The sequence below is a fragment of the Mustelus asterias genome, chromosome 17 (assembly GCF_964213995.1).
Source record: "Mustelus asterias chromosome 17, sMusAst1.hap1.1, whole genome shotgun sequence".
NCBI lineage: Eukaryota > Metazoa > Chordata > Chondrichthyes > Carcharhiniformes > Triakidae > Mustelus > Mustelus asterias.
Genome location: NC_135817.1, coordinates 1,899,962 through 1,971,504, shown reverse-complemented (window position 1 = coordinate 1,971,504; position 71,543 = coordinate 1,899,962). Strand labels below are relative to the sequence as shown.

The following is a 71,543-nucleotide window of genomic DNA, read 5'->3' as shown; positions in this document are numbered from 1 at the left end:
GCTTATATGGAAAGGAGTGAGAGCGTACAGGTATTCCTGGAATCATGTAAAAAGGAATCAGTGTACTCGGGGTGCCTGGGCTGATGTGGAAAGGAGTCAGAGACAATAGGTAGTCCTGGAGATATGCAGAAAGAAGTTAGGGAATACAGGAGGTCCCTGGGTAATATCAAAAATAGTCAGAGATTACAGACAGCCCTAGGGCTATATGGAAAGGCGTCAGAGAGTACCCGTGGTTCCATGGTTATGAGAGAAGGAGTCAAAGATTCCAGGTATTCCGAGAAATATGTGGAACAGAGTTAGAATGTACAGGCATTTCTGAGGTATGTGGAAAGTAGTCAGAGAGCACAAGTGGTCCTGGAGCTATATGGATGCGAGGCAGAAAGTATAGTCCATTATGAAGTGATGTGGTCAGGATTCAAACAGCACAGGCGCTCCGGGGATTTTGTGCAAGGATGTCAGACGGTGCAGGCAGTCCGGGGGCTGTGTGAAAAAGAGTCAGATACTGCCGACTATTCTGAAAGTATCTGAGCAGAAACCAGAGAGTGCATGCAGTCCGGGTCTAGGTAGAATTGACTCAGGATGTTCAGGCAGTTATGGGCTATGTGGATAGAAATCAGAGTGTGCACGTGATACTGGAGCTACGTGGACAGGATTCAAAGAACAGGCACTCCGGAAGCTATGTGCACATGTGTCAGAGAACACAGTCAGTCCTAGTTCTATGTGAAAATAAGTCACAGAGTAAAGGTAGTCCTGGTGGGTCTATGTGGAAAGAGGTCAGAGAATAGAGGGAGTCCTTGCGTTGCGTGAAAAGGGGTCAGGGAGCACATCCAGGCTCTGGACTATTTGGAATAGGGTACTCACGTCCAGACAATGCTAGAGCAAGACAGCATGGCGGCACGGTAGCACAGTGGTTAGCACTGCTGCTTCACAGCTCCAGGGTCCCGTGTTCGATTCCCGGCTCGGGTCACTGTCTGTGTGGAGTTTGCACATTCTCCTCGTGTCTGCGTGGGTTTCCTCCGGGTGCTCCGGTTTCCTCCCACAGTCCAAAGATGTGCGGGTTAGGTTGATTGGCCAGGTTAAAAATTGCCCCTTAGAATCCTAAAATCCGTAGGTTAGAGGGATTAGCGGGTAAATATGTGGGGGTAGGGCCTAGGTGGGATTGTGGTCGGTGCAGACTCGATGGGCCGAATGGCCTCCTTCTGCACTGTAGGGTTTCTATGATTTCTATGATGAGCATGCATTCCCGAAGTTATGTAAAAGGATTCAGAATGAACTGGCTGTCCTGGGGTTACGTGAAAAGAAGTCAGAGAATATAGGCTGTTCTGGAGCTGTGTGAAATGGTTTGAGAGTGCAGACTGTACTGGGGCAATGTGGAATTGAGTCAAAGCGTACAAGCAGTCCTGGAGTTATGTTGAAAATGGTCAGAATACAGGCAGTCCAGGAGCTACGTGGAAGGAGGGCAACGAGAGCTGGCAGTGTTGGTGCTTTGTGGGAAGGAGTCAGAGAGTACAGGCAATTCTGGGGCTATGTGGAAACAAGTCAGTGAGTGCAGGCAGTCCTGGGGTGATGTGGAAAGGAGTCATAGCATGTGGCAGCCATTCAGCAAGAGTGAAGGAGTCAGAGAGGACAGTCAGTCCTAGGGCTCAGTGGAAAGTTGTCAGAAGGTACATGAAGTAGTGGAGCTATGTGGAAAGGAGCCAGAGAGGACAGTCAGTTTTGGGGCTATGTCAACAGGAGTGAGGGAGTAGAGGCACTCCCAAATATATGTGCGAATGAGTCCAAAAGCACAAGCAGCCCTGCGCTTATGGTGGAACAGGTCAGGGAGTACAGGTAATCCTGAGGTATGAGGAAAGCAGTCAGAGTGCAAAGGCAGTCCTGGAGCTTTGGGGAAAGGGGTAAGAGAGCTATTGGAATGGAATCACTGAGTACAGTCACTCGCACGTCTATGTGGGAAGGAATCACAGAGTACAGGCAGTTTTGGGGCTTTATTGACAGGAGTCAGAGTACAAGCAGTCTCGAGTGAATGTGGAAAAGTGTCATACGGCCAATCCTGGGGGTATGTGGAAATGTGTCAGTGCGTACAGGCTGTCCTGCACCTCTGTTGGACGAAGTCAGAAAGTACATGTGGTTACATGAAAGGAGCTAAAGAGTAAAGGCAGCCCCGTAGACTCGAGATTAGAGGCAATCCTAGAGCTTTGTGAAAAGGATTGATGGAGTACAGGAAATCCCAGAGCCATTTGGAAAGCAGTTAGAAAGTACAGGCAGCCCTGGAGCTATGTGGAAAGGAGTCAGAGACTATTTGTTGTCCTGGGTGTGTGTGGAAAAGATTCAAAGATATAAGCAGTCCTGGTGCTATGTGGAAAGGGGCCCCTTAAGAGTGGCCCTCTGCTGAGGATGCTTAATTAGACAAGGGCCAAATACATCCAAATTAGACAGGAACTGGGGAATGTGAACTGAGAATGGCTATTTGAGGGCAAATCCACGTCTGGTACGTGGAAGGCTTTTATAAGCCAGTCGATTAATGTGCAGGACATGCATGGCCCCGCAAAACTGAAGGATAGAAATGGCAGGATTTCTATGGATGACAAGAAAACTTCTAATCCTAGTCAAAATGTAAAGGAAGCATACGACAGGGCCAGGCAACGAAAAACTAACAAAGCCCTTGAGGAGTATAGAGAAAGTCGGATGGGCTTAAACGCGGAATTAGGAGGGCTAAAAGGGGCCATGAAATGTCTTTAGCAAACAGAGTCAAGGAGAAACCCAAGGCTTTCTATCCAAATATTAGGAGCAAGAATGTAGTAAGAGAAAGAGTGGGCCCACTCAAGGACAATGGAGGGAATTTATGCATGGAGCCACAAGAAATGGATGAGATCCTTAATGAATACTTGTTATTGGTATTCACCAAGGAGAGGGACATGGTTGATGCGATGCAATCTAGTCTGGGTTATTGCGGGAAGCAAGGGAAGAAATAGCTGGGGCCTTAACAGATACCTTCACATTCTTTTGGGACCACAGGCGAGGTTCCATAGGACTGGGGAAGAACCAATGTTGTTTTCCTTGTTTAAGAAAGGAAGCAGCGATAATCCAGCAAACTATAGGCTAGTGTGCCTGATGTCAATGATGGGGAAGTTATTGGAGAAGATACTGGGGGACAAGATCGCATTTGGAAGAAAACGGACGAGTTATTGACAAGAAGCATGGTTTTGTCCGAGGAAGGTCACATTTTTTGAAGAGGTGACAAAGATAATCGATGAGGGAAGGGCAAGTGTGAGGTATTGCACTTTGGAAGGTCAAACCAAGGTAGAACATACAAGGTAAATGGTAGTACACTGAAGAGTGCAGTAGGACAGAGGGATCTGGGAATACAGATGCATAATTCCCTAAAAGTGGCGTCACAGGTAGATAGGGTCGTAAAGAGTGCTTCTGGTACATTGGCCTTTATAAATCAAAGTATTGAGTATAAGAGTTGGAATGTTATGGTGAGGTTGTATAAGACATTGGTGAGGCCGAATTTAGAGTATTGTGTGCAGTTCTGGTCACCTAATTACAGGAAGGATATTAATAAGGTTGAAAGAGTGCAGAGAAGGTTTATAAGGATGTTGCCGGGACTTGAGAAACTGAGTTACAGAGAAAGGTTGAATAGGTTAGGACTTTATTCCCTGGAGTGGAGAGGAATGAGGAGAGATTTGATAGAGGTGTATAAAATTATGATGGGTATCGATAGAATGAATGCAAGCAGGCTTTTTCCACTGAGGCTAGGGGGGAAATAAAACTAGAGGACATGGATTAAGGGTGAAGGCGGAAACGTTTAGAGGAAATATTGGGGGGGCTTCTTCACACAGAGAGTGGTGGGAGTGTGAAATGAGCTGCCAGATGAAGTGGTGAATGCGGGATCACTTTTAACATTTAAGAAAAACTTGGACAGATACATGGATGAGAGGGGTGTGGAGGGATATGGTCCAGGTGCAGGTCAGTTGGACTAGGCATAAAAATGGTTCGGCGCAGCCAAGAAGGGCGAAAAGGCCTGTTTCTGTGCCGTAATGTTCTATGGTTCTATGGCTGTGGATGTAATTTATATGGACTTTAGTAAGGCATTTGACAAGGTCCCACTTGACAGACTGGTACAAATACTAAAATTACATGGGATTCAGGGAGGACTGGCAGAGAGAAGACAGAGTATTGGTGGAAGGGTGTTTTTCAGAATGGAGATCTGTAACTTATGGTATTCCGCAGGGATCAGTGCTGGGATCTCTTTGTTTGTACATATAAATGATCTGGAGGAAAATATGGGTGGTCTGATTGGTAAATTTGTGGATGACACAAAGATTTGTTGAGTTGCAGTCCTGGAGCTATGTTGAAGTGAATCAGAGTACAAGCAGATATGGAACACGTGGAAAAGATTCAAGGGACTACAGGCACCCCTGGGTGTATATTGAATGCTAACAGAGACTGCAGGCAGTCCATGGGCAATGATTTGATTTGATTTGATTTATTATTGTCACATGTATTAGTATGCCGTGAAAAGTTCTGTTTCTTGCATACTATACAGACAAAGCATACCATTCATAGGGATGGATAGGAGAGAGTGCAGAACGCTGTGTTGCAGTCACAGCTAGGGTGTAGAGAAAGATCAACTTTGTGCGAAGTAGGTCCATTCAAAGTCTGATGGCAGTAGGGAAGAATCTGTTCTTGAGTCGGTTGGTATGTCACCTCAGATTTCTGTATATTTTTCCAGACGGAAGAGAGTATGTCCGTGGTGCATGGGGTTCTTAATTATGCTGGCTGCTTCTCTGAGGCAGCGGGAATTGTATATAGAGTCAATGGATGGGAGGCTGGTTTGCATAATGGACTGGGCTTTGTTCACAACCATTTTCTTTTTTCTTGTGCTCTTGGGCAGAGCAGGAGTCATACCAAGTTGTGATACAACCAGAAGGCATGTTTTTATGGTGCATCTGTAAAAATTGCTGAGAGTCGTAGCTGATGTGCCACATTTTCTTAGCCTTCTGAGAAATTAGATGCTTTGGTGGGCTTTCTTATCTATTGCACCAGCATGGGGAGACCAGGGCATGTTGTTCATGATCTGGAGATCCAAACACTTGGAAGGTCTCAACCATTTCTACTTCTTCCCCATTAATGTAGAGAGGGGCATGTTCTCAACTATGTTTTCTGGAGTCGATGACAATCTCCTTCATGTTGCTGACATTGAGCGAGAGATTATTGTCGTCGCACCAGTTCACCAGATTCTCTATCTCATTTCTGTGCTCTGTCTTGACGTTGCTTGAGACCCGACCCACTACGGTGGGTATCATCAACAAATTTGAAAATCGAGTTGGAAGGGAATTTTGGCCATACAGTCATAGGTGTATAAGGACGCTGAGGACACAGCCTTGTGGGGCATCAGTGTTGAGGATGATCATGGAGGAGATGCTGTTGCCTATCCTTACTGATTGTCGTCAATGTGGAAAAGTCTCAGAGAGTACGGGCACTCCTGAAGTTTTGTGAAAGAGATTGAGAGTTTACAGGGAGTCCTGAAGCTTTGTGGGAAGAAGTCAGAGAGCACTTGCCTTCCCGGACCTATGTGAAATACATCCAGAGTTTAAAGGCGGTCCTAGAGCTGTGTAGAAAGGAGTCATAGATTTCAGGCTGCACTGAAGCTATGTGAAATGGATTCAGAAATTACAGGCAGTCCTGGAGCTATGAGGAAAGAGGTCAGAATGTTGAGGCAGTCACGGAACTGTTTTCTTTTAAGTTTAAGTTTATTTCTTCGTGTCACAGGTAAGCATATATTGACACTGCAATGAAGTAACTGTGAAACCCCCTAGACTCCAAACTGGCGCCTGTTCAGGTACACTGAAAGAGAATTTAGCATGGCCAATCCACCTAGCCAGCATGTCTTTCAGACTGTGGGAGGAAACTGGAACACCCAGAAGAACCCACGCAGACACAGGGAGAACGTGCAGACTCTGGCCAGACAGTGACCCAACCAGGAATCGAACCCAGGTCCCTGGTGTTGTGAGGTAACAATGATAATCACTGTGCCACCATGGACCGGAGTCAGAGAGTGCAGCAGACCTCGGGCAATGTGGAAAGGACTCATTGAGGACATGCAGATGTGGGGCTATGTAGAAATAAGTCAGAGAGTTCAGGCAGTCCTGGAGTTACATGAAACGGTGTTGACAATATAGGTAAACTCGGGGCTATGTAGAAAGGACACAAAGCACAACCTTCTCCAAATGAATGAGCCTGCTGTAATACATTCTGCACGCCTGCACTGTCTCCTATCTCAGATTTCTGGGGCTATCTGGAATGGAGTTAGAGAGGAGAAACGGTGCTGATGCTATCTGGAAACCAGGCGGAGAGTTTAGGCAACATGTGGTAACCAGTCAGTGAGTACTGGCATTCCTGGAGCTAACTGGAAATGAGTCAGAGAGGAAAGGCACTCCCGGGTTTATGTGGAAAGGATTCGGAGGCACAGCAGTTTGAAGGATATGTGGATAGCAGTCAGAGTGTATAGACAGTCCCAGGGCTATGTGGATATGAATCAGAGAGTGCAAGAAATCTTGGGGGTAATGTGAATAGGTGTCAGAGTACAGGCAGCCCTCGAGCTATACGAAAATCAGTCAGAGAATACAGGCAGATATGGAATACGTGGAAAGGTGTCAGAGAATTTGCTGTGCCTGGTGTTTGTATTGAAAGCAGTCAGGGAGTACAGGCAGCCCTGGAGCTAATTGCCAATCAGTTAGATAGAACAGGCAGTCCTTGAGCTATGTGGACCTCTTAGCCAGAAGTCTGAAATAGGAGACAGTGCAAGGGTGCAGAATGTGTGCAGCAGGCTCATTCATTTGGAGAATGTTGCGCTCCTACTGCAGCGAGGGGCATGGTTTATGTGCTCCAGATGAAAAAAAAAAGCACAGCTTGGTGACTCGGCCTGTGTCACAGTTACTATCCCTGTGAGGCGATAGTCCCTTTAAGAGTAACACAGCTGAGTAAGGTTGAATCAGCACACCCCTACTTCGCTATCTCTGTGCTGGGCTGCACAGGAAATGGTGATGGGAAGTGGAGGCATCTGCAGCCTGTACTTTGGAAACACAGAATGAAAGGGGTGCGGGGTATGGGAATCTCTCCTGGGGGTTCACGTTGTTAGGTGACTCTGCACACAACCTCTAGATTGGTCGTGTTGAGATCGACAGGGGGCATGGGAACGTCACAAGTGAAGGGTCCCGCGGTATCGGAGTTGGAATATCCACCGCAAAGGCTATGCAATCCAATACTATTGGTGAAGGTTGGAGAAGAACAGGAATGTGCTGACATTGTGAGCTTCCAGGTGTAAATCTGGCATACCAACAGTGAGAGAGTGTCGAATTCTCTGTTGAAACAATAATGAGCAACCACGATCTTATTGCAGGACGGAAATGGAGCTGGCTTGAATGGAAAGTTTGGAACGGGAGGGGTATGTGGCAGTGTGGCAGGAGTTAACTGCTGCACTCAGCAGCCCTTTCTGGAAGCCCTCTGGAAGTTGTTGTTGCTGCAAGAATGAATAAGAGTTAGCTGAGAGAGAAAAGAGGAAGCCCTCCCTGGGAAGAAAGCCACTGACAGCCATGCCTCCAATCGTGCAGTTAACGTGTACATTATTAATGACCGACTGGCTCCACATAATTGTCTCAACATTTATACGCAGAACTTTGGAATGCAGGCTATAGTGAAGAAGGCACATGGCATCATATATTAGTTTTCCATCAATGAAGGCCGGTCACACATTCATCAGAATTAGCATTAAAATGGGTACAAAGGCATCCACTCATTGACCATGATCAACTGATTGGTTATTACCATCCCACATCAGAATTTGGAACAGTGAGCTATGTTGGCTAATTCATTTGTTTAGCAGCTTACCTTTTCACACGGGGCTCCAAATGTAACCAGCCCTGAGGTGCCTTAACGTGTGTCCTGGCATTTCAGAGACAAGGCTGCATCATCCACCATGCTAGCAGGACCGGAAAGCTATGGACTCTCACCCATGCCATATGTCTCATATTCTGAGCTCTCTCCTAACCGTTTAATCATAGCTATCGTCAATGTTTCACCACAGAGGGAAGGCGAAAGCACTAATGGATCCATGGCACAATGCTGCCATTGCCCTTATCCAAAAGAGGAGGCAAAAGAGGTTGATGCGGCACCAAGTGCAGTGCCAGAAGGAGGCCCCAGATGAGGTACATGGTCACCCTGTCACATGGCCAGAACATGAACAGGAGGGTTCATGGAAGAGGCCCAGAAAATGGAGATGACCCCACCAGACTGAGGGTATACTGGAGAAGAATCTCCAATCTACGATAAATCAGAGACAATGCAGGACACGTCTGTGTTTACCTCAAAATCTGGCAGTTCACATATGCCACATTTTTCTTGTGGACCAGAAGCCATGCAGCGTTGGAGACAAGGCCCTGCCAGTGGCTTTGACGGTGACGACAGTGCACAAATTCTTCGCCTGTGGATCTTTCCAGTGATCAACAGAGGACCTATGCTGCATCTCAGTCTGCAACACATCAATGCATCACAGTGATCACAGATGCTTTTGACAGGAAGGCTGTCACAATGTCAGGTTTGCTCTGGAGCCAGGCTGTGTGATTCACTGGCTTCACCAACATCCCAGGCTTCCCGTGAATGCAAAGTACACCCATGGGGCATTACGGGATCCATGACAGCAACCTCTATGTATATAAACTGTAATGGCTACTGTTCCATCAATATACAGTTGGTGCGTGATCATTGGAAGCACATCCTGTATGTTTGTGCACAGTACCCTGAGAGTTTCCATCACTCCTACATTCTGATTTACTTCCGGGTGCCTGAGATTTTCGAGGGGCCTGTATGATCTCCTTGTGCATGAGTGTTACCAACTGAAACACTGGATGAAGAAACCAGTGTGTTGTCTTCAGTCTTTGCAAGGAGAGGTACAAAGCTGCTCACATCTCCAAACCCTGCCTTCTAGAGAAGACGAGAGGACTTCTGAAGATACGCTTCATTCGGTGACTCATTCCAACAAACCCCCAAGAGAGTATCACGTATCATCGCAGTGTGTTCCGTCCTTTGCAATCTGGCAATGCAAAGAGGTGATCCCTGACCAGAGAGTGAACTGGAGGAGGCTGAAGATGCATCATCAGCAATGAGCTGGTGGCCGCTTCAAGAGGTTTATCATCTGACTTGGACTGAGCGGTTGGCTGTTCTCCAGCAGCCCTCTGAGTTCCGGAGACCTGGGCTGCCCCTGTGTCTGTTGCGGGGATGTGTCAGTGAGGTGATCACCAGAAAGTGAGTCCGAGTCTAATCACTGTGCCTCAATGAAGTGTGTGCCCGCACTGCTGGAGGTTGCGAGGCTCAGATTGGTCCTGGGCTGCCTTGGGGACCTCAGTTTGCTGGTGCCTGGAAAACAAGAGTTTCAGTTGATGAGCATGTGACTCACTGTGATTGTCAGGATTTGCTGAAATGATGGAGCTTGGCTGGAGGGATAAACATATTTCCCCTTTGCCACAGGAATTATCTCCATCGTCCCCCAGCCAGCTTAGCTACAGGCACTTCAACTCATTGAGGGCAATGAGGTTGGCCTTACCACCACCCCCAACCCCACCCCAACTCCCGCAGACTGCCATATTCATGCCTGTCGTGTACCAACTTGGCCTGAATGAAGACAGAAGAAAGAAAGAATGATGAGAAGGAATGGAACTGACTTTGAGTGAACTGCATTTCCCTGTGGTGAATTCTCCAGAGCACGGACAGAAGGTGGAGAATGCCCAGCATGGTAGATGCGATGGTGGTGATGTTGGAGTCTCTGTGAGAGATTGAGTGGTCCACTGCTAATGGTAGTGTGAGATCTCTGAAGAGAGCAGCCGTTTGTGTCCATGATGCCATGATCAAAGTTTGATATTGGAGGGAACTGAAGGATGACTTACCATGGCATGGTGGGTAAGATCATTCATCCTGCTCCTGTACTGGATTGCATTTCAGGTGCAATTGCCAGCCATGCTGACTTCCTGTGTGACTGCCTTCCAGGCCGGAGAGATAAAGCTTTATGGGGCCATTCCTTGGGGATACAGGACATGACTGCAGTCTTCTGAGAGGCATAGAGTCCAGGAGCAAGGGACTTATGCTGAATTTATACAAGACACTAGTTAGACTGAGCTAGAGTATTGCGCACAGATCTGGGTGCCACACAATGGGAAGTATGTGACTGCATTCGAGAAAGTGCAGAAGAGATCACAAGAATGCTTCCAGAGATGAGAAATAGATTGGAGAGGTTAGGACTGTTCTCCTTGGAGAGAAGAAGGCTGATAGGAAATTTGATAGAGATGTTCAAACTCATGAGGGGGCTGGCCAAAATGGATAGGGAGGAACTGTTCTTGCTCTTAAAAGGATCAAGAACTAGAAGGCAGAGATTTAAAGTGATTCGCAAAAGTAGGGAATGTGATGTGAGAAAAAAACTTCTTCACGCAGTAAGTGGTTCGAATCTGGACTCTCTGCCTGGAAATTCAGTGGAGGCAGGTTCATCCGAGGCATTCGAGAGAATATCAGATGATTATTTGAATAGAGACAATTTGCAACGCTATGGGCAAAAGGCAGGGGGCTGGCATTAAATCATGATGCTTTGTTTGAAGCAACCCACAAGTATATTTGGCCCAATATTCGCTAGTGTACAATTAATGAGTTTCCAAGCGTTTCGAGCGTGAGTCGCCACCGTTCCAAGCAGCATGGTCGGCACTGCCAAAACCACCAGCCAGCACACGTTGTTTCACAAATGGAATGTTCCACACTGAGACTAAGTGTGCACTTTGTTTTATCAGTGTGTGTGTTTGTGTGTATGAGTGTGTGAGTCCCAAACTCGAGGGTCTGTCCTCTATCCTTTCTCTCCACAGGGACAGTGGGATTGTGTATTTTTGTGTTTGTGCGTATATTGGGGGAAGAGGTGCGAGAAATGAGTGTCAATCACACAGTGAAGGAAGTTTCTTCTCTTCATTCTCTTCTCGGGAACAACATATAGAGACTGGTAGAATATATTTATTTCAGGTACAATCATTTGAATCAATCACGGGACATAACTTGCCAATTTAACAGAAAACATTTAGCCCAGCTTGATGTATAATTCCATTACTTATTTCCCTTCTCCACAGTTAATTTAGTGGCGATTTACATTCTGTTTCATGGAAAATGTGGTCTCTCCAAATGTGTCACTCGTTACCTGGTGGCCATGGCAGTGGCGGATCTACTGGTCATTATCCTCGACCTGATATTGCGTCAGATTCCGATTGTTTTTGAGGAAAAATTTACTTTCCTGTGGTACATTCCCGTGTGTAATATCCACGCTGTCTTGCTTCATGCAGTCACTGACATTTCTGTCTGGTTCACCGTCACTTTCACCTTTGATAGGTTTGTGGCCATTTGTTTCCAGAAGCTGAAAAGTAAATATTGCACTGAGAAAACGGCGGCTGTGGTGCTGGGAACAGTGACTATGCTGAGCTGTTTAAAGAACGTGTTCTGGTATTTTATGTTTGGTGCTTGGTACATGCTGGTCAATGAGCCATGGTTTTGTTTCGTTCAAAATGCTGTTCGGTCATCTATAATCTGGGCAGCAATAGAGTTTCTCCATTTCATCCTAAACCCAGCAGCCCCATTCACCCTGATTTTGCTGCTCAACGTTTTCACCATCAGACACATTTTAGTGAGCAGCAGAGCCCGGAGAAGACTCCGAGCTCACAGCACTGGGGAGAGTCCGAGAGACCCAGAGATGGAGAATCGAAGGAAATCCATCATTTTACTGTTTGTTATCTCAGGGAATTTCATTCTGTTATGGTCCCTGATAATGTTTTATTCTATATGGTACCGGATGACTAGTATAGGGCATCTTTATTTTAAAATACCTGTCTTTGTGAGGGAATTAGGGTTCATGCTGCAACTGTTGAGTTGCAGCACAAACACTGCAATTTATGCTGTGACCCAGACTATGTTCAGAGAACAGTTGAAGAATGTGTTGAAATATCCCTTTACTTCAATTCTTCAATTCATTAAATGACTGAGAGTTTTCCTCATTTTATTACAAATCTCCAATAGAAGTCGGTGGGGGAGCATGTCACAATGGTAACAGAATGGTGGTGGGGCTTTCACTACAGGAAGTGAGAATGTCACTGTAGTAGGAAAGTGTGGTGGGCCTATTACTATTAAAATAGGATGTTGGGAGGGCTGTCATTATGGTAACAGAATAGGGAGTGGGACTGTCACTATGGTAACAGGTTGGGAATATCATGATGGAAACAGAGTGATGATAAAAGAGCAACAGTCACCATGGTGACAGACAGCCCACATTGTTACCCTATTGTCAGAAGCCCTGCACTGTCACCACATTGACATATCCGCCTGCAATGTAACCAAAGTGCCAGACCCACCTGCATTTTTACCATAGTGGCAGACCTGCCAGCACTGTTACCAGAGTGACAGACCCATCTGCACTGTTACCATAGAGACAGACCCATCTGCACTGTTACCATAGTGACAGACCTCCTGCACTGTTACCAAACAGTCAGACCCACTTGCACTGTTACCATACAGTCAGACTTCCTGGACAGTTACCATCCAGAGAGATTCCCTGCACTACTACCATACATGAGGTGGCGATGCCGGCGTTGGACTGGGGTAAACACAGTAAGGAGTCTAACAGCACCAGGTTAAAGTCCAACAGGTTTATTTGGTAGCAAACGCCACTGGCTTTCGGAGCACTGCTCCTTCGTCAGGTGAGTGGGAGTTCTGTTCACAAACAGGGCATTTAAAGACACAAACTCAATTTACAGAATAATGAATAATGATTGGAATGCGAGTCTTTACAGCTAATCAAGTCTTAAAGGTACAGACAATGTGAGTGGAGAGAGCATTAGCACAGGTTAAAAAGATGTGAATTGTCTCCAGACAGGACAGCCAGTGTGACTTTGCAAGTCCAGGCAAGTTGTGGGAGTTACAGATAGTGTGACATGAACCCAACATCCCGGTTGAGGACATCCTCATGTGTGCGGAACCTGGCTATCAGTCTCTGCTCAGCGACCGTGCGCTGTCGTGTGTCGTGAAGGCCGCCTTGGAGAATGCTTACCCGAATATCAGAGGCCGAATGCCCGTGAACGCTGAAGTGCTCCCCAACAGGAAGAGAACAGTCTTGCCTGGTGATTGTCGAGCGGTGTTCATTCATCCATTGTGGTAGCGTCTGCATGGTTTCCCCAATGTACCATGCCTTGGGACATCCTTTCCTGCAGCGTATCAGGTAAACAATGTTGGCCGAGTTGCAAGAGTATATACCGTGTACCTGGTAGATGGTGTTCTCACGTGAGATGATGGTATCCGTGTCGATGATCCAGCACATCTTGCAGCAGTTGCTGTGGCAGGGTTGTGTGGTGTCGTGGTCACTGTTCGCCTGAAGGCTGGGTAGTTTGCTGCGGACAACGGTCTGTTTGAAGTTGTGCGGTTGTTTGAAGGCAAGAAGTGGGGGTGTGGGGATGGCCTTGGCGAGATGTTCGCCTTCATCAATGACATGTTGAAGGCTCTGGAGGAGATGCCATAGCTTCTCCGCTCCAGGGAAGTACTGGACGATGAAGAGTACTCTGTCCACCGTGCCCCGTGTTTGTCTTCTGAGGAGGTCGGTGCAGTTTTTCGCTGTGGCGCGTCGGAACTGTCGATCGATGAGTCGAGCGCCATATCCTGTTCTTATGAGGGCATCTTTCAGCATCTGGATGTGTCCGTTGCGATCCTCCTCATCCGAGCAGATCCTGTGTACATGGAGGGCTTGTCCATAGGGGATGGCTTCTTTAACATGTTTAGCGTGGAAGCTGGAGAAGTGGAGCATCGTGAGGTTATCAGTGGGCTTGCGGTACAGTGAGGTGCTGAGGTGACCATCCTGAATGGAGATACGTGTGTCCAAGAATGCAACCGATTCGTCCATGGTGAGTCTGATGGTGGGATGAAACTTGTTTATGTCATCATATAGTTGTTTCAGTGATTGTTCGCCATGAGTCCAAGGGAAGAAAATGTCATCGATGTATCTGGGGTATAGCATCGGATGAAGGTCCTGTGCAGTTAAGAAGTCTTGTTCGAACCTGTGCATGAAGATGTTGGCATATTGATGTGCGAATTTGGTCCCCATGGCTGTTCCGTGTGTCTGGATGAAGAACTGGTTTTTGAAGGTGAAGACATTGTGGTCCAGGATGAAGCGGATGAGTTGTAAAATTGCATTTGGAAACTGGCAGTTGTCAGTGTTGAGTACTGAGGCAGTTGCAGAAATGCCATCATCGTGGGGGTTCCTGGTGTAGAGTGCCGCGATATCCATTGTGACGAGGAGTGCTCCTGATTCAACTGCTCCATGTGTGCTGAGCTTCTGTAGGAAGTCCGTAGTGTCGCGACAAAAGCTGGGGGTTCTTTGTACAATGGGTTTCAGGATGCCCTCAACATAGCCGGAGAGGTTCTCACACAGGGTCCCATGGCCCGATACGTTGGGACGGCCGGGTGTTTGCCTTGTGTATCTTTGGGAGGCAGTAGAGATCTCCAACGTGGGGAGTACGTGGGATGAGAGCACGGAGGGTCTTCTGAAGGTCCGGATCAGCTGTAAAGACTCTTCTGAAGGTCCGGATCAGCTGTAAAGACTCGCATTCCAATTATTGTTCATTATTCTGTAAATTGAATTTGTGTTTTTGTATGCCCTGTTTGTCAACAGAACTCCCACTCACCTGACGAAGGAGCAGCGCTCCGAAAGCTAGTGGCGTTTGCTACCAAATAAACCTGTTGGACTTTGACCTCGTGTTGTTAGACTCGCTACTACCATACAGACAGACCAATCTACACTGTTACCATAGTGACAGACCAGCCTGCAATGCTATTACAGAGACAGACCCCCACCACTCTGTTACCATAGAAACAAACCCATTGCACGCTTACCACCCCCCCCCCCCCTACACACCCCCCGCAATGTTACCATCGTGACAGAACCCCTGGACTGTTACTATAGTGATTGCACCTTGCTCTCTGACGATAGTGACAGACTGTCTGCACAGTTACCATCGGGACACACCTACCAACACTGTTACCAGAGTGATGAAACCCTGCACAGTCACTGTAGTGATAAACACCCGCACTCTTACTATAGTGACCGACCCACCTCACTATTACCAAAGTGGCAGACACCTTTACAGAGTCATAGAGATATACAGCACAAAAACTGGCCCATTGGCCCAACTCATCAATGTTGACCAGGTTTCTGAAACTGAACAAGCCCCACTTGCCTGCGTTTGGTCCATATCCTCTAAACCGTTCTCACCCATGTACCTGTCTAAATGTAACTGTACCCGCCTCTACCACCTCCTCTTGCAGCTTATCCCAGACACACGCCATGCTCTGTGTGAAAAGTTTGGCCCTCATGTCCCTTTTAAATCTTTCCCTTCTCACTTTCCCCTCTAGTTTTTGTCTCCCCTATTTTGGCTAAACGAACTTGACCATTGACCTCATCTATACCCGTCAAGATTTTTCAAACCTCTGTCTGTGGCACAGTGGTAAGCATTGCTGCGTCATAGTGCCAGGGACCCGAGTTCAATTCCGGCCTCAGGTGACTGTCTGTGTGGAGTTTGCACATTCTCCCCGTGTCTGTGTGGGTTTCCCCTGGGTGCTCCGGTTTCCTCCCACACTTCAAAGATGTGTAGGTTAGTTTGATTGATTATGTTAAATTGCCCCTTAGTGTCAGTGGGATTAACAGGATACATAGGGTTAGTGGGGTTATTTGAATTGCGCCTGGATGGGATTGCTGTTGATGCAGACTTGATGCGCTGAATGACCTCCTTCTTTACTGTAGGGGCTCTATGATTCTATGAAGGTCACCCTTCAGTATTTACTTCCCTTGACGTCTTTGCATGTCTTTCTCCACGGAAAACACTGACGACAAATTAGAATGTCATCCATCTCCAGTGGCTCCACAACTAGACGACTTTGTTGATCTTTAAGGAGCCCTATTATCTTCCTAATTATTAATTTGCCTTTAATATACTTGTTGAATCTCTCTGGGTTCTCGTTTACCTTCTTTGCCAAAGCTACCTCATGTTCCCATTTTGCCCTCCTGATTTCCATTTAAGTGCACTCCTGCGCACCCTATAGTCCTCAAGGGATTCACTTGACCCCAGCTTCCTATACCGGGCATACACTTCCTTCTTTTTATGGACTAGAGCCTCAATATTTCTCGCCATCCAGTGCGCCTTACTCCTGCCAGCCTTGCCCTTCACACTAAATTTTTCAGTTTTATTTATTATTGTCACAAGTAGGCTTACATTAGCGGTGCATTGAAATTACTGTGAAAATCTCTTAGTTGCCACACTCTGGCAACTGTTTGGGTACACTGAAGGATAATTTAGATGGCCAATGCCCCTAACCAGCACATCTTTCGGACTGTGGGAGGAAATCGGTGCACCCAGAAGAAACCCACATCGACACGGGGACAATGCTGTCACCTGAGGCCGGATTCTGCACATGCTGGCCCAGAACTCTAGTTATATCGCTTTTGAAAACCTCCCACTTGCCAAATGTTCCTTTGCCTGCGAATCGCCTGCCCAAGTCAACCTTTGAAAGTTCTTGTTTAATGCCATCAAAATTGGCCTTGACCGAGTTCAGAGATTTAACTTGTGGACTCAACCTATCCTTTTCCACAACGATTTTAAAACTAATAGAATTATGGTCACTGGTCCCAAAGTGCTCCCCCAAGAAAACTTCAGTCACTTGCCCTACTTTATTTCCCCAAGACAAGGTCCTTTTGCCCCTTCTGTAATCGGGCCATTTACATATTGATTGAGAACGTTTTCCTGAAAACAATTAACAAATTCCTCTCCATCCAAGCCGTTAACATATGGTAGGCCGAGTCTGGGCGATTCTCCCAGCCTGCTGCGCTGCTCGAGTAGCACAGAGGACTGTCAGACATCTGTGGGGTTTGTTTCACAGACTTTCCGCAGTGCGTCACGGCCTCCGCGCGTCTCCGAGCCTCTGATTCTTGACATAATCAGCTCTGCATCGGAAATCAGTACAGAGCTGATTATCATATGGAAATGTCATGGTAATTCTGTAATCGGGATTGGTGGTGGAGGGATAGACTGAGGACGATTGGGGCTGCCCATCAAGGGGAGGGGAATTGGGGCTGTTGCAGCGGGGGGGGGGGGGGGGGTGGCGCTTGTGGATGGTCATCTGGGGTGGGGTTGGGTGGGGAGGGAGCATCGGGATTGGGGAGGTGGAGGTCGTGACTGTCCAGGGGTGGGGGGTTGAGTAGAATGGAGCTGTCCCAGAGAGGCCCGAGAGTCCAACGATCAGGAGTTGGGGGTTACGAGTTGGGGTTATGAAGGCCATAGATGCGGGGTTGCGCTGGCCAGCAATTTGGACATGATGTGGGGATGCCGGCGTTGGACTGGGGTGAACACAGTAAGAAGTTTAACACCAGGTTAAAGTCCAACAGGTTTATTTGGTAGCAAAAGCCACACAAGCTTTCGGAGCTGCAAGCCTCAAGGGCTTGCAGCTCCGAAAGCTTGTGTGGCTTTTGCTACCAAATAAACCTGTTGGACTTTAACCTGGTGTTAAACTTCTTACAGCAATTTGGAGCCAGCAATGGGGGACCACTGCGCACACATCGATCACTGCGCTAACAGATCGGCGTATGCTCAGTGCTATGCTGCTGGGTTCTTGGGCGGGAATAGGCCGCACCTCCTGATTTCCAGAGTGAACCAAGCTAGGGCACTCTGATGCACAGAGTGTCGGAGATCCATTCTGGAAATCACACTAAAAAAAGCGGCAGAATTTACTCCCATTTTCCTGCGCGTTGGGAACTTAGAATCTTTTTGGGGAGAATCGTGGCCTATGTTTGGAAAATTAAAATCTCCCACGATTACAAGCCTATTACTCTTGCAGCTATCTTTGCTCTTCAATTTCCCGCTATCGGGAAGACTTCAGTACAATCCCACTGAATTGATCACCCCCTTCTTATTTCTCAGTTCCACCCATATAGCTTCACTGGACTGCCCCTCATGAATCAAAAACGCAACAACCCCTAGTCACTTGCCTCCCCTTCTATCCTTTCTATAGAATTTGTACCCTGGAACATTAGTAGCTATGTCATACCAATCCCAAGTACCCATCCCATGCCCTGTGTTAATCTGCCTGTCAGGCCTCTTGCATTAAAATAAATGAAGTTTAATTCATCAGTGTTCCGTCATTCCCTGCCATGCTCATGGTTGCCTTGCTTATTTAACATTCTCACTTTAAATTCTGTATCAGCCTCAACGTCTCCTTTTGTCTCACTACATTTTAGTGTCCCACCCCTTGCCCGACTAGTTTATAAGCTCCCAAGTAACTTCAGTAAAACTCCCCATCAGTATACTGGTCCCCCTCCAGTTCATGTGCAATCCGTCCCTCTCGTACTGATCACCTCTACCCCAGAAGAGTTCCCAATGCTCCAAAATTCTGACTCTCTGACCCCTGCATCAGCTCCTCAGTCATGCATTCATCTGCCCTATCCTCCTATTCCTATTCTCACTAGCATGTGGCACCGGGACTAATCCAGAGATTACTATCCTCAAGGTATTGCTTTTAAACCTCTTGCCTAACTCCTTTTATGCACTCTGCAGGACCTCATCCCTTTTACTACCAACGTTGTTGGTGCCAGCATATACCACAACCTCTAACTCATCATTGTTCCCTTTCAGGTTACCCAGCAGCCAATCAGTGACACCCCTGACCCTGGCACCAGGGAGGCAACACACCAACCTGGAGTCATGTCTTCAGCCACAGAAAGGCCTGTCTGCTCCCCTAGGTAAAGAGTTCCCTATCACGATTACTCATTCTTTCTTCTTCCTCCCTCACCACCCCATCCCCCCACCCCGTACAGTCAAGCGGCTTGTGGTGTCTCGCGGAAGCGCCACACTTGTCTCCTGCCACTGTTCAAGTTCCAAAACTCGGATTTCCAGCTTCTGCAGCTGGGAGCACTTCCTACACATATGGTCATCTAGGTAACTGGCAGTGTCCAGGTCTCCCCACATAAGACAAACTACACATTTCACATGGCTGGCCTCTCCTGACATCGCTCAATTGTGCAATTAACAACTTAGAATAAGTCTATTAATTCTAGTCTTTTAGTCTTATTATTGAACTATCCCCTGCACTGTTTCCATAGGGACAGACCCGCCTGCCCTATTACCACAATGACAGACTCACCCCGCTCTGTTACTATAGTGACAGAATTGCCCGCATTGTTACCGTAGTGACAACACCCTCTACTGCTATCATAGAAGCAGACCCAACTGCACTGTTACTTACTCCCTGCACTGTTACCACAGTGAAAGACCGCTGCATTGTTGCCATAGAGAAAGATACTCAGCACTGTTGCCATATTGACAGATCACCAGAGTGTTATCACAGAGACGGATCCCTCCCTGCACCATTACCATAGAGACAGGTACCCTGCGCTATTACCATAGAGACAGACCCCTAGATCTGTTACCATAGTAACAGACCTCAGAACTGTTACCATAGTGACAGTCCCGCTTGTACAGTTACCATAGAGATGGACCTGCATGGACTGTTCCCATAGAAACAAACTCCCTGCACTGCTGCCATAAAGAAGTCCAGACAACGGGCGACAGAGGGGGGTCATCCAACCCAACATCTGTCCCTCCACCACGGCAACATTCGCGCTGGTTTTCCTTGGAGCGGTGCCAGAGGGACGGTTAAGGCCGTCCATGCTCATTGGGCATTGGAGGGTCTGTGGGTGTATTATTCACCACTTTAATCATATTTCAGTTTGATGTTTTAAGTCCTTTCTGCCTTGTCTTTTGTTTCGGGCGATTCCCTTCTTTTTGGGTGCTGCCCTTTTTAATTTGTCCCTCAGTTTGTTTGATTTAGTTTATTTGTTTGGTCAAACAGATTGACAACCGGCATCATGATCATAATGACAGACACGCCTGCACTGTTACCACAGTGACAGACTCCCCCGCAGTGTTACCATAGTGACAGACGTTCCAGTACTGTTACCACAAAGATGGACAACGATGCCTGCACCGCTACCATGGTGACGGACGCGCCTGCCCTACCGGCAAGGTCACGGACCCGCCTGCCCTGCCGGCACGGTGACAGACCTGCCTGCCCTACCGGCACGGTGACAGACCTGCCTGCCCTGCCGGCAAGGTCACGGACCCGCCTGCCCTGCCGGCACGGTGATGGACCAGCCTACCCTGCCGGATTGGTGACAGATCCGCCTGCCCTGCCGGCACGGTGATGGACCCGCCTGCCCTGCCGTCATGCTGACGGATCTGTCTGCCCTGCCGGCACAGTGACCGAGCGACCTGCCCTGTTACCATTATGATGTTCTGGTGATATTATCGCTGGACTATTCATGCAGAAATTCAGCACATGTTCAGGGACCAGTATTCGAATCCCTCCAGCTGGTGGAATTTGAGTTCAACAAAAACATCCGCAATTTAGAATGAACTGAATCTACTGAAACCATTGTGTATTGCTGGAAAAACCATCTGGTTCGCGAACGTCCTCGAGGGAAGACAATCTGTCATTTTCATCTGGTCTGGGTTTCATGAGACTCCAGAGCAATGTGGTTGATGTTCAACTGCCCTCTGAAATGGTCCAGCAAGCCACTCTGTTGCATCAACCACAAGAAGGCAGCTCACCACCACATTCTCAAGGGCAACTAGGCAATAAATGCTGGCCAGCCAGACGTCCATGTCCCACGAATATTTAAAAAATGTGACAGACTGTGTCCAGATGGACAAACTCTCTGCATTGTAAACATAGTGATAGGCCCCCATATTGTTACCATAGAAACAGACCAGCCTGCTCTGTTAGCTTGGAGACAGAGCGCCCCCCCCCCCCCCCCCCCCGCCCGCCACACTGTTACCACAGTGTAGTGACAGATGTCGCACTTTTTCCATCAGGACTGACCTCTGTACTGTTACGATTTTGAAAGGCGTCAGAATTGTCACCAGGGTGACAGATGCCAGCACTGTCATCAGGTTGACAGGCGCCAGCACTGTCACCAGGGGGACAGACTCCAGCACTGTCACCAGGGCGACAGATGCCGGCACTGTGACCAGGGTGACTGGCGCCAGCACTGTCACCAGGGCGACAGACGCCGGCACTGTCACCAGGGTGACAGGCGCCAGCACTGGCAACATGGTGAGTTCTTATTCATTCATTGGATATTGGAGTCACTGGCTGCCCATCCCTAGTTGCCCGAGGGCAGTTGAGAGTTACTCAGATTGGTTTGGCTGTGGAGTCACATGTAGGCCAGATAAGGTAAGGACGGCAGATTTCCTTCCCTAAAGGTCATCAGTGAAACAGATATTTTTTTTTCTGACAATTCACCATGGTTTCATGGGGTAAGGGTTTTTTTTTCTGTGAAACTGAATTGCTAAAACTTAAGCTAAACAGTTACCGCAGTGAAACTCGCAAAACAAATGTCTTGTTCCAAGATGTGTCGTTTATTGACCAATCCATCAAATGGGAGAATGATATTAGATGGCTCAGCACTCCACGAGGAGGCTTTGGCAAACCCAATACCACTCGAAAAATACAGTGCCTCCATAAGGCCAGTTATGCATTTCTCAGAATCTTATTCCCTACTTTACGGTGGACATTATTCAGTAATTATTAATACAAATCAGTCAATAATCATCCCTGTCATCAACTCCAGCCAATAAGAATTTGCAACCTGACCTCTTGGGATCTTATTTATCCTTAATTTTCGTGTTACCTCCCTCGGTTGTCCAGCAGCAAAGCAAAGGTTAAAGTTAATATTCCCACAGATTTATATTCACGTCACTATAAGCCAGACCCTGAGAAATTGTTCATGTCTGGCTGTACCTGTGCTATCAGCTTTGTAGAACCCTTGTTCATTGTGCTGACCTTGGAAGCCATTTTGTTCCCGACATCCACTGAGAAAAATGTCCATATTAAATAGTCTATTGTTTGTAAATACCTTCTGAGTGTATCATCCTATCAGGCCTTGCTTTACCTTGCCGTTGGGTGAAGTGTCACAAAATACATTCTAAGAAATAAGCTGCACCCATTTTAGAAATCCAAATATATGTTTAAATGAGAAATACCTGTTATTTAATCAAATGCCTTTCACACTGACAATCTCTTATCAATACATTCTTTAGTCTATGATCTTTCACTCCATGTCAATATTGTGCAACTGTTTCAAACTCATGATTATATGCATTTTTATTAGCTTAATTCGATCCTCTCCAACAGTTCCTGCCTCTTGGCCCTTGGAGAGTTCAAGATTAGGCCACTAAATAGACCTGTCTTAGTAACTAATCTTAGTCCTTAAAAGGCCAGTTGGTTTCTGGGGTCCCCTCTTCCTTGCTCTGACTGCTATGCATTCCATGGACTTAGAAAGTCGTGTGCATAGACATTCGATCAGGTTGATAAATTTATAAGATATAGGAGCAGAATTAGGCCATTCGGTCCATCAGGTTCGCTCTGCCATGCGATCATGGCTGATACGCTCCTCATTCCCATTTTCCTGCCGTACCCCCATAACCTTTCAACCCATTATCAATTAAAAATCTGTCTAATTCCTCCTTAAATTCACTCACTGACCCAGCATCCACCACACTTTGGGTAGTGAATTCCACAGATTCACAACCCTCTGGGAGAACTAGTTTCTCCTCAACTCTGTTTTAAATTTGCTACTCCTTATCCTAAGACTATGACCTCCTCCTAATATGCCCCACCAGCGGAAGCATCTGCTCCACGTCTACTTTTCCACACTTTTTATCATCTTGAATTTGATCTCCCCTCATTCTTCTAAATTCCAGAGTATAGGCCGAGGCCTAACCTGTTCAAATCTCTCTTCGTATGACAAACAGGTACATACTTACTACTAACATGAGGATCACAATCAAAAATAATATAATCCCTTGCAGAATCGATGCCCCCAAAGAGCCTGAGAGCCAGTCACTGAAGGTAAATGCTTCAGGGTCTTTGTGTTTCTCCATCTCCTTCTTGATGTAGGAAACTAGATTGGTTGTGTTTTCTGAACTGTCTGGTATGTAAGTGCAACACTCTGATCCAATTACTGCACATGTCCCTCCCCTTGCTGTCAAGACATAATCCAATGCCATTCTATGTTGAAGCAAAACAGTACACATGGCAACCATTTCACCATTGATCTTAGCAAGGACAGTTGTTATATCATTGGCAACTTGTTCCAAAATGGAGCACGCAATTGTAGTCTGTTGCATTGTATTAGCCACTCCATATTGGGGAAATACTACGCCAAAAAACCGTTCTCTCTGTAATAGCTCGCCGATGTCTTGGTAGGTGAGGGAGTTCAGGAGTGTGATATATATACGCTATTACATATCCAAGGTCACAAGACCCCTTGCATCCAGCAGGAATCCAAGCATATGCTCTATCTCCCCAAATCCAATGTGTACCATTTAAAGTTGGATAAGTGTTAGCTCCATTGCAGCAAAAAGCTCCATTGCTCCATTAAAGCAAAACGACATGACTGATCATTACTGAGTGCATTCAGGCATAGTACACTCCTTGGACCTACTGCATAATCACATTCGCTTACACCTAAGTTTTTCCAAACTTTTGAGTTTTAATCTCCTTTTGAGATTAAGTGCAGTAGCGCGCGGCTATGGAGACACCTGTCCCTCTGGCCAGAATGGTGGGATCTTGCACCAGATTGAGGCCATGGAATCTATTAATTATGCACAGGGCATTCCCCTTTAGCTCTCATGCTCTCATCAGCAGCTGATTCATGTGCTCATCCTCAGCTGATGGGTTCGGTGGTCCAGGAACCATATTGAAAGACCAGTTCAGCACATTCATATCACTCTCTCAGCTCACCTATCTTCACCATACTCTCCACCATGTTTGGAATCCAGAGGGGCAAGGCTGGCAGCTTTCATTGCCAGGACCCTAAGGTCCTTATTCAAGGAGACATGCACTTTACGATGCGAGACCTACACTGGTCCACATTTCCATCATAGCAGTGTTTGCATCCTTACATGGTGTGGGATACATCCAATCTCAACTCACATTTTTGTACTTCCTCACTGGACTTTAAGCTGACAGAGTGAGCGTATTACCAGGACACCAACGATCACAACTAAAATCTCACCTGGATAAAAGCAAATTACTGCGGATGCTGGAATCTGAAACCAAAAGACAAAATGCTGGAAAATCTCAGCAGGTCTGGCAGCATCTGTAAGGAGAGAAAAGAGCTGACGTTTCAAGTCCAGACGACCCTTTGTCAAAGCTCAAAGGCATAGAAAGTGGGAGATATTTATACTGTAGGGCGAGGGAATGAAAGATGAGTCCTAGCCACAGAAACCAGGGGAAAAGACTGCTAATGACTGTTTACAGAGAGAACAAAGGGTGTGAATGGCCAAACGGCAGAGAAGCTAAAATGAAGATGTTGAGACCGGAAGGTTGCAAAGTGCCTAGCCGGAAGATGAGATGCTGTTCCTCCAGTTTGTGTTGAGCTTCACTGGAACATTGCAGCAGGCCAAGGACAGACATGTGGGCATGAGAGCAGGATCGTGTGTTTAAAATAGCAAGGAAGGTCAATGTCTTGATTGCGCACAGACAGAAGGTGCTCAACAAAGCGATCACCCAATCTACGCTTGGTTTCTCCAATATAGAGGAGACCACATTGGAAGCAGTGAATGCAATACACCAAATTGAAAGAGATGCACGTGAAACACTGCTTAACCTGAAATGAATGCTTTGGACCTTGGATGGTGAGCATCGAAGAGGTAAAGGGACAGGTGTTACACCTTCTGTGATTGCATGGGAAGGTGCCATGAGTGATGGGAGAGGTGTTGGGTACAGTGGAGGAGTGGACTAGGTTATCCCAGAGGGAATGCTCTCTGCAGAATGCTGACAGAGGGAGTGAAAGGAAGATGTGTTTGGTGGTGGTATCACGCTGGAGTTGGCGAAAATCTTCACATTAGCTTCTCTGCCACTTGGCCATTCACAGCCTGTATTCTCTCTGTGGACAGCTATTAGCTGGTTTGCCTGGTTTCTGTGGCTATGACTCATCTTTCATTCCCTCACCCTGCAGTATAAATATCTCCCGCTTTCTATGCCTTTTAGCTTTGAATACGGGTCGTCTGGACTCGAAACGTCAGCTCTTATCTCTCCTTACAGATGCTGCCAGACCTGCTGAGATTTTCCAACATTTTCTCTTTTGGTTTAAAATCTCACCCTCGTGAGTCATGAGCAATTAAGACCCAAGTGTGAATAAAGGACCTGTTTTCTCCATGGTAGTTTGGTTATTCCATTGGAAGTTGCTTGGAGGGCTAGAGGAGATATCTTCTGATGATCAGACTTAGTTTCACTTCTCTTGGAGCCTTGCAGCTATGAGGGCATCCCATGTCTATCCTCCTCCATGGCATCAGGGCGGTCATCGTGTCCCTTAACAGCCCGCTGGGCTTCCTGCACCTTTTCATCTTTGGAGGAGGGTCCCCCGCCCCCGTCTAGTTCCCCATCTTGCATAGCCAGATCGTGAAGGGCACAGCAGACTGTGATCATGAGGCAAACCCTCTCCAATGCATATTGCAGAGAGCTACCTGAGTGGTCCTGCCATCTCATAGAATCCCTACAGTGCAGGAGGAGGCCATTCAGCCCATCGAGTCTGCACTGATAATAATCCCACCCAGGCCCTATCCCCATAACGTCATGTATTTACCCTAATAATCCACGTATTTATCTTGATAACCCCCTGACACAAAGGATCAATTTATCGTGGCCAATTCACCTAACCTGCAACCTTTAGAAGCATCTAAATCACTTATTTGGCAGTCCGACTGGCTGCTCCATGTGGGAATGTGTGGTGGTGTGAGCAGCATTGTACCTTTCCTCAGCTGACGTCTAAGGGTGATGCACCAGAGTTATTAGCCAGTTTTTAAATGCATAGCCCGTAAGCATCCCTGCAACGTTTCTGGCCCCTCGAAGGCGCCATGTACCTAGGAGTGACTGAGGATGTCGGAGTGATGCAACACCCAGGAACTACACATATGTGTAGAATGTGCTTTTGATGCTTGCGCACAAATTGCACATTGACGAACGGAATCCCTTGCATCCGATGAACCTCAAAGGCTGCTGCAAGGGAGCCCATATACTCATATTGATGCAGTCTGTTGCTCCCTGCACCCTAGAGAACCAAGAGATAGCTGCAATTCCCCTGAATCTCTGAGCCTAGCTATTCCCATTCAAAATTCACAAAATGATGGGCCCTCCTGCAAAGGACACCTCCTGTATGCACAGCTATGTTGCTGGCTATGAAATGCTGTGCAGGTTCCCAGTTGCTCCCTGGCAAGACCCAGAGGCAAATAAATTGAGGCATTACCTTCAAAGTCACTGGCAGGCAGAAGCTTCTAAACCCACGTGGCATCAGATCTTCTCAGAACAAGTGGCATATGTAATGGACTAGATTGTTGGACAATCACAGCCTTGCCCTGCATTCATTTGTAGAAAGTAGACTCGTGGATGATAGACCCTTGATGTCACAGGTTGTCTCTGCAGTTTGGGTCTCTGTTTCTCAGCCTCCTGTTGATGGTCACACTCTCCTTGCTCTTGTCCCCCATGCAAAGATGTGCGCGCAGATGCCTTTCCCTCCTTCATCTCCTGCCTCAAATGAGGGTTTGTAGAAAAGTTCCCTGGACCATTGGGTCCATTTTCACTTTACGCACCTCTCGAAACAGAGATATTGAAGACCAGAATGGTTAAAGGGTGCTGAGTACAAAGATGTGAATAAGAAAGCTATGGAAGCGGTTGGGCAGCTAAGCTTTGGATCGCACTGTTCCTCATACTATCCTAGCCCTGAGACTCCAGCATACACTAGAGGTGAGCAGCATTCCATTCCACAGGTGTAGTTACATCTGGAGAGCTGTGGGAGTGAGAACTTGTGAATTACATCATTGAATCAACGTGGCTCTAAACTCCACTGATTGACTATGTACATTTGTTCGCTTATGACGACTGAATGGGATTCATTTGGCCACTAATGAATGGCATTAATTGTTAACTCATGACTCCCCTCCACTGATGGGGTGGCAGAAATGATGCTGTTGTGCCCCCTTCGCTATAACCTTCACTCCCCAAAGCCGCATTCCTCTTTTCCACTATGTAGCTTTTCCAAATTTGACACAAGGCTACTGATTTGTACCTATCAAAGTGCATTTTCAAAGGGCAAATTGAAAATTCGGCTTCCTTTTGCTTCCTAAGCAATGGGCCAGTCCTGTGAAACTGACCTGGATCCTGTCTACCAGCAGCATGAACTAGTGAATAGGCATCCTAAGGAGACACAGAGCCCAGCTTAGTGGTCCTCTCACATTCTATTATACTCCTCCCAGACAAGAACCAATCTTAACAGCACAGTGGCACAGTGGTTACACTGCTGTCTCAGAGCGCCAGGGACCTGGGTTCAATTCCGGCCTCTGATCACTGTCTGTGTGGAGTTTGCATGTTCTCCCCGTCTGCGTGAGTTTCCTCTGGGTCCTCCGGTTTCCTCCCACTCTCCAAAGATGTGCGCGTTAGGTTGATTGGCTATGCCAAATTGACCCTAGTGTCAGGGGGATTAGCAGGATAAATATATGAGTTACGGGGATAGGGCCAGGGAGGGATTGTTGTCGGTGCAGACTCGATGGGCCGAATGACCTCCTTCTGTACTGTAGGGATCATATGATTCTATATTTTTGTTTATGGAAGATGCCATTTTACCTGAGTGTCAAAATGCTGGTGCGTCACTTGTATTACAAAACTGAGTTTGACCCTTCCTCACTGTCTGTGTGCCTCTGATTTACCTGGATTCTCACAACGTACATGTAGCCTGTTTCACCTGTTATTCTCAAGTCTCCCCTACTAATACTGGACCTTGTTCTTGTGGTAGTGGGCATTGCTACACTCGCCACTAAGCCCATCATCTGCAAAGCACCCATGCCTCATATGGGCCTGTATCCATCTGAAATCATAGAAACCCTACAGTGCAGGAGGCCATTCGGCCCATCGAGTCTGCACCAACCACAATCCCACCCAGGCCCTACCCCCACATATTTACCCGCTAATCCCTCTAACCTACACATCCCAGGACTCGAAGGGGCAATTTTTAACCTGGCCAATCAACCTAACCCGCACATCTTTGGACTGTGGGAGGAAACCGGAGCACCCAGAGGAAACCCATGCAGGCACGAGGAGAATGTGCAAACTCCACACAGACAGTGACCTGAGCCGGGAATCGAACCCGGGACCCTGGAGCTGTGAAGCAGCAGTGCTAACCACTGTGCTACCGTGCCGCCCTGATTTGAAGGACCCGTCCTGTGGGTACTGTGTATCCCTTTGGTCAGTGCCGTCCTGTGTATCGCTTTGGTCCACACTGCCCTGCAGGTACTGTATATTGCTTTGGTCAGTGCGGTCCTGTGGGTACTGTGTATCACTTTGGTCAGTGCCGTCCTGTGGATACTGTGTATCGCTTTGGTCCACGCTGTCCTGCAGGTACTGTGTAATGCTTTGGTCCATGCTGCCTGGCGGGTACTGTGTATCGCTTTGGTCCATGCTGTCATGCGGGTACTGTGTAATGCTTTGGTCCGCACTGCCCTGTGGGTACTGTGTATCGCTTTGGTCTGCGCTGCCCTGTGGGTACTGTGTATCGCTTTGTTCAGCACTGCCCTGTGGGTACTGTGTATCAATTTGGTCCGCGCTGCCCTGCGGGTACTGTGCATTGCTTTGCTATGCACTGTCCTACAGATATTGTCTTTCTTTGGTCAGTGCCATCATACGGGTACTGTGTATCGCTTTGGTCAGTGCTGTCCAAACCCACAAACACTACCACTGACATCTAGAAGGACCAAGAGCAACAGGTACCTGGGAACACCACCAACTGAAGGTTCCCCTCCAAGTCATTCATCATCCTGACTTGGAAATATATTGCCATTCCTTCACTGTCACTGGATCAATGTCCAGGAACATCCTCCCTAACAGCACTGTGGGGGATCTACAACTCGGGGACTTCAGGGGTTCAAGAAAGCAACTCACCACCACCTTCTCAAAGGCAACTGGGAATGGGCAATAAATGTTGGCCCCGCCAGCAACCCTCGCATCCCGTAACTGAACAAAAACACATGGGCAGACACACACACATGAATGCAGACAAAAATGCACACACACGAGCAGGCAGACAAGACACAAATTGGCATACAACGACAGAAACAGAGACACCCACACAAGGACAAAAAGGAGGAAACGAGATTAAATGGTCCCAGGAGCTTTATTGAGATTGAATTATTGAGCACGTCATATTCCAATGCACTTTAAACTTGGCAAAGTTTTTCTTAGTGTTTCATTCACTCAGTGTGCTCTCAGCACATACCAAAGTGGCTTGAACATGGGAATCACAAATCCCAGTGTCAGTGTGACATCAAGGGCCAAAAACTGGAAAGACCCCAGTGAGAGACCTGACTCCTCACTGGGAAGATCCCACCAATCATTGGAGTCTTTCTTTTCCACCACCACCGCGCCCCCCCCCCCCCCCCTCCCCCCCCACCCCCACCTTCTCCTGACCAAAGGAATCTAGTCATAAAATCAATGTCTACAAATAAAAAACCCTGAAAATAAAAGCAAAATAAAAAGCAGTTTTCACTACATCCGGGGCTAGATGGGGATGAGAATTGGATGCTGGGAGTTCTAATTGCACAGTAAATGCAATGTGTTTATTCATAAGCACTTAACGAGACTTAACCCCAACACCGAACACCCCACCTTCTTGCTCCCCAGGAGGATTGAAATGACACCCTACCCGAAGACGCAGCTAACAGACCCTGCTACAACACCAATAGATAACAGACCCCCCCCCGCCACAAAACAAGAACCCCCCATTATATGTAAAATTGACAATTAACTAGCCAATGTGACTTGCAAAGGATCAAGTCTCCCTGACCAGAGACAGAAATCCAGACTGCTGAGCATCTAAAGGTCAAGCCAGCCTCCCCACCAGGTCAAAGGGCAGCCAGGAGCAGCCAACCAATGGAAGTGGGGGTCCAGGGGCAACCCTCAGCCCAGATTCCCTTTGGGCTGAAGAGGGAGTCAGCTTCACATGGCCATGAACAAGGTGATGGGGCAGTGGTCAGAGCCCAGAGCCTTGCAGCGGATTTTACTGTCACACAGGTGAGGGAGGAGGGTTTTGGACAGCACAAAGTAGTCGAGCCTCCAGCCCACATTTTTGACTCGGCAATTACCCATGTAGGTCCAGAAGGTATAGGCGTGGCGGGCATCAGGATACAGATGCCGATAGCTGTCGATGAAGCCATCAGCCAGGACATTACCGAAACCCTGCCTCTCTTCGACAGTGAAACCAGCCGACTTCTTGTTGGTCTTATAATTTTTCAAATCGATTTCCTGATGAGCTACGTTAAGATCTCCGCACAGAATCACTGGCTTCTTACTCTCCAGCCCCTTGAGGTAGGCGAGGAAATCCACATCCCAGGTCTTCCGGTAATCTAGACGTACCAGGCCCCGGCCAGAATTCGGCACGTACACAGTGACCAAGAAATACTTATTAAACTCAGCTGTGATAACCCGGCCTTCATTGTCATGTTCTTCAACTCCTAGCAACCAGGGCAAAAAGACACAAAGGGATTGGTTCACAAGGGTCCTAAATAACGACAGTGATTGGTCCACAAGAGTTATAAACAATGACAGTGGTTGGTTCATTGGGATTACAAACAAGGAAAGTGATTGGTCCATTGGGGTTGTAAACAATGCAGGTGATTGGTCCAATGGATTATAATTAATGACAGTGATTGGTCCATTTGGGTTATAAACAATGACAGTGATTGGTCTATTAGGATGACAAACAAGGACAGGGATTGTTTACAACCCTAATGGACCAATCACTGTCCTTGTTTGTAATCCCAATAGACCAATCACTGTCATTATTTATAATGCATTGGGCCAATCATCTTCATTGTTTACAACCCCAATGGACCAATGAAGATGATTGGTCCATTGGAGTGATAGTGACTGGTCTACTGGGGTTATAAACAATGGCAATGATTAGTCCATATGCATCATAAACAATAACTGCGATTGGTGCATTAGGATTACAAACAATGACAGGGATTGGTCCACTTAGGTTAGTAACAATGACAATGATTGGTCCATTAGAATTATAAATAACGACAGTGATTGGCCCACTGGGATTACATACTGCACTCAGTGACATAGTTAAAGATGCCAATGTAATTTGTTATTATAAGAATCAACCAGAAACGCAACAGGCTTTGTAATGAGAGATTTGGACAGCTGACCAAAAATGAATACAAAGTCGGTTGAAGGGTGTTTTAAACGAGCAGAATGAAACAGACAGAGGGAGACAATGAGAGCGAGGAGCGACAGAGGAGAGCTGGGAGAGAAGAGCCAAATGATAGAAGCGAGAGAGAGCAGGGAGAGGAGAGAGTGAAGGGGGAGCGCGAAGGGAGAGAACAAAGGGTGATTGAGGTGATAGAGAAATGAGGGGGAGGGGGTCGGGCAGGGGGGGGCGTGACGGGCAGGGGGGGCGTGGCGGGCAAGGGGGGGCGGCGGGCGGGGGGCGTGACGGGCAGGGGGGGCGTGACGGGCAGGGGGGGGCGTGGCGGGCAGGGGGGGCGGCGGGCGGGGGGCGCAGCGGCGGCGGGCAGGGCAGCCGCGGGCAGGGCGGCGGCAGGCAGGGTGGCAGTGGGGCGGCGGGCAGGGGGTGGCGGGCAGCGGGCGGCAGCAGGGAGAGTGAAGAGAATAAGAGAGAGATAGGAGAAAGTGGAGAGAGCAGACAAAGAAGTGAGGGAGAGGGAAGAGGAAAGAGAGAGAGAGAGACGGAGACATTCAGAGAGACAATTCCAGAGCTTGGGACACCAGGCAGCTGAATGCATGGCTGCCAATGGTGCAGTGATGGGAATCGCGGAATGCTTGAAAGGCCAGAATAGCTTCTTCCCTGCTGCCAGCGTTTTGAATGGACCTACTTCATATGAAGTTAATTTTTCTCCACACCCTAGCAATGACTGTAACACTACATTCTGCACCCTCTCCTTTCCTTCTCTGTAATGGTATGCTTTGTCTATACAGCACCAAGAAACAATACTTTTTAGTGTTTACTAATACATGTAACAATAATAAATCAAATCAAATTGAAAAATTGGAGGAATGCAGAGATCTTGGAGGGTTGAATACTGGCTTGGTTAAAAGAGAGTGAACCTCATGGAGGGTTTACAATCATGAAACGCGAACAGTCCAGAAGCAGACCACTTGGCCCAACATGATGCGTTGAATAAGAGTTGCTCAAGTTAATATCCTCCATAAAGGCACAGTGGTTAGCACTGCTGCCTCACAGCTCCAGGGACTAGGTTCGTTTCCGGCCTTGGGTTACTATTTATGGAGTTTGCATGTTCTCCTCATCTCTGTGTGGGTTTCATCTGGGTGCTCCAGTTTCAACCCACAGTCCCAAGATATTCAGATTAGGTGGATTTGGCCATGTTAAATTGCCCCTTATTGTGCAGAGATGTGCAGGCTAGGTGTAATGCATAGGGCCACGGGGATATAGCACGAGAGTGGACGTAGGTAGAGTGCTCTTTTGGAGGGTCGGTGCAGACTTGATGGGCCAGATAGCCTCCTTCTGCACTGTAGAGATTCTATCATGAGTAGCCCTGTAAATGAACTCTTTTCAAATACATGACTGACTTGCTTTTAAATCTCCTATGGCCCAGCAAAATACTTAGTTAAGAAGATGGCAGAAAAGCCTACCAGTGAGGGAGGGTTAATAAATACTGGCCATGTCCATGAGTGAATAATAAAAACACACCAGCGATGAGAGACTGAAAAGAATCCCCATTTCCAGGGCTGTGGCGGAGGGTTCGAGTAAAGGGATGGTGCTGAATGCTTACCGATTCCAAAGGTGACATCCAGTGGTTTCATCTTGCACAGCATTCCCACACCACTGTAGCCCTCCTTCTCCTGGGATGAACTCCAATATTGGTGTGGGTATTCAGGCATGTCCTTCACTTCAGCGGGCAGCTGTTTCTCTGTACACTTGATTTCCTGGAGACAGAGAATGTCAGGAGACTCCGTACTCACCCACTGCATTGGGGGAAAACACACAGTCAGAGATGGTTAGGGCACAGAAAGGGGATAAGGAGTGTTGTGATGGGTAAGAAATACTGATGTTCAGAGTCAGGGAGTGTGAACGCAGTCCGTACCTCGAGGCTGTTCTTTTTGACCCAGGCCCGAAGCCCATCTACATTCCAGGAGGTGATTTTGAGGTCGCTCTTTTTTCCATCCTCTGTGAGCAGCTTGTCTGGTGTATCCTCAAAAGCAGCAGCAGCAGCAGCAGCATCACCGTCCTTCACAGCTCCGTCAGCTGCTTTCCCCCCACCACGCTTCGTCTTCTTGGGTGCAGGCTCTGAGGGACAGAAGAAAGCAGATAGAATCAACTCCAAACAGACGCATACCCTAGTGCCAAGGGATGAGGACTACAGTAACCAGAGAAATCTAACATGAACATAGTTAGTGGGAGGGCTGCCTGGGTATAGGAGGAGGGTGGACAGAGTGTGGGGAACGGGACAGGGTGAGGGGGAGTTTGGACTTTTAACAGATACTGAAGCAGTCCATGCCCAAATGCAGCCAGACCTGGCACAACTCACTTGCCTAGATGAGTGCAGTTCCAACAACACTCGAGAAGCTCGACACCATCCATCACAAAACAGCCCACTTGATTGGCACCCATCCACAAACATTCAATTCCTCCACAACTGATGCACAGTATCAGTAGTGTGTACCATCTACTGCGTTGCTAAAGGCAGTGTGGGTGTTCACACACCACACGGCCCCTTCCCTGGGCCAGTAGGAAGGGGCACAGGATCACAGGTTAGTTGCCCCTGAAAGACGTTTCCTGACTCCATCCCTCTCCATATCCTGTTAACATTTCTTTTATTTATCATTGGGATGGGGGTGCTGTTAGCTAGGCCAGCATTAATTGCCCTTGAGAATGCGGTGATGAGCTGCTTCCTTGAACTGCTGCCATCCACGTGGTGTAAGTACACCTACTTTGTTGCTAGGGAGGGAGTTCCAGGATTTTGACCCAGTGACAGTGAAGGAAGAGTGAAATATTTCCAAGTCAAGATGGTGAATGCCTTGGAGGACAACGTCCAGATGGTGGTGTTTCAGGTATCTGCTGCCCTTATCCATCTAGATGGCAGTGGTCATGGGTTTGGAAGATGCTGTCTAACGAGCTTGGTGAGTTCCAGCAATGCAGATTGTAGAGGCTACACACACCTACCACTCTGCATCAGTTGTGGAGGAACTGAATGGTTGTAGATGGGGGGCCAATCAAGCAGACTGCTTTGTCCTCGATGGTGTCGAGCTTCTTGAGTGTTGTTGGAGCTGGCCTCACCCTGGCGAGTGAGAGAGTATTCCATCACACTCGTGACTTGTAGATGGTGGACAGGCTCTGGAGAGTCAGGAGGTGAGTTACTCACCACTGTATTCCCAGTCTTTGACCTGACACAGTACTGAAATGGCTAATCCAGTTCCGTTTCTGGTCATTGGCAACCCCATGATGTTGATAACTTGGGATTCAGCAATGGTAATGCCATTGAATGTCACGTGGCAATGGTTAGATTGTCTCTCATTGAAGACGGTCATTGTCTGGTACTTATACTGCATAAATGTTACATGCCACTTGTCAACCCAAGCCTGGATGTTGTCCAGGTCTTATTGCATTTAGACATGGACTGCTTTGGCATCTAAGGAGGTGTGAATGGTACCAAACATTATGCAATCATCAGCAGACATCCTTTATGATAGTAAGAGTGTCATTGAAGAATGAGCTGGAGGTGATTGGGTTGATCCCCTGGCTTGGTGGTAATGGTGGAGTGGGGATATACCAGCCCATGAGGTTACACAGGTTGCAGATGATTATAATTCTGCTGCTGCTAATGACCTGCGGCACCTCATGGATGGCTATTCTTGAGCTGCTGGACCTGTTCCGAATCCATTCCGTTTAGCACTATGTTAGTGACACACAACACAGTGGAGAGTATCCTCAATGTGAAGACAGGACTTTTTCTCCATGAGGGCTCTGCAGTGGTCACTCCTACCGATACGGTCATGGACATGCGTCTGTGGCAGGCAGGTTGGCGAGGATGAGGTCAAGTATGTTATCCCCTCTTGTTGGTTCCCTCACCACCTGCCGCAGTTCCAGTCTAACTCGGCCAGCTCGGTCTGTGGTGGAACTACCGAGTTACTCTTGATGATGGACGTTGCAGTCCCCACCCAGAGTACATTCTGTGCCCTTACCACCCTCAGCGCTTCCTCCAAGTGGTGTTCAACATGGAGGGGAACTGAGGAGGGGGAACAGTACCTGCCAATCAGCAGGAGGTTTCCTTGTCCATGTTTGACCTGGTGCCATGAGGTTTCATGGGGTGTGGAGCTGGGGGCACAAAGGGGGTCACCCAAAGGTCAGGAGGGGGTCCCTATGATTTCTCGGTTTTTCCGGTTATTACCCAGTTTTTACCCGCTTGCTGTTCTCCTTTCTCAGCCGCCTCCTCTTTCAGCGCCCGTTTCGGCATCTTCCACACAGCCCAAGACACAGAGGGAGAGAGAAAGCCAACCCGTGGCAAGTGCGCCGAGCTCCAAGCTGAGGCCAGCCCCTGGACGCAGAGCTCCGAGCTGGGGCCTGGGGATGTGCGGTCGACAGGCGGAGCTCCGCGCTGGAGCCCGGGTCGCGAGGCGGAGCTGCGCGCCAGGAACGGAAGCCGGGGAAGTTGGCGACGGGCGCACGGGGCCTCCACAGCGCGGACAGCACGGATGAGGCCACAAGTGCGCATGCTCTGTGTGGTCGGTTGCTGAGCGGACCGGAAATTCGCGGGGGAACGGTGAGCTCGCGGGACCGGAAATTCCCGGGGGAACGGTGAGCTCGCGGGACCGGAACTTCCCGGGGGAATGGTGAGATCGCAGAACCGGAAATGTCGCGGCGTGCGATATTAACGGGGCGGAACAGAAGGTGCCCTGGTGAAAAGATTCCCCGGAACCCGGAAGGGATCTGATTGACAGGGTGAAAGTGAGTCTGCAATGGATCAAAGCTAAAGATTGGGTCAGAGAGGAGGAGATCTTATTGTGAGCAGATTCTTCTATGCTTAGACTAACAGTAAACACAGCCGACATGCTTTCATGAAAGTGAAATCATGTGTAACCAACTTTTTGGAGTCCTTTGAGCAAGTAATATGTGTTGTGGATAATGGGGAACTGGTGGATGCACTGTACTTAGATTTCCAGAAAGCATTTAGTACGGTGCCATATGAAAGGTCATTGCAGAACATCATAGTTCATGGTGTAGAGGGTAATGTATTGGCATGGATAGAAGATTGGCTAACAGCAAACTGAGTTGGCATTAATGTCCCTTTTCATGGTTGTCAGGATATGATGAGTGGTGTGCCACAGGAATCAGTGCTGGGCCCTCAATTGTTAATAATTCATATACGTGGAGGTGGTGGCATAGTGGCATTGTCACTGGACTAGTAATCCATACACCCAGGGTAATGCTCTGGGGACCCAGTTCAAGTCTCATTCCCCAACATTCCCCCGATTGTGAAATTAGAATTCAATAAAAATCTGGAATTAGAAGTGCAATGGTGGTCGTTGTCATAAAAACCCATCTGGTTCACTAATTTCCCTTGGGGAAGGAAATGTGCCGATCTTACCTGATTTCAGCCTACATGTGACTCCAGAGCTACAGCAATGAGGTTGACACTGAAATAGCCTAAAGGGCAATTCGTTTTGGGCAATTAGTATTGGCTGGCTAGTGATGCCCACATCCAATGTATAAAAAATATAATGACTTGCATAAGGGAAATCTGCTGAAGACAGAAATATTGGTAGGAGAGTAAATCATTCAAAGGACATGAGGCTACAAAAAGATACAGATAGATTAAGTGAGTGTTCAAAGGATTGGCAAATGGAATATATGAGATTGTCCATTTTGAAAGGAAGAATAAAAATGAAACATATTATCTAAATGATGAGACATTGCAGAGCTCCGAGCTCCAGGGAGGATCTGGGTGTCCGCGTGTATACAGGCACTACTGCCTCACAGCGCCAGGGATCCGGGTTTAATTCCAGCCTTGGGTCAGTGTGTGGAGTTTGCATGTTCTCCCCGTGTCCGCGGCTTTCTTCCGGGTGCTGTGGTTTCCTCCCACATTCCAAAGGTGTGCGGGTTAGCTTGATTGTCTATGGTAAATTGCCCCTTAGTGTCAGGGGAAATACATGGGGTTACGCGGATAGGGCCTGGGTGAGATTGTGGTCAGTGTGGACTTCTGCACTGTAGGGATTCTATGAATTTGGAAAGCGAATCGAATATTATCATTTATCATGAGGGGAAATAGATTACACAAGTTGGGAGGTTGTGCTTCAGTTGTACAGGGCACTAGTGAGACCATGTCTGGAGTACTGTACAGAAACCAAAAGAGAAAATGCTGCAAAATCTCAGCAGGTCGAGCAGCATCTGTAAGGAGAGAAAAGAGCTGACGTCTGGAGGCCAGCTTTGACAAAGGGTCATCTGGACTCGCAATGTCAGCTTTTTTCTCTCCTTAAAGATGCTGCCGGACCTGCTGAGATTTTCCAGCATTTTCTCTTTTGGTTTCAGATTCCAGCATCTGCAGTAATTTGCTTTTATTATGTGGAGTGCTGTACAGTAGTGATAATCTTATTTAAGGAAAGATGTAGATGCATTAGAAGCAGTTCAGAGAACTAATACCAGGAATGGGTGATTGTTTTGTGAGGAAAGGTTGGAGAGGTTAGGTTTGTATTTATTGAAAATTATAAGAATCAAAGGTGGCTTGATCAAAACCTTAAGATTTAAATCTGGGTGGCACAGTGGTTAGCACTGCTGCCTCACAGCGCCAGGGATCTGGGTTCAATTCCAGCCTTGGGTGACTATCTGTAGTTTGCATGTTCTCCCTGTGTCTGCAAGGGTTTCCTCCGGCTGTTCTGGTTTCCTCCCACAGTCCAAAGATGTGCTGGTTAGGTTGATTGGCCATGCTCAAATGCCACTTACTGTCAAGGGGATTAGCAGGGTAAATATGTGTGTGGTTATGCGGATAGGGTCTGGGTGGGATTGTTGTCGGTGGAGGCTCGATCGGCCAAATGACCTTTTTCTGCATCCTGAGGGGTATTGACAGGGTACATGTGGAGAGGATGTTTCCTCCAGTGAGAGAATATGGAACTAGGAGTCACTGTTTAAAAATATACACTCATTTAAGACAGATGAGGAGTATTTTTTAAGGAGTCAAGAGACTTTGAAACTCTTCCTGAAAAGGCATTGGAAGCAGAATCTTTCAATATTCTTTCAGCAGAATGTCATAAATCCCTGATAAAGGGGTTAAAGGTTGTCAGGCTAGGCAGGAATATGGGGTTGAGGTTACAATCAAATCGACCATGATCTTATTGAATGGCGGAGCAGCCTCGAGGGGCTGAGTGGCGTACTCCTGCTCCCAATTCCTTGGTTTGTTCATATGATGAGAGGCTGAGTAAATTCGGCCCATTTTCTCTGGAGTTCAGATGAATGAGACGTGGTCTCATTGAAACGTACAAGATCCTGAGAGGGTTTGATAGGGTGGACGTTGAGAGATTGTCTCCGCTGGTTGGGGAATCTGAACCATGGGGGGGTGGTGGGCACAGTCTCAGGACATGGGGCCGATCATTTCGGACTGAGACACGAAGAAATTCCTTCAGTTGCCAAATGGTTGTGAATCTTTAAATTCGCTATGACAGAGGGATGCTCCACTGATGAATACATTTCAGGCTGGGGTTGACGGGGTGAATTGCGGGATATGGGGAGTGCAGGGGAAAATGGAGTTGAAGCCCAAGATCGAATTGAATGATGAAGCAGGCTTGATGGACCGAATGGCCTGATCTTGTCATTTCTTGTGTTTATATGCTTGCATGTCTGGCACCAAGATACCTGCACTATATTGAAGATAGGGTTGTACACATGATATATGTGTATCAAGAAAAGAGTTTTATGACACACAATACCTCCCTTTCTTTACAAGTGTTTTGTTCCAATCTGTACATTATCCTTCTGTTCTCTTCCCACACTTAAGGCAGACTTTCATCTGCTTCCAAAGCTAGTAATTCCCGGAACAGGTCGCTAGTCTGTTGCCAGGAGGCTTATAGCTTGAGGGGCGCCACTGCACATCAAGCATTGCCGAACAGGAGTCTCTCCCACTCTTACCACCAGGCATTGGTGTGTTCAGAAGGATTTGCAGGTTGACACATTCAACCCGTTTGAGACCGTGTTATGGACACACTTTCCTCGGCCATCAAGTCCTGGGGTGGCACTCAAAGACAGGCACATGATCCCACTATGCCACAGGACTGCCTCACAATCTCTACATTACTCTATTATTAATCTAGAAATTGAACATCTGGTCATAGGACTGAGGAGCAGGTTCTTTCCGTCATTTGAGTCTCTTCCGCTCACTGTTCAACAAGATCATGGCTGTGGTCTGAACTCCATTTTCCCGCCAGCCATCCATAACTTTTGAATCCCTTGGCTACCAAATATCAGTCTCAGTCAGCCATGACTGTACGCAATGAGCAAGCCTCCACTGCACTCTGGGGGAGAGAATTCCACATTTCAATGAAAAAAAATCTCAGGATCTCTGCTTCTAACATTTTAATCCTCTTTCAAATAAGGGGACCAAAACTCTGCACAAAACTCCACATGTGGTCTCACCAAGGTCCTGTACAACTGGTAAAACCTTACTCTGATGTTCTATTCAACTTGCAATTGGCTTTTACTTAAAGGGGGACAATGTTCAGTTAGAGGACAAGGCACTGATACCGGAGCTCAAACCATAAAGCAAATGTGGGAAGTGTGCACCAGAGAGAGAGGGAGAGAGCGAGGTGTGATTGTCAAGAGCATATGCAGAGGAGAAGATGTATTAACCTGACAGCCTCCTTATCTTCTCCTATTCAGAGTGTTGCCATGACGATTGTTATTGGTTTTGAGGGCAGTGCCAATAAAATAGGTGTTGGCATCATCAAGGATGGCGTGGTGTTGTCCAATCCGAGAAGGACGTACATTACACCACCCGGCCAAGGTAGGCAGCAGAGACCGTGTGTGGCACAAAGATATAGTCAGCAACTGGGGGTTCGGGATGGTTTATCTATAGAATAACAGATCCCCGGGAGTGAGTTACAGACTGGAATCTAATCGAGGGGTTCGGGGGGGTTTATATATAAAATAACATACCCGGGAGTGAGTTACAGACTGGAATCTAATCGAGGGGTTCGGGGGGTTTATATATAGAATAACAGATACCTGGGAGTGAGTTACACACTGGAATCTAATCGAGGGGTTCGGGCGGTTTATATATAGAATACCAGATACCCGGGACTGAGTTACAGACTGGAATCTAATCGAGGGTTTGGGGTGGTTTATATATATAGAATAACAGATACCCGGGAGTGAGTTACAGACTGGAATCTAATCGAGGGGTTCGGGGGGGGTTTATATATAGAATAACAGATACCCGGGAGTGCGTTACAGACTGGAATCTAATTGAGGGGTTCGGGCGGTTTATATATAGAATAACAGATACCCGGGAGTGAGTTACAGACTGGAATCTAATCGAGGGGTTTGGGTGGTTTATATATAGAATAACAGATACCCGGGAGTGAGTTACACACTGGAATCTAATCGAGGGGTTCGGGGTGGTTTATATATAGAATAACAGATCCCCGGGAGTGAGTTACAGACTGAAATCTAATCGAGGGGTTCGGGGGGGTTTATATATAGAATAACAGATACCCGGGAGTGAGTTACAGACTGGAATCTAATCGAGGGGTTCGGGGGGTTTATATATAGAATACCAGATACCCGGGAGTGAGTTACAGACTGGAATCTAATCGAGGGGTTCGGGGGGGGTTTATATATAGAATAACAGATACCCGGGAGTGCGTTACAGACTGGAATCTAATCGAGGGGTTCGGGCGGTTTATATATAGAATACTAGATACCCGGGAGTGAGTTACAGACTGGAATCTAATCGAGGGGTTTGGGTGGTTTATATATAGAATAACAGATACCCGGGAGTGAGTTACAGACTGGAATCTAATCGAGGGGTTTGGGTGGTTTATATATAGAATAACAGATACCCGGGAGTGAGTTACACACTGGAATCTAATCGAGGGGTTCGGGCGGTTTATATATGGAATAACAGATACCCGGGAGTGAGTTACAGACTGGAATCTAATCGAGGGGTTCGGGCGGTTTATATATAGAATAACAGATACCCGGGAGTGAGTTACAGACTGGAATCTAATCGATGGTTTGGGGTGGTTTATATATAGAATAACAGATACCCGGGAGTGAGTTATAGACTGGAATCTAATCGAGGGGTTCGGGGGGGAGGTTTATATACAGAATAACAGATACCTGGGAGTGAGTTACATAGTGGAATCTATTGAAGGGATCCAGTGGGAATGCGGTGGAAGGTGAAGGTTTATATGTTGATTAACTGATAACTGGGTATGAGTTACAGGATAGTGTCTAACTTCATACTTTTTGTTGAAGGTTTCCTGCCGAGCGACACAGCCAAACATCACCAGGCCTGTGTCCTCGATGTGACAAGTGAGGCCTTGGAGCTGGCAGGTATCAAACCACAGGAGATCGATTGTGTTGCTTACACAAAAGGTACGAAAATCAACCCAGATTGACATGAATCTGCCTTTGTGGAATAGTACAAACCTGGAGCATCAACAGGATAGCATGGTGGGTGAAGGATGGTTCATAGAAATCATAGAAACCCTCCAGTACAGAAAGAGGCCATCTAGCCCATCGAGTCTGCACCGACCACAATCCCACCCAGGCCCTATCCCCATATCCCTACACATTTACCCGCTAACCCCTCTAACCTATGCATCTCAGGACACTAAGGGGCAATTTTAGCATGGCCAATCAACCTAACCCGCACATCTTTGGACTGTGGGAGGAAACCGGAGTACCCGGAGGAAACCCACGCAGACACGGGGAGAATGTGCAAACTCCACACAGACAGTGACCCGAGCCGGGAATCGAACCCAGGTACCTGGAGCTGTGAAGCAGCAGTGCTAACCACTGTACTACCGTGCCGTGGGTTCTGGGTGTCAGGGTGGGTGAAGGGTGGTATCGGTGTCAGGGTGGGTGAAGGATGGTTCGGGGTGTCAGGATGGGTAAAGGGTGGGAGGGGTACGGGTTTAAAAGGCTGGTTTTGATGGGACTGTTAGGGGTTTAGAGTGATGGTCTTTTATGGGAATGTTACGGGATTATTGGAGAGTTATTGTATCGTGGGATTGTCTTTGCTGGGAGAATTATGGGATTAGAGGTTTAGTCTTGGATGTGCGAGTTAGGGGATTAGAGGGATGGTCTTCAATGGCTGTGTTTGCAGATTAGAGGAATTAGGGGAATTAGAGGGGTGTCTTCGATGGGAGAGTTAGGGGATTAGAGCAATGGTCTTTGATATGAGTATTAATGAATTGAGGGATGGTCTGCAATGAGAGAGGTGGTTAGAGGGATGTTTTCGCTGAGCGAGTTAGGGGATTAGAGGGGTGGTCTTTGATGAGAAAGCTAGGAAATTAGATGGTCTTCAATGGGAGAGTTAGGGGATTAGACAGATGGTGTTCAATGGGAGTGCTGAGGGAATAGAGGGATGGACTTCGATGGGAGTGTAAGGCGATTGGAGGGATGGTCTTCGATTTAAGAGTATGACGATTAGAGGAATGGTATTCAGTGGGAGTATAAAAGGATTAGAGTTTATTTATTAGTGTCACAAGTAGGCTTACATTAACACTGCAATGAAGTTAATGTGAAAATCCACACCCCAGTTGCCACACCCCAGTACCTGTTCGGGTACACAGAGGGAGAATTTAGCATGGCCAATGCCCCTAACCAGCACGTCTTTCAGACCATGAGAGGAAATTGGAGCACTCGGTGGAAACCCACACACACACACGGGGAGAACGTGCAGACTTTGCACAGACAGTGACACAAGCCGGGAATCGAACCCGGGTCCCTGGTGCTGTGAGGCAGCAGTGCTAACCACTGTGCCACCATGCTGCCCAGAGGGATGGTCTTCGATGGGAGAGCTAGGGGATTAGAGGGGTAGTCTTCGATATGTTGTACTTCATTGAAAGCACAGATGTCTTGTGGTTGTCATACAGAGGAAGGTGCTCACAATTATTAGAGCATTTCCTTGTCTCCACAGGTCCCGGAATGGGAGCTCCCCTGGTTTGTGTTGCAATCGTTGCACGAACATTATCGCAGCTCTGGAAGAAACCACTCTTGGGGATTAACCACTGCATTGGACACATTGAGATGGGCCGTTTAATAACAGGAGCAACAAACCCTACAGTCCTGTATGTCAGCGGAGGTAACACACAGGTATAGTTGCTGTATGTCAGTGAAAGAAACATACAGGTACAGTTAAACCTACAATACTGTATGTTAGTGAGAGAAACACACAGATCCATTTAAACCTACAGTACTGTATGTCAGTTAGAAACAGATAGATACATTTAACTACAGTACTGTGTGTCTATGAGAGAAACACACAGATACAGTTAGCCCTACATAGAACATAGAACAGTACAGCATAGGAACAGACCGTTCGGCCCACGATGTTGTGCCAAACATGACGCCAAGTTAAATAATCCCTTCTGCCCAGCCTTGGTCAATTTCCCTCTATTTCTTGCATATTCATGTGCTTATCAGAAGGCCCCTTTAAATCCTTATCGTATCTGCCTGCACCACCAACCCTGGCAGATACGATAAGGATACCTTCCAGACACCTACCAACTTCTGTGTAAAAAAAAAACCTCACACCTCCTTTGAACTTTCCCCCTCTCATAAACTCATGACCCCCAGTATTAAACATTTCAACTCTGGGGGAAAAAGATTCTGACTGTCAACCTTATCTGTGCCTCTCATAATTTTATAGACTTTTATCAGGTTTCCCCTCAGCCTCTACTGTTCCAGAGAAAACAACCCTAGTTTGTCCAGCTTCCCCTTATAGCTCTTACCCTCTAATCCAGGCAGCATCCTGGGAAACCTCTTCTGCACCTTCTCCAAAGCCTCCACATCCTTCCTGTAATGTGGTGACCAGAATTGAACACAATAGTCGAGCCTAACCAAAGTTTTATAAAGCTGCAGTACTGTATTTCAGTGAGAAACACAATGATACAGTTAACATTACGGCACTGTATATCAGTGAGAGAAACACAAAGATGCAGTTAACCCATGCAGTGCTGTATGTCAGTGAGAGAAACACAGATACAGTTAACCCTACGGTGTTGTATATTAGAGAAATACAGTTACAGTGGAACCCTAAGGTCCTATATGTCAGTGAGGGAAAACACAGATGCAGTTAACACTACAGTACTTTGTCAGTGAGCAAAATACACAGATACGGTTAAACCTACAGTACTTGATGTCAGTGAAAGAAATGCACAGATACAGTTAACCCTACCGTACTGTCTGTCAGTGAGAGACACACAGATTCCACTTAACCCTGCAGTTGTGTATATCAGTGAGAAACACAGATACAGTTATCCCTACAGTACTGTATTTCAGTTAGAAACACAAGATGTATTTAACTTCACAGTACTGTACGTCAGTGAGAGAAACACAGATACAGTGAGCCCTACAGCACTTTATATCAGTGAGAAACAGAGTTAACTCTACAGTACTGTATCTCCATGAGAGAAACACAAATACAATTAAACCTACAGTACTGTACGTCAGGGAGAAGCACACAGCTTCAGTTAACTGTCACCGAACGTTTAACAGTACAGCACAGGAACAGATCCTTGGGCCCACGATGTTGTGCCGAGCATGGCACTAAATTAAACAATCACTTCTTACTGCGCTTGGGCCATTACCTCTATTCCTTGCATATTCATGTGCTTATCCAAAAGCCCCTTAAACGCCCCTATTGTATGTGCCCCCACCACCACCCCTGGCAGCGCATTCCAGACACCCACCGCTCTCTGTAAAAAAAAAAAGTGTTCCTCACATCTCCTTTGAACTTTCCCCCCCTCTCACCTTTAATGCACACCCCCTAGTTTTAGACATGTCAACTCTGGGGAAAAAGATTCTGACTGTCAACCCTATCTATGCCTCTCATAATTTTATAGACTTCTATTATGTCTCCCCTCAGCCTCCGCCACTCCAGAGAAAAAAACTCTAGTTTTTCCATCCCATCCTTATAGGTCATACCCTCTAATCCAGACAGCATTATGGTAAACCTCTTTTGCACCCTCTCCAACGCCTCCGCATCCTTCCTGTAATGTGGTGACCAGAATTGAGTGCAATACTCTAAGTTAAATGGAAGTTCTATAAAGCATCCTGACTCTTTTACTCGGTGCCCTGACCAATAAAGGCAAGCATGCCATATGTCTCCTTTCCCACCCTGTCTACTTGTGTGGCCATTCTCAGGGAGCTTTGGACTTCCCAACATTTTTTTGTACATCAGTGGTGTTCAGGGTCTTGCCATCAACTCTATCCTTACCCTTAACATTTGATCTCCCAAAGTACAGTACCTCAGATTTGCCCGGATTAAACTCCACCTGCCATTTCTTCGCCCATATCCACAACTGATCTATATCCCGCTGAATCCTTTGACAACCTTCTGCACTAACCACAATTCCACCTATCTTCATGTCATCTGCAAACTTACTAACTCACTCATCTACTTTTTCATCCAAGTAATTTATATATATATAACAGCAAAGGTCCCAGTATGGATCCCTGCGGAACACCACCAGTCACGGACTTCCAGCCAGAAAAACACCCTTCCACCACTACTGTCTGATTTCTATGGGCAAGCCAATTCTGAATCCAAGCAACCAAGTCACCGTACATTCCATGCATCTTAACCTTCTGGATAAGTCTACCATGAGCGACCTTGTCATAAGTCTTATGAAAATCCATGCAGACGACATCCACTGTTCTACCCTCATCAATCACCTTCGTCACCTCCTCAAAAAAAAGCTGTATGTCAGTGACAAACACACTGATACAGTTAACCCTACAGTCCTGTATATCAGTGAGAGAAACACACAACTACAGTTAACTATCATACTGTATGTCTCTGAGAGAAACACACAGATGCATGTTAAGGGCCAAGCCAGAAACTCCAAAATGTTTTGGGATGTTAGCCTAGTCCCTATGTTTTACGTTTGTTTTATGGCATGGATGAGCATAAGGTATTTCACTCCAGGTATGACTCAAGTGACCCACTAAGAAACTTTTAATGAACGAAGTTTATTTAAGAACACAGTTAGAATATAACAAAAAGAATTAGCACACCTTTTATCAATTACAAAAGTTAAATATGACAAAGCATAATTCTTAACAGCTAGCTATCTCTGTTGTTCCAATGTAAAACAATACCCCATAGACATACATCCTTCTTCAGAATTAATTAGCACTAACACAAGTATGCTTACATGACACTAGACTTTCTGCTTTGTGACACCTACGGACAGAAATCCAAACAGCCGTTTTCAGAGAAGGATATAGCTTTAAGGCAGAAAAACCTCATGTAAACTTAGTCTCTGGCAGCTCCCGGTCTCCACACTTCAGAGAGGGGAAAAAACACTGCTGTCCCTCTCAGCTCCAAGCGTTTTCTGAAAACAAAGGGAGGTAGAGAGATAGGGAGGGGGTGTAGGGGCTGGAGGAGGTAGAGAGATAGGGAGGGGGTGTAGGGGCTGGAGGAGGTAGAGAGATAGGGAGGGGGTGTAGGGGCTGGAGGAAATACTGGATTTCTCTGTAAAGCGGTGCTGTTCCCAGTCATAAGACATGACCTGTCAATAACCCCCAATCAAGTTATACTCTGCAATCCCAGGAGACATTAAAACCACAGAACACTGCATTACTTCAGATCAAAAGAAACATTTAAATGATATCCATTATTATGCTTCTGTAACAATAAAAGGCCGGCTGCAGACAACACGGTGCTGACAAAATCACAAGGCCTGATAAAACATCCTACAGAGAAACATGTTTAAAATACATTTCTTAAAGGCACAGTATCGTCACAACCCTACAATATTTAATAGCAGTGAGAGAAAAACAGACACAGTTAACCCTACACTGAATATCAGTGAGAAACACACAGATACAGTTAACCCTGCAGTGCTGTATTTCAGTGAGTGAAATACGCAGATACAGTTAACCCTATAGTACTGTATGTCAGTGAACAAATGCACACATTCCGTTGTGTAAACTGGAGTGAATGCAAAGTGATTTGGGTCGATTCTGATTGTGTACAGCAGGAGTCAACAGAATGGGGTTTGTGTGCTTTGAGATTGTGTACAGTGGGAGTGAATGGGAAGTGGAGGTTTACAATGCTTTACCTAAATTTATCTAACCCTGTGCTGTACCTGTCCTGGGAGTGTTTGATGGGACAGTGTAGAGGGAGCTTTACTCTGTACCTAACCCCTGTGCTGTTCCTGTCCTGGGAGTGTTTGATGGGGACAGTGTAAAGGGAACTCTGTTTTTAATCCCAGGCTGGGACTGTTTGATGGAGACAGTATAGTGAATGTGCAAGTGAAGTACTGATCAGATTTTGTTCTATTACAGGTGATTGCGTATTCCGAACACCGTTATCGAATATTTGGTGAAACTATAGACATTGCGGTGGGGAATTGTTTGGATCGATTTGCCCGGGTTCTGAAGGTATGAATGTACAGTTTTGGAACAGTGGATTATTGCTGTTGCTGCAGTCTTACTACACCATTGATGTTCTTTCGGTATGCTCTTGCTGCTTATCTGCTGGTTGTTAGGTGTACCACGCTCAATGATAGTGAGTGTCCTACATGGCTTATCAGTTTCATACCGATTGTCGAGTTATCCTGATCAGTCTCTGCATTAATCGCAGAGTTAGCTGCCACCAAGGAAATTGATTAGGATGCTGTTTTGTTTGTCACTGCCTGTTTAGCTGACTCTGACGCAGACTGGGAATCAATCCCACCAGGAACACTGCCTGGGAATCTATCTGCTGACATTCTCACAGCTCATTCTGCACAGACAAGGGAGACAGGGACAGGATCATAGAATCCTACAGCGCAGAAGGAGGCCATTCGGCCCATTGAGTCTGCACCAACTACAATCCCCATTAGGCCCTATCCCCATAACCCCATGAATTTACCCTAGCTAGTCTCCCTGACTAAGGAGCAATTTAGCATGGCCAATCCACCGAACCCGCACATCTTTGGACTGTGGGAGGAAACCAGAGAACGTGCAAGCTCCACACAGCCAGTGACCCAAGCTGGGAATCGAACCTGGGTCCCTGGCGCCATGAGGCAGCAGTGCAAACCATTGTGCCATTGTGCTTTGACGGGCGTGGGGCGAGAGAATAACTGCGACCGCAGGATGTGGGCAAGGGGAGATAGATAGGGACAGAATCGGGGGAGGGGGCAGGGAGATGGGTGGGGATGGGGTGATAGCGAGGAGATGTGGAGAGGGACCTGGGAGTACTGGGGAAAAACTGGAGCCAGCAATATTGGGTTACAGGTCAGGAGGAGTGGGACAGACTAAGTGTCAGATTTTTGTCTGTATTCTGATATCTAATTTCTTTTCTGCTAGATTTCCAATGATCCCAGCCCTGGCTTCAACATTGAACAAATGGCTAAGAGGTGAGTCACTGGATAGCATGAGAGTCAAATAGGACAACAGCATGAAGACAGTGACAGGGAATGGAGCGACAGGGACCAGGGAGAGGGAGCGACGGGAACCGGGGAGGGGGAGCGACGGGGAGGGGGAGCGACGGGGAGGGGGAGCGACGGGGAGGGGGAGCGACGGGGAGGGGGAGCGACGGGGAGGGGGAGCGACGGGGAGGGGGAGCGACGGGGAGGGGGAGCGACGGGGAGGGGGAGCGACGGGGAGGGGGAGCGACGGGGAGGGGGAGCGACGGGGAGGGGGAGCGACGGGGAGGGGGAGCGACGGGGAGGGGGAGCGACGGGGAGGGGGAGCGACGGGGAGGGGGAGCGACGGGGAGGGGGAGCGACGGGGAGGGGGAGCGACGGGGAGGGGGAGCGACGGGGAGGGGGAGCGACGGGGAGGGGGAGCGACGGGGAGGGGGAGCGACGGGGAGGGGGAGCGACGGGGAGGGGGAGCGACGGGGAGGGGGAGCGACGGGGAGGGGGAGCGACGGGGACCGGGGAGGGAGAGGGAGCGATGGAAACTGGGGAGGGAGAGGGAGCGATGGAAACTAGGGAGGGAGAAGGAGAAGGAGCGACGGAAACCGGGGAAGGAGAGGGAGCGGCGGGAACTGGGGACCGGGGAGAGGGAGCGGCGGGGACCGGGGAGAGGGAGCGGCGGGGACCGGGGAGAGGGAGTGACGGGGAGAGGGGAAAGAGAGGGTCAAGAAAACTGAGTGACGGGGGGAACGGGAAGTGAGAGTGATGAGGAGCAGGATGAGAGAGGAGTGGGGAGTGAGGGTGATGGGCACAGGGAGAGAGAGTGGCTGGGAATTGGAAGGGAGCACAATGCATAGTGGGGAGTGAGGGTGATGAGGAGAGAGTGACGGCAAGCGGGGCAAGAGAGTGACGGCAAGCGGGGCAAGAGAGTGACGGCAAGCGGGGCAAGAGAGTGATGGCAAGTGGGGCAAGAGAGTGGCGGTGAGTGGGGCAAGCGAGTGACGTGGAGAGTGTGAGGCAGGGTGCAGGAAGAGAGAGTGACAACGGAGTGGGGAGGAGGAAGACAGTGAGAGGGGATTGAGTGACGGGGTGGGGGGCGAGAGAGTGAAGGGAGTGGGGTGAAAATGACAGATAGAGGGAAGATGGGGAGCAGGGAGAAAAAGTGACTGGGAGTGGGGATTGAGTGGGGGGAAGAGTGTGACTGAGAGTGGGGATTGAGTTGCGGGAAGAGTGTGACTGGAAGCGGGGATTGAGTGGCGGGAAGAGTGTGACTGGGAGTGGGGGAAGAGTGGGGGGAAGAGTGTGACTGGGAGTGGGGGAAGATTGGGGGGAAGAGTGTGACTGAGAGTGGGGATTGAGTGGCGGGAAGAGTGTGACTGGAAGCGGGGATTGAGTGGCGGGAAGAGTGTGACTGGGAGTGGGGGAAGAGTGTGACTGGGAGTGGGGGAAGATTGGGGGGAAGAGTGTGACTGAGAGTGGGGATTGAGTGGCGGGAAGAGTGTGACTGGAAGCGGGGATTGAGTGGCGGGAAGAGTGTGACTGGGAGTGGGGGAAGAGTGGGGGGAAGAGTGTGACTGAGAGTGGGGATTGAGTGGCGGGAAGAGTGTGACTGGAAGCGGGGATTGAGTGGCAGAAAGAGTGTGACTGGAAGTGGGGATTGAGTGGCGGGAAGAGTGTGACTGGAAGCGGGGATTGAGTGTCAGGAACAGTGTGACTGGAAGTGGGGATTGAGTGGCGGGAAGAGTGTGACTGGAAGCGGGGATTGAGTGTCAGGAACAGTGTGACTGGGAGTGGGGATTGAGTGGGGGGAAGAGTGTGACTGGGAGTGAGGATTGAGTGGGGGGGAAGTGTGAGACTGGGAGTGGGGATTGAGTGGGGGGGAAGAGTGTGACTGGGAGCGGGGATTGAGTGGCGGGAAGAGTGTGACTGGGAGTGGGAATTGAGTGGTGGGAAGAGTGTGACTCGGAGCGGGGATTGTGTGGGGGGAGAGTGTGACTGGGAGCGGGGATTGTGTGGGGGAAGAGTGTGACTGAGAGCGGGGAGTGAATTGGGGGAGAGTGTAATGGGCCGGAGGGTGACGGGAACAGGGAGAGAGTGTGGTTGGGAACAGGAAGGGAGCACAATGCGGAGCAAGGAGAGAGTGAGACAGGGTACTGGGCAGGAGAGTGACAGGGAGCTGGGAGAGAGTTGCAGTGAGTGGGAGAGAACCTGGCAGGGAGAGAGCACGATAGGGAAGGGGAGTGAAAGGGAATGGGGAGAGAGTGCGAGGGGGAACGCAGATTGTCATGGAACTGTGGGGTGGATGGGAAGTTTCCGATTCTGAATCAGAATGCAGGGAGCCACTGCATTGGTCGCAGTTTGGACTCCCATACGGGTTGAGTTACCAATTTCTTCACCTGTTTCCATGGGTTGATACGTGGCTGATTGTTTCCATGTGTTTCCCATTCACAAACACAGCTATTCTGAGTCACTTTCCATTGCTTTCTAATAGGGGAAACAAGTTGGTGGATTTGCCCTATACTGTGAAGGGAATGGATGTCTCATTTTCCGGAATCCTCTCCTATATTGAGGTGAGAACAGGAACATCGCAGCGAGGGCCCGGTCTCCCCACACAATGCAGAAAATGTACCTGGAGTACTGTGTACAGTTTTGGTCTCCTTACCTGAGAAAGGATATACTGGCACTGGAGGAGGTGCAGAGGAGATTCACGAGGTTGATTCCGGAGTTGAGAGGGTCGGCTTATGAGGAGAGACTTAGTAGACTGGGGCTATACTCATTGAAATTCAGAAGAATGAGGGGAGATCTTATAGAAACATATAAAATTATAAGGGAATAGATAAGATAGAAGCAGGGAGGTTGTTTCCACTGGCGGGTGAAACTAGAACGAGGGGGCATAGCCTCAAAATAAGGGGGAATAGATTTAGGACTGAGTTGAGGAGGAACTTCTTCATACAAAGGATTGTGAATCTGTGGAAATCCTGCCCAGTTAAGCAGTTGACTCATTAAATGTTTTTAAGACAAGAATAGATAGATTCACAATCTCTCACCTGAGAGATAGATTTTTGAACAGTAAAGGAATGAAGGGTTATGGTGAGCGGGCGGGTAAGTGGAGTTGAGTCCAGGAAAAGATCAGCCATTATCTTATTGAATGGCGGAGCAGGCTCGAGGGGCCAAATGATCTACTCCTGCTCCTAGTTCTTATGTTCTCAATGAGTGCCCCCGCCCCCGTTGTCCCACTGAGTGACGCCCCCCCCCCCATTCGGTGTCCCACTGAGCGACCACCCCCCCCATTCGGTGTCCCACTGAGCGACCCCCCTCCCCCCCCATTCGGGGTCCCACTGAGTGACCCACCCCCCCCCAACTCGGTGTTCCACTGAGCGATCCCCCCCCCCTAAACTCGGTGTCCCACTGAGCGACCCACCCCTCCACTTGGTGTCCCACTGAGCGACCCACCCCTCCACTCGGTGTCCCACTGAGCGACTCCCCCCATCCACTCGGTGTCCCACTGAGCGACCCCCCCTCCACTCGGTGTCCCACTGAGCGACCCACCCCTCCACTCGGTGTCCCACTGAGCGACCCACCTCTCCACTCGGTGTCCCACTGAGCGACCCACCCCTCCACTCGGTGTCCCACTGAGCGACCCACCCCTCCACTCGGTGTCCCACTGAGCGACCCACCCCTCCACTCGGTGTCCCACTGAGCGACCCACCCCTCCACTCGGTGTCCCACTGAGCGACCCACCCCTCCACTCAGTGTCCCACTGAGCGACCCACCCCTCCACTCGGTGTCCCACTGAGCGACCCCCCCCCCATCTACTCAGTGTCCCACTGAGCGACCCCCCCCCTCCACTCGGTGTCCCACTGAGCGACCCCTACCCCTCAGCCTTGGACCGTGTCCCAGTGGGACACCTCTTCCCCCTCGGACCATGTCCCGTTGAGATGTCCCCTTCCCCCTCGGATCGCGTCCCGGTGAGACATCCCCTTCCTCCTTGGGCCGCATTTCGGTGAGACGTCCCCTTCCCCCTCGGACCGTGTCCCTGTGAGACACCACTCTCACACTCGGACCGTGTCCCTGTGAGACACCACTCTCACACTCGGACTGTGTCCCTGTGAGACACCACTCTCACACTCGGACTGTGTCCCTGTGAGACACCACTCTCACACTCGGACTGTGTCCCAGTGATCATTATCTTAGTTTTGTTTCACCGACACCTTTTATGCTCTTTAGGAAGTTGCACATCGCATGCTGTCAGCTAGAGACTGCACACCAGAGGATCTCTGCTTCTCACTGCAGGTAATCCAGATTTGAAATATCCAGCATTTCCTTGCCCACTGCATAAAGTTGCTAATAGACAGAAATGGTGTAAACTTTAGGATGGTTCCCAGTTTAATCTGGCCATTTCACAACTGCCAGTATTAAAGAGATGCAGAACTCTATTAAGGAGTGAGATTTGAGAGTGCAAGAGACACATACACAGGGAATACAGAGAGATCAAGGAGTTACAGAGACATATTCAGGGAATGCAGAGAGATCAACGAGTTAGAGATTTACACAGGGATTGGAGTATTAGTGAGAGATACACATAGGGAATACAGAGAGAGCAAAGAGTTAGAGAGACATATATACCGGGAATGCATTGAGATCAGAGAGTTAGTGAGAGATTTACACAGGGATTGTTAAATTTGTGAGAGATATAGACAGGGAATACAAAGAGATTGGAGTATTAGTGAGAGATGTACATAGGGAATTCAGAGAGATTGGAATATTACTGGGAGATATACACAGGGAATACAGAGAGATCGGAGAGTTAGTGAAGGATATACACAGGGAATACAGAGAGATAGTGAGAGATATATACAGGGAGATCGGAGAGTTAGTGAGAGATATGCACAAGGAATACAGAGAGATAGTGAGAGACATACACGGAATACAGAGAGATCAGCAAATTAGAGAGGGATATACACAGGGAATACAGAGAGATTGGAGAGTTAGAGAGGGATATACACAGGGAATACAGAGAGATTGAGAGTTAGTGAGAGAGATACACAGGGAATACAGAGATCAGAATGACACCCCTCATCCTTTGTAAACATAATACTTTATGGAAAGATATATCCATGTGCAAACTAACTCACTCTCTCTCTCTCTTTCTAGGAGACCCTGTTTGCCATGTTGGTAGAGACGACAGAACGGGCAATGGCACATTGTCAGTCAGAAGAAGTGCTGATTGTCGGAGGAGTCGGGTGTATGTACATCAGCGTGGCCTAGGATGACGGTGTGGAGAGGGGTCAGAGGGTGAGGGTGGAGGTGGTCCTGAGCGTCAGGGTAGGGAGTGTTCCTAAGGCTGAGGGTTGGGGCTGCTTGTAAGGGTGTGGGCTGATGCAAGGATTTGATGATGAGTAAGGAGTTCTCAGGGTGAGAGTGTATGGAGGTTCTGAGTGTGAAGCGGCAGCCTGATGGGTGAGGGATGGGTGGTGTGCCATGGATGCGGGGGATGGCGAGAGGGTTTGGAGGGAGCGTGAACATTTGAAGATGTGTCGGCGACTCTGACATTAATGGTGTGGGAGCAGAGTTGGATGGACAGATGATAGGCAAAGGTTCACAGTCTCAAGAAATGGGGCATGGACCGGAGGGCTCATTCAGGTGAGGGGCAGCTCTATGATGAGGTTAGTGGTGGTGCTTGGGGTGACAGTGAGTTGGGGGAGAGACCTCGGGCTCAAGGTGATTTCATGGGGCATGGTGAGGTCTGAGGTGATGGGGTATGAATGCAGAGCGGCCTCCAACTACAAATGAATGTCAAGAGTTCAAATTCCCAGAAAAATGGCACTGCATTGGATAATATCGGAGTGTGGGTGAGTTTGGCCATTTCCTGAACTCGAGAGTTTGCTGGGGATCAGTGCAGTGCGAGTGTGGGGGAATGTAGACCATTTCCCAAACTCTCAGGGCGGAAATTTATGAGAAAAATTCTAAGTGCTGAGCGAGTGTGAAAATGGGGGAGTTTCAGAATCCGTTTTTTGGGCGAGTCTAAATTTAGTATCTTATGCACTTAGAGAAGGAATAAATGGGCCACCGTTTCGAGCCACTAGGTGGGGTGGATGGGGCTTAACTCACCAGCAAGCCTGCAGCTCAGATCGGAGCCACTAAATGCGCATGCGCGAAAATGGACCAAAGCACCAGCGCTCCTGACAGCCACCCCTCAGGCGCGGGTACAGCCTCCCTGTTCCCTCTCCACGCTACCCGCCCCCCCCCCCCCCCCCCCCCCCCCCCCCGAACCCTCCACCCTCCCCCCCGCATCATCACATCTGCAAGCTTTACTTTGGCTTCTCCTCCATGATAACAAGGCCAACTGCATGTAATCTTGCTGGAAAGTCCTAATGCCCAAACTGCCTGCAGCTGATCTGTCTTAACAAGGGAGAGCTCCAAAAAAGCCCCAGGGATGGACAGACAGGCAGGCAGTGCAGGAAGGTGACTGCAAGGAGAATGGCACCCGATTCTCAGACGGGGAGCTCACAAGATTGCTGGAGGAGGGAAGGAACACCTTATTTCGCCCCCCCAGAGAGGCACTGCCCCAGGGGAAGGGACGGCAGAGCGACCTGGGAGGTAGTGGCACTGGCAGCCTGTGCGAAGGCACTGGCGCGGAGATCCGGAGGAAGAAACTTAGTGACCTAATCCATGCAGCAAGGGTGAGTGTTAAACCTGACCTGGAATCTTTTCCCGAAGTAACCCTGGTTCCCCACCCCCTGAGCACCCAACACGCTTCCAGCCCCTGACCCCCTAGCACCTCCCTCCACCACCACCCTGCCCCCAAACAGCTCACAACCATTGCCCTCTTGAGGGACACGCCCTGCCACCCTGCAAGCATCCTGCCATCAGACTTTACACGGCTCCTTCTGTCCCGACAGGAGAAGAATGTCCATGACTGCCGGGAGAGGGCCAAGTCGGGGTGGTGTGCCCGAAATCCGGGTCCTGGCCCCATTCGAGGAGCGGGCATTGGAACCCATGGGAGAGTAGGGGGGGCCCGCACCATCAGTGACAGCCAGGTTGGGCTGGAACTCAGAAATGAGCACCTGCCAATCCTCCACTTGTTGGAGATATCTGAAGTAAGTTGCATGCTCCCACATTCCCATCCCTCCCTTGCATTCAACCTTCTGTCCTGTGTTGCAGGAAATGACCCAGACACGCCCAGCCCATCTGGCATTGTGCCCCCACTCCTTGCTTCTCGCACCCAGATTCCCCATGACTCCCCTTGGAGGACATCTCGGAGGAAGGTGATGATGGGACCTCCGAGGCCGGCATCAGTTTCACGTCAGCTTCCACCTCACCATCTCATCATCCCAGAGACTTATCACATCGCTGAGTCAAGTTACTGGTGAGGGGGTCACTCTCTGGGGCGCACCACATGTCTGCTGACGTGCACTGGGTGGAGGAGAGAACGTCTGAGGCCTCTGGCACATGGGGGCCTGCCAGAGATGAGGACTCAGCTGGCCCCAGGCTACATGCTGGGCCTCTGACATCACTTCTCCCTCAGCTGCTGGAGATGTAGCAACAGAGCCAGGGAACGCAGGAGGGGCTGATGGCCACGCTGGACCGACTGTGAGGCTGTTGGGAGGAGTCCCAAAGCTTTCTGCAGAGGAGCTATTGCCGATCTTGCATGGCTCCCAGGCCAACACTGCAAAGTTGGCATCCGCGGTGGAAAGCCTGGAGTAGGAAATCCTCACTGAGTGGTAGGGTCCAAGCAATGGCCGAGTCACAGTTGACCACGGTGGTGTCTCAGAGGGCCACAGCTAAGGCACTTGGCAACCTAATTGGGATTCTGCGGCCCATGACTGAGAGGCTCAGGTGCTTGCAGGAGGAGCCAGCGGGACAGCGCCGAGACAAGCGGACTATGACAGCAACCCTTGAGAACATGGCCCACTCACAGAGGGTCATGTCTGAGGGCCTGCAGAGTGTGGCCCAGTCTCAGAGGGCATTTGCTGCTGCCATTAGGAAGTGGGGCCATCGCTAAGGGCTCGGATATCAGGGGCAGAACGCTGGTTGGCCTTCAGGACTGGTAGGACCAGGTGACACTGGAGCTCACTGCAGAAGCACCGCTGTCCCAAGGAGTGACCCAGAGGCCCACTGGAATCTTGAGGGAGGTGGAAGAGTTGGAGCCCGTGCTGGGGCCTTCCACCCAGGAGGCTGTGGTTGTGGCTACACCTTCTGATTCCCCCCTTCCTGTCACCGGGGCATCTCCGGGGCAGCAGGATGAAAAGAGTTGCATGGATACATCTGTGACACATGAAAGCGGGCAGGGGCCTTCAGGGACCAGGCCCTCCAGAGGACAAATGCCAGGCCGCTCTTCCATCCCTTCCCCTGTTCCCGGGGGGAATAGGGTGTCCCTCTTCTCCTGCACCTCCTGCTCCACCACCACCCCCGATGCGCATCCTAGGGAGACACTGAAAGGCAGTGCGAGGCCACGTAGAGTTAAGTTGCAACATCACCAAGATGGCATGGGTGAAGGAGCACACAAGTTAGTTTGAGGAATTAGGCACTGCTTAGTTTCACTTCCACTTGTTATATTTGGGCACTTAGTTTGATGGTACAGTTATTGACACCAGCACTCCACTGCTCTGACTAAATTGTCTCTGATTAGCCTGCAGCAGGGATGACCGTGCCCCGACCTTTGCCGGACGGACTCTGCACATTGGTATCCGTGGGGGAGGGACATCGCTACTGTGATCCCCATATCCAAGCGCTTGCTGCCTACCCATCAATGCACTCAAAATCGAGGTGCTCAAAGCATTCACTGGCTACAGCGGGTGGCATGCAGGGGCTCCAACTTGCATCTGCCATGGCATCTCCAGAACCAAGGAGAAATTCCAGCCCCCTGCCACCCGCCCCGAGACCCTGCTCCCTTCAGCTCCCTTACCCTCACCCAGATATGGGCCCAGGTGCCAGAGTGCATGCAGAGCTCAGGTAGGGGTCAAGACTTGTTTGCACCAGGGCAAGTGGTGCATAGCGAGTCGTCGTCACCTTGCTGCCTGCCACAGAAACTCGCTAACACAGCCTACCCAGGCCCATCACTCTGGTGTAACAATGGCACAGGAGTGAGTAGGGGTACACAAGATGGAGGGGGTTCGGTGTTGGAATCCACCTGCAGTAACACAGGCCCTCTAGTTGGCGAACCTCGTGTTGATGAGAGCCTCCCCATGGCATGCCGGGCACTTGCTGCCGCCAGCCCTGTAGCGCCTCGGTGGTGGTGGTGGTCGTCCTCCTCCTCCTCCATATCCTCTTGGACAGCCTTTTGGCCAGCAATGCCTGGCTGATCACCCTCCACCTCCTCCTCCTCCAAGAGGACTCCCTGCTGCAGTGCCAAGTTGTGCAGGGCATAACAGACCACCACAGGGGTCTAGTCAGGGGCTATTCTGCAGGGCCGTGCCAGAGCGGTCCAGACACCTGAATCACATTTTCAGGAGTCCTGTACACCGCTCCACGATAGACCAGACCAGCTGGCAGCATGGGCCTCGTTGTATCGGGCCTCCACATTAGTCTCCAGCCTCTGCACAAGCATCATCAGCCAAGTCCGAAGCGGGCATCCCATGTCCCCTCCGAGCCATCCCTGCAGCCTGGGCTTCTCCTCAAAAACTCCCAGAGCATCAGAGCTTCTCAAAATGAAACTATCGTTGATGCTTCCGGGGTGCCTGGCCCACGTGCATGATGCACAGCCGATGGTCACACGCCAACTGCACGTTGATAGAACGGAACCCCTTCCTGTTAATAAAATGTGCTGAATTCTTCTCGGGGCATCAGGGCCACGTGGGTGCAGCCTATAGCATCCTACACATTCGGTATCCCCCAATGGCCACAAATCCTGCAGCACGGGCTTTCTGCTGGGCCTTTCCCAGGTCGAATGTTATGTTCCAGGCTACCCAGGGCCTTCAGGGCATCCGTGACCTCGTGTAAAGACTTGTGCACAGAGGATTGGGAGATGCCACAAAGGTCCCTGCTGGTGGCCTAGAAGGACCCGGTGGCGTCCTGTAGGACATGGCACAGGTGCCGCACTGACTCCTTGCATAGGCAGAGCCGTTGGCGGCACATGATGTCCGAAAGTTGTTCAAAGGACACACGCGTCCGGAACTGCCAAGGTCTCTGTTCTGTCATTCTCCTGCCTCCCCACTCGGGGCAACTGACGGCCATCTCTTGCCTCTGGCGGGTGCCTTCCTGTCCTGCAGAACCCAGTGCTATGGGCTGGCCCTGTTACTAAAATGACCACAGGGTCCACAGGTTCCATTGCAAACGCCATCACAAATCTGGAGGGGGGAGGTTGTGGTTAGGATCGGGAGAGAGATATGGAGAAGTTAGGGAACTCTGCCCCCAAGACAAGCCTCACACAATCCCTGCTGACCGCCCCCCGACTCTCCCCTCCACACACACAACACAGAACCCCTGCAGTAGTGACCCGAGGATGCAGTGCTGCGGTTATGAAGCTCCACCTCCCCCACCAACAACATTGCTTACTGCTGTCAGCGCTAAGACCTGAGTTCAGCACTCAGACCTGGGTCAGCGCTGAGGCCCCGAGGTCCAACTCCGTGACCAGTAGCGTCCCCTCAGCCCCCAACACACGCAGACCCCCGGCCCACACAAAACACAAAGTGGCCGCCATGATTCAACAACCCCCATCTGCAGCACGGAGCCCTGTGTTCAAAGCAACCTACCTTCTCACTCACTCTCAATACTGCTGCCCCTGCAGCAGACCTTTTATAGAGTAGGTATTTTACTCACCGGTTTGAACTCCCCCTAAAAAGGTCTTTTAAAGCAAGTGAGGTGGGACAATTGTGAGTAAAGCCAGTTGATGAGATTGAGATGAATGCAAAGAAATGCAAATTGCAGCATGCTGCTGTGCAGAGGGACCTGGGTGTCCTTGTGCATGACTCACAATGTTGGTTTGTAGGTGCAGCAGGTAATTAAGAAGGCAAATGGAATTTTGACCTTCAGTGCGAGAGGGATGGAGTTTAAAAGCAGGGAGGTTATGTTGCAGCTGCATAAGGTGCTGGTGAGGCTATACCTGGAGTACCATGTATAGTTTTATTCTCCTTACTTGAGAAAGGATATACTGGCACTGGAGGGCGTGCCAGTATATCCATTTGGGCAAGCTCCCGATTGCGCCCATTTTTAAATTGCGGGTATGATGGGACTGAGCACGGAAATGGGCGTTATTCCCGCTAGTTGGCTCATTCCTGATTTTACGACCTTAACTCGCCGAAAAATGGGCGTGATAAGAACTAGGAGCAGGAGTAGGCCACCTGGTTCCTCGCACCTGCTCTGAAATTCAATAAGATCATGGTTAATCTTTTCATGGACTCCGCTCCACTCACCCACCTGTTCACCATAACCCTTAATTCCTCTACTGTTCAAAAATCTATCTATCTTTGCCTTAAACACATTCAATGAGGTAGCCTCAACTGCTTCACTGGGCAGGGAATTCCACAGATTCACAACCCTTTGGGTGAAGAAGTTGCTCCTCAACTCAATCCTAAATCTGCTCCCCCTTATTTTGAGGCTATGCCCCCTAGTTCTAGTTTCACCTGCCAGTGGAAACAACTTCCCTGCTTCTATTGTATCTATTCCCTTCATAATCTGATATGTTTTTATAAAATCTCCCCTCATTTTTCTGAATTCCAGTGAGTATAGCCCCAGTCTATTCAGTCTCCCCTCATAAGCCAACCCTCTCAACTCCAGAATCAACCTAGTGAATCTCCTCTGCACCCCCTCCAGTGCCAGTATATCCTTTCTCAAGTAAGGAGAATAAAACTATACATGGTACTCCAGGTATGGCCTCACCAGCACCTTATGCAGTTGCAACATAACTTCCCTATTTTTAAACTCCATCCCTCTCGCAATGAAGGTCAAAATTCCATTTGCCTTCTTAATTACCTGCTGCCCCTGCAAACCAACATTGTGATTCATGCACAAGGACACCCAGGTCCCTCTGCACAGCAGCATCCTGCAATTTTTTACCATTTAAGTAATAGTCCATTTTGCTGTTATTCCTACCAAAATGGATGACCTCACATTTGACATTGTACTCATCTGCCAGAATCAACTACATCATTTTCCACCTTGACACTCAATTCTACCATATTAGGGTCACTCATCCCCAAGGGTTCTCTCACAACTAGATTGCCAACTAATCCTCATTGCACAACACCCAGTCCAAGATGACCTGCCCCCTTTTTCATTCCTCAATGTATTGCTCCAGAAAACCATCCCATATGCACTCCAGAAATTCCTCCTCGATTGTACTGACTAATATGACACTCCCAATCTTTTTTGACACACTACACTTGGTCCCCAATTCCAAATCATCTATGTAAATTGTAAACAATTGGAGTCCTAACACCGAATCCCTGAGGCACACCACTAGTCACTGATCGCCAACAAGAAAAACACCGATTTATCCCCACTCTTTCAGTTTGTTAACCAATGCTCTGTCCATGATAATACGTTACCCGTAACCTTTATCTCATGCAGCAGCCTTTGTGCGGCACCTTGTCGAATGCCTTCTGGAAATCCAGATACACCATATCCACAGGTTCCTCATTGTCCACCGTGCTTGTAATGTCCTGAAAGAATTCCAGTACAGTAGTTAAACATGTCTTTCACTAACCCATGCTGCGTCTGTCCAATGGGACAATTCTATCCAGATGTCTCGCTATTTCTTCCTTGATAGATTCAAGCATTTTCCCCACTACAGAAGTTAAGGTAGCTGTCCTATATTTACCTGCCTTTTTTAAACAGTGGCGTCACAGTCGCTGTTTTCCAAACTGCGGGAACCGCTCCAGAGTCCAGTGAATTTTGGTTAATTACCATTAGTGCGTTTGCTATTTCTCCTGCCATCTCTTTTCGTACCCTGGGATGCATTCCATCAGGGCCAGGAGACTTGTCTGCCTTTAGCCTCATTAGCTTGGCCAACGCTATCTCTTTAGTGGTAATGATAGTTTCTGGGTCCTCACCTGCCATAGCCTTCTTGTCATCAATTTTTCACATGTTATTTTTTGTCCCTCTGTGAAGACTGACCCAAAATACCTGTGCAATGCCTTGGCCATTTCCTCATTTCCCGTTATTACATCCCCCTTCTCATCTTCCAAAGGGCCAATGTTTATCTTAGCCAGTCTTTTATGTTTTATATATTTGTAGAAGCGTTTGCTATCTGTTTTTATATTCTGAGCTAGTTTACTCTCATAATCAATCTCACTTTTCTTTATAGCTTTTGTGTGGCTTTCGGTTGACCATTAAAGATTTCCCAGTCCTTTAGTTTCCCACTAATCATTGCCACTTTGTATGCATTATCTTTCAATTTGATACCCTCCTTTATTTCCTTGGATATCCGTGGCTGATTATCCCTTTACCGACAGTCCTTCCTTTTCACTGAAATTGACTTTTGCTGAGCATTGTGAAAAATCGTTTTGAAAGTTCTCCACTGTTCCTCAATTCTCCCACCATCAAGTTTTTGCTCCCAGTCCACCTTAGCCAACTCCTCCCTCATCCCATTGTAGTTTCTTTTGTTTAAGCGCAGGACCCTGGTATTGCATTTTACCTTCTCATTCTCCAACTGTATTTTAAATTCATCCATACTGTGAACACTCCTGAGAGGATCCTTAACTATGAGATCATCAATTATTCCTGTCTCATTACACAAGACCAGATCTAGGAAAGCTTGCTCCCTCATAGGTTCCATTACATACTGTTCGAGGAAACTGTTGTGAATACATTCTATGAACTCCTCCTCAAGGCAGCCTTGATCGACCTGGTTTGACCAATCAATATGTAGATTAAAACCCCCCATGATAAGTGCTGCACCATTTTTACATGCATCAGTTACTTCTTTGTTTATTGCCCGCTTCACCGTGATATTATTTGGTAGCCTATAAACTACGCCTATCAGTGACTTTTTCTTCTTACTATTTCTAAATTCCAAATGGATTCAACCTTTTTCTCCATGAAACCTACACCATCGCTCATGATGCTTTGGTTAAATGGCCCCCTATAGAGGTTGATGGGGTTCAGTGCAGTGTGAGTGTGGGAGAGTGTGGACCATTTTCCAAACTCTGGAGTGTGCTTGGGGGTGGATCAGCATCCCCAACAGGCAGTAAGGTGTCTGAAGCTGGATGGATATTGGGACTGTAACATTGCAAAGGGGAATTGCTGAGCTGAACAGAGAGTTGCTGAATACGAGCATCGAGAATGAGCTTTGACAGAGTGGGGACAGGCATGGGGAATATGTTCACTCGTGCTTGGAGAGCTAAAGGGCTGATTGACAAGGCGGATTTTGCCATAGCCACCAGCATGTGGAAGTGGAGGTTGAGTTGGGGAATTATCATTGGTGCTGTCATCTTGATGAGCAACATTGTCCTGTCATCTTGCTTTAGGTAATCTGCGTTTACAAGAGATGATGGCTGCAATGTGTGAGGCACGGGGAGCCAAACTCTTTGCCACAGATGAAAGGTCAGTTTGATTGTCTTCTTAGATTTTCTTTGACAGTAAAACTGATTGCCATGCCAGTTTGTTCCTGATTCTTCACTTTCAATCCATGATTCCAATGTTTAATTTGTATTTTTCTTCATTACTGACTTGGGTGTTTAAATGACATCTCTGTGCACAGTTGCAAAATTTGGAGGCCTTTGCAGAAAACAGTTATTCATTCCTAGTCCATGACTAGGCTAGTACTTATTGCTCATCCCTAGTTACCCTTGAGAATGTGGTTGTGAGCTGCCTTCCTGAACCATTGCTGTCCCTGAGGTGCAGGTACACCCACAGTGCTGTTAGGAAGGGAGTGCCAGGATTTTGACCCAGTGACATTGAAGGAACAGTGATGGGCACTATTCTCTGGCCTCCCAGTCGTGTGTTCTCAGTGGTGGGAGGCAGCACGCCATTCTCTGGTGGCAGGATTCTGTGGTCCCCCCACTCTCAATGGGAGTTCCCATTGAAGCCACCCCACCCCAGGAAACCTGGCCAGTCCAGAGAATCTGTTGGTGTGAACAGCCGGAGAAATCAGGTCAAAATATTTCCAAGTCAGGATGGTGAGTGACTTGGAGGGGAACTTCCAGGTGTTCCCAAGCATCTGCTGATGTTGTCCTTCTAGATGGTAATGGTTGTGGATTTGGAAGGTGCTGCCTGAGGAATCTTGGTGAGTTGCTGCAGTGCATTGTGTAGATGGTACACACGTATGCCATTGTGGTTGGTGGTGGAGGAAGAATGTTTAAGATGGTAGATGCTTTATCCTGGATGATATTGAGCTTCTTGAGTGTTGTTGGAGCTGCACTCATCCAGGCAAATGGAGGCCATTCCATCATACACTTGATTTATGCATTGTAGATGGTGGAGAGGCTTTGAGGAGTCAGGAGGTACTGTATTACTAGTCTCTGACATGCTCTGGTAGCCACTGTATTTAAATGGCCAGTCAGTTCAATTTCTGGCCACGGGAATCCCTAGGACGTTGATAGTGGGGGTATTCAGCGATAGTAATGCCATTGAATGTCAGGTGGCGATGGTTAGATTTTCTCTTGTTGGAGATGGCCATTGCTTGGCATTGTTACTTGCTACTTGTCAGTCCAAGCCGGGATATTGTCCAGGTCTTGCTGCATTTGGATATGGACTGTTTCAGTATCTGAGGAGTTGTGCATGATTAGTCAATAGTTGCTCAGTCATCAGTGAACTTCCCCACTTCTCACCTTATGATGGAAGGAAGGTCATTGATGAAGCAGCTGAAGAAGATTAGGGACGAGGACACTATCCTGAGCAACCCCTGCAGAGATGTCCTAGAGCTCCGATGGACCTCCAACCACCACAGCCATCTTCCTTTGTGCCAGGTATGGCTCCAACCAGCGGAGAGTTTGCCCCCGATAACCAATGACTCCGGTTTTGCTGGGGCTCCTTGATTCCACACTCGATCAAATGCTGCCTCGATGTCAAGGGCAGTCACTTTCACCTTGCCTCTCGCATTCAGCTCTTTTGTCAATGTTTGAATCAAGGTTGTAATGAGGTCAGGAGCTCAGTGGCTTCGAAACTCCGGAGGAGGCCAAGATGGATCATTCACTCGGCACTTCTGGCTGAAGATTGTTACAAATGCTTCAGCATGATCTTTTGCACAGATGTGCCGGGCTCCTCCAACATTGAGGAGCAGGATATTTGTGGAGCCTCCTGCTCCAGTGAATTGTTTAATTGTTCACCACCATTCACAGCTGGATGTGGCAGGACCGCAGATTTTAGGTCCGATCCATTGGTAGTGGAATTGCTTCGTTCTATTACTTGCTGCTTATGCTGTTTGCCAAGCAAGTAGTCCTGTTTTGCAGCTGCACCAGGCTGGCATCTCATTTTAGGTCTGCCTGGTGTTCATGCTAAAATGTCCTCCTGCATGTGTCTAAATGTCATGTCTTTCTCATGTTTGTATGTCATCTCTTGCTGAACCCACACCCCAGCTGACCATAGCTCTGCTCATTCCCAGATTCTGTATTGATAATGGTGCGATGATCGCACAGGCTGGATGGGAGATGTTCCGAGCAGGGCATGTGACTGCGCTGGAGGATTCATGGATCACTCAGAGGTAAGGACACAATATCCTTTCACTGAAAACTGGAGGTTACATGACAGCCATAAAACCTCCGTCTTGAACATGTGACTGGCTGCAGAGGAGGAGCCAGGTCTTTGTGATGGAGCATTACGCCCACATGGTTAAAATGAGAGAATTGTAGCACGTCAGGAGATGATTTAAATTAAATCATATTAAGACGCTAATATTCTGACGAACATTATAGTAATAACTCATATTAACACTAATATTCTGAAGATGATTTTTTAATAAGTCACAACACCTAATATTCTGACGGTTGTATTAATAATTCACAGCACACTAATATTAGGGTTATTATATTAATTAACCATATTAATAGAAGCTGATATTACATTTTTCTGTCCATGGAACGTGTTTATTTTTCTGTTCATGGAATATGTGTGTTGCTGAGACAACCAGCAGTTATTGTCCATCCCTCATTGCCCTTTAGAAGGTTGTGGATGAGTAATCCTGGCGGACCCCAAACTGAGCATCCATGAGCAGGTCATTGCTGAGTAAGTGCCACTTGGTAGCGCTGTTGATGACCCCTTCCATCACTTTACTAATGATTGAGAATAGACTGATGGGGTGGTAATTGGCCAGGGTGGATTTGCCCTATCTCGTGTATAGAACATACCTGGGCAATTTTCCACGTTGCTGGGTAGATGCCATAGTTGTAGTTATCCTGAAACAGCTTGGCTAGGAGCATGACAAGTTCTGCAACACTAGTGTTCGGTACTGTTGCTGGAATCTTGTCAGGGCCCATTGCTTTTGCAGTATCCAGTGCCTTCAACTGCTTCTTGGAATCTCATGGAGTGAATCGAAATGGCTAAAGATTGACATCTGTGTTGCTGAGAATCTCCACTCAGCCGTTCTGGCTGAAGATTATTGTGAATATTTCAGCCTTATCTTTTGCACTAATGTCCTGGACTCTTCTATTATTGAGGATGGGAATATTTGTGGCGCCTCCTCCAGTGAGTTGTTTAATTGTCCACCACCATTCACAGTTGGATGTGGCAGGACTGCAGAGTTTTGATCTGACCCATTGGTTCTGGGATTGCTTAGCTCTCTCTGTCTGCATTTGCTGCTTCCAATGTGGTCTCCTCTGTATTGGAGACACCAAACGTAGACTGAGTGATCGCTTTGCTGAGCTCCTTCGGTCTGTACGGAATCATGCCCCTGACCTCCCGTTGTTTGTCATTTTAACACACGATCCTGCTCCCATGCCCACACACCCAGGAAATTTGGCATGTCAGCTATGACTCTCACCAACCTTTACAGATGCACCATAGAAAACATTCTTTCTGGTTGTATCATAGCTTGGTATGGCTCCTGCTCTGTCCAAGACCACAAGAAACTACAAAAGGTCATGAATGTAGCCCAATCCATCATGCAAACCAGCCTCCCATCCATTGACTCTGTCTACACTTCCCACTGCCTCGGCAAAGCAGCCAGCATAATTAAGGACCCCACGGACCCCGGACATTCTCTCTTCCATCTTCTTCCATCGGGAAAAAGATACAAAAGTCTGCGGTCATGTACCAACTGACTTAAGAAAAGCTTCTTCCCTGCTGCCAACAGACTTTTGAATGGACCTACCTTTCAATAAGTTGGTCTTTCTCTACACCCTAGCTATTACTGTAGCACTATATTCTGCACTCTCTCCTTTCCTTTGTCTTTTCACTCTGTACTAATACATTTGACAATAATCAAATCAAATCAACTCAAACAGGCTGTCCTTGGCCTGCTGCAATGTTCCAGTGAAGCTCTACGCAAACTGGAGGAACAGCATCTCATCTTCTGGCTAGGCACATTCCAGCCTTCCGGTTTCAACATCAAATTCAACAACTTCAAATGATTAGCTCTACCCCACCTCAACCCTTTTGTTTTCATTTTATTTAATTTTTAACTGTTCTGCACCTTTTATTCCTTTATTGTCTTTCTTTATTTTTCTCCCCCTTTCCTTACCTTTTCTCCCCTTTTGCTTCCTCTTTCCCTCTTTTTCTCCATTTTACCACTCTCCCACCCTGAGATTTTCCAGCATTTTGTCTTTTAGTTCTGTCTGTCCCTTCCTGTTTGGCATGCAAGTAGTCCTGTGCTGCAGCTTCGCCAGGTTGACATCTCATTTTTAGATAAGCCTTGCATGCCCTCCTGCGCTCTTCATTGCACTATGGTTGATCCCCTTGATTGCTGGTGATAGTTCAGTGGGGGATATGCGGGCCATGAGGTTACAGATTGTGCTGGAGTACAGTTCTGCTGGTGCTGATGGCCCACAGCACCTCATGAATTGCTGGATCTGTTCAAGTCCCATTTAGCATGGTGTTCGTGCCACACAGCACAATGGGGAGTATCCTCAATGTGGAGACGGGACTTTATCTGCATGAGAACTGTGCAGTGGTCATTCCTACCGATGCTGTCATGGATACATGCATCTATTGCAGACAGATTGGTGTTTGCCACAGTGTGTTTGCCCCTCTGGTTGATTCCATCACCACCTGCCGCAGTCCCAGTCTGGCAGGTATTTAATTTGGAACCCAGCCAGTTTGGTCTGTAGTGGTACTACCGAGTCACTCTTGGTGACAGACATAGAAGTTCCCCATCCAGACATTTTGCATCCTTACCACCCTCAGTGCTTCCTCCAAGTGATGTTCAACATGGAGGGGAACTGAGTCATCAGCTGAGTGGGGACGGAACATGGTAATCAGCAGGAGGTTTCCTTGCCCATGTTTGACCTTGTGCCAAGAAACCTCATGGAATCCAGAGTCGATGTTGAAGCCTCCCAGGGCAACTCTCTCCCCACAGTATATCACTGTGCCGCCCGCCACCTCTGCTGGGTCTGTCCTGTCTGTCCTGCCAATGGGACAGGACATAGCCAGGAATGGTATGGTGTCTGGGACATTAAATGCAATGTATAATTCTGAGTATGACTACATCAGGTTGGTGCTTTACAAGCCTGTGGCACAGCTCTCCCAATTTTGGCACAGGTCCCCCAATGTTAGTAAGGAGGACTTAGCAGGGTCGACAGGACTTGTATGTCGGAGTTGTTTCCGGCTGCTGGGTCGATGCCGAGTGGTCTGTCCAGTTTCACATCTTTGAGACTTTACGTAGCAGTTTGATATAACCGAGTGACTTTCTCGATCATTCCAGAGCCACAAGGACCAGATCAGGCAAGGATGGCAGATTTGCTTCCCTGAAGAAGATAAATATCCACCATGTGCTTATGACATTAATAAATGACACAGGTGACTGACTGTTCTTGTTCTTTATTGGCAGGTACAGGACAGATGAGGTGGAAGTTACATGGCGGAATTAAAGAGCAATGTGTGGAATCAAAGGACAATCTCTGGGGTCAGAGTGATCTGTCAGGTCCGCTTGTGACAGCGCAGTGCCTGGAAGTGACGCCAAGACGGAGTGTTTCACCTTCATTCTCCTAACTTCCTCAACACGAGGGCATGGGCAGATTCTTATGTAACATCGCAAAGTCAAATCCTGAAAACTTTTATCTATAGAATAAAACAAAATTTTAGTTTGAAAGACAGATCCGTGAAGATAAATAAAAGTTTCTTGTCTCACCGTGGACTCAATCACAGCCATTGATTGATGGAGGGATTGGAGGAAGTTACAGAGATAGGGAGAATTTTAGGGGCTGAAGTAGGTTATAGAGATAGGGAGAGTTGTAGAAGCTGGAGGAGGTTACAGAAATAGAGAGGTTTGTAGGGGCTGGAGGAGGTTACAGAGATAGGGAGGGTTCTAGGGGCTGGAGGAGGTTACAGAGATAGGGAGGGTTGCAGAGGCTGGAAGAGGTTATAGAAATGGGGAGGGTTGTGGAGGCTGGAGGAGGTGATAGAGAGGGTTCTAAGGATTGGAGGAGGTTACAGAGTTAGAAAGGGTTGCAGGGTCTGGAGAAGTGATGTGCACTGATGACTGCACAATATTCAGCACCATTCGCGACTCCTCAGATACTGAAGCAGTCCCTGTCCAAACGCAGCAATATCCAGAGCTGAGCTGACAAGTGGCAAATAACATTCGTGCCAAACAAGTGCCAGCCAATGTCCATCTGCAACAAGAGAGAATCTAACCATTGACCCTTAACATGCAATGACATTACCGTTGCTGAATCCCCCACTATTAACCTCGTGGGGGTTACCATTGACTAAAACCTAAATTGGACTAGCCATATAAATACTGTTATGAACAGGTCAGAGGCTAGGAATTCTGCTTGGAAATAACTCTTGTCCAGACTCCCAAAGCTTGTCTACCATCTACAAGGCACTAGTCAGGAGCGTGAGGGAATACTCTCCACTTGCATGGACGAGTGCAGCTCTAACAACTGTCAAGAAGCTCAACACCATCCAGGGCAAAGCAACCCGCTTCATTGGCACCACATCCACAAATATTCACTCCCTCCACCACCACCACACAGTGGCAGCCATGTTTACTATCTACAAGATGAACTGTAGGAACTCATAGAGTCATAGACGTTTACAGCATGGAAACAGGCCCTTTGGCCCAACTAATCCATCCCGCCCCCTTTTTTTAACCACTAAACTAGTCCCAATGGCTGTGTTTGACCCATATCCCTCTATACCCATTTTACCCATGTAACTATCTAAACGGGTTTTGAAAGAAAAAATTGCACCCGCCCCTATTACTACCTCTGGCAGCTCACCAAGGTTCCTTTAGCAGCACCTTCCAAACCCAAGGCCACTACCATCTAGAGGGACAAGGGCAGCAGATACCTGGAAAAACTGCCACCTGGAGGTTCCCCTCCAAGTCACTTACCATCCTTAGAAATGTATCATTCCTTCACTGTTGCTGGTCTAAATCCAGGAATTCCCACTCTAACAACACTGTGGGTGTACCTACACCATAGGGACTTCAGCGGTTCAAGAAGGTAGCTCACCACCCCCTTCCCATGGGGCAATTATGGATGGGCAATGAATGCTGGACCTAGCCCGTGACACCCACCTCCCTTGAATGTCTTTTTATAAAAAAGGCCAATTTTATTCATCATCATAACTAGGTTTGAAGGTGACCTATCCACTATGAAAAGGTAATGCAAATTGCATTGACTAAATAGAAACACAGAAACTAGGATCAGGCCATTATGCCCTTGAAGCCTGCTCTGTCATTCAATGTGATGATGGCGAATCCTCAATCTCAATGCCATATTCCCGCTTTCTGCCCTTTTAAGCTGTTAATTGTTTTAAAAAAGTATCTCTTGAATGCATTCTGTGACTTGGCCTCCACAGCCTTCTGTGGTAGAGAATTCCAAAGGTTCACTACCCTTTCAGTGAAGAAAACTTTCCTCATCCCTGCCCTAAATACTCCCTATCCTGAGACTGCGTCCCCTGGTTTGAGATTCCCCAACCATGGGAATCATCCTGCATCTAGTCCCTTCTGCCCTGTGTTTCTATTTAGTCAATGCAATTTGCATTACCTTTTCATAGTGAATAGGTCACTTTCAAACCTTATGATGATGATGAATAAAATGGGCCTTTTTTATAAAAAATCACTCAAGGAAGGTGGGGATCACTGGTTAGGCCCAGCATTCATTGCCCATCCCTAATTGCCCCATGGGAAGTGGGTGATGAATGTATACTAATGTATATGACAATAATAAAGCAAATCAAGATAAATCAAAACTGCATGCAATACTCCAGATGTGGAGATGCCGGCGTTGGACTGGGGTAAGCACAGTAAGAAGTCTCACAACACCAGGTTAAAGTCCAACAGGTTTATTTGGTAGCAAATACCATAAGCTTTCGGAGCACAGCTCCTTCATCAGATGGAGTGGATATCTGTTCTCCAACAGTGCACAGACACAGAAATCAAGTTACAGAATACTAATTAGAATGCAAATCTCTACAGCCAGCCAGATCTTAAAGGTACAGACAATGTGGGTGGAGGGAGCATTCAACACAGGTTAAAGAGATGTGTATTACACATCTCTTTAACCTGTGTTGAATGCTCCCTCCACCCACATTGTCTGTACCTTTAAGATCTGGCTGGCTGTAGAGATTTGCATTCTAATTAGTATTCTGTAACTTGATTTCTGTGTCTGTGCACTGTTGGAGAACAGATATCCACTCCATCTGATGAAGGAGCTGTGCTCCGAAAGCTTATGGTATTTGCTACCAAATAAACCTGTTGGACTTTAACCTGGTGTTGTGAGACTTCTTAC

At 48.2% G+C, this 71,543-nt stretch overlaps 2 protein-coding genes across 4 annotated transcripts; one reads left to right on the top strand and one right to left on the bottom strand.

Moving 5' to 3' along the window:
- Nucleotides 1–29,316: 29,316 nt before the first annotated feature.
- Nucleotides 29,317–35,934, bottom strand: apex1 (APEX nuclease (multifunctional DNA repair enzyme) 1). Of its 2 annotated transcripts, XR_013499870.1 has the most exons (5): nucleotides 35,606–35,934; nucleotides 33,291–33,493; nucleotides 32,979–33,171; nucleotides 29,937–30,671; nucleotides 29,317–29,599 (listed from the first exon to the last, which is right to left on the bottom strand). XR_013499870.1 is itself a non-coding variant. In XM_078232133.1 (4 exons), the coding sequence occupies exons 1-4, from the start codon at nucleotides 35,916–35,918 to the stop codon at nucleotides 30,157–30,159; spliced, it is 1,224 nt and encodes a 407-aa protein (XP_078088259.1). In that variant the 5' UTR covers nucleotides 35,919–35,934; the 3' UTR covers nucleotides 29,317–30,156. The 2 variants fall into 2 exon arrangements, 1 of the variants encoding a protein (XP_078088259.1); XM_078232133.1 differs by having other exon boundaries at nucleotides 29,317–30,671.
- A 48-nt stretch (nucleotides 35,935–35,982) lies between these two features.
- Nucleotides 35,983–68,931, top strand: osgep (O-sialoglycoprotein endopeptidase). Of its 2 annotated transcripts, none has more exons than XM_078232129.1 (12): nucleotides 35,983–36,151; nucleotides 40,070–40,193; nucleotides 41,669–41,788; nucleotides 43,338–43,513; nucleotides 47,714–47,809; nucleotides 48,719–48,768; nucleotides 51,263–51,341; nucleotides 52,999–53,064; nucleotides 53,926–54,016; nucleotides 63,180–63,255; nucleotides 65,255–65,353; nucleotides 68,633–68,931. In XM_078232129.1, exons 2-12 carry the CDS (start codon nucleotides 40,079–40,081, stop codon nucleotides 68,670–68,672), a joined length of 1,008 nt encoding a protein of 335 aa, XP_078088255.1. In that variant the 5' UTR covers nucleotides 35,983–36,151; nucleotides 40,070–40,078; the 3' UTR covers nucleotides 68,673–68,931. The 2 variants fall into 2 exon arrangements, with proteins under 2 accessions (XP_078088255.1, XP_078088254.1); XM_078232128.1 differs by having other exon boundaries at nucleotides 36,059–36,207.
- The last annotated feature ends 2,612 nt before the right edge of the window (nucleotides 68,932–71,543 follow it).

Excerpts from the sequence above, each read along its gene's own strand:
- apex1 (XM_078232133.1), bottom strand. The coding sequence starts at position 35,918 with ATGCGCACTTGTGGCCTCATCCGTGCTGTCCGCGCTGTGGAGGCCCCG. Across the intron at positions 33,494-35,605 it reads GAAAGGAGAACAGCAAGCGG|AGCCTGCACCCAAGAAGACG; the intron begins GTAAAAACTGGG and ends TCTGTCCCTCAG. Across the intron at positions 30,672-32,978 it reads GGATGTCACCTTTGGAATCG|GAGTTGAAGAACATGACAAT; the intron begins GTAAGCATTCAG and ends CCTGGTTGCTAG.
- osgep (XM_078232129.1), top strand. The coding sequence starts at position 40,079 with ATGACGATTGTTATTGGTTTTGAGGGCAGTGCCAATAAAATAGGTGTT. Across the intron at positions 41,789-43,337 it reads TTGTGTTGCTTACACAAAAG|GTCCCGGAATGGGAGCTCCC; the intron begins GTACGAAAATCA and ends TTGTCTCCACAG. Across the intron at positions 51,342-52,998 it reads GAATCCTCTCCTATATTGAG|GAAGTTGCACATCGCATGCT; the intron begins GTGAGAACAGGA and ends TATGCTCTTTAG.